This window comes from Zingiber officinale, chromosome 1B, assembly GCF_018446385.1.
Source record: "Zingiber officinale cultivar Zhangliang chromosome 1B, Zo_v1.1, whole genome shotgun sequence".
In the NCBI taxonomy this organism is placed as follows: Eukaryota; Viridiplantae; Streptophyta; class Magnoliopsida; order Zingiberales; family Zingiberaceae; genus Zingiber; species Zingiber officinale.
Genome location: NC_055986.1, coordinates 140477364 through 140546229, shown reverse-complemented (window position 1 = coordinate 140546229; position 68866 = coordinate 140477364). Strand labels below are relative to the sequence as shown.

Below are 68866 nucleotides of genomic sequence, written 5' to 3'. Positions count from 1 at the left end.
CAAATAAGGAAAATTTAATAAAAATTTCCTTAATTCTTTTCCATTGAAAAGGAAAAATTATTTAATTAAAATAATTTTCTTTCTCAATTTTATTTGGCTGGACACATAAAAGCTACAAACAAGGAGAGTTTTAATTAATTAAAACTTCCTAATTTGTCTCCAGAAATTTATAAAATCTCTCCAATAATTTAATCCCTTCATGATTGGTTTATAAAAAGAAAATTTAATAAATTAAAATCTTTCTTTTAAACATGTGGATAAAAAGAAAGTTATCTCTAAAAATTAAAATCTCTTTTAATCTACAAATAAGGAAAGATATCAAATCTTTTCTCAATCTTTTGTAGAAACTAATAAAAGAAAATTATTAATTTTTAAACTTTCTTTTAAATCATGAACATGGTTAAAAAGGAAAGTTTTCTTAAAATTTAAAATCCTCCTTTAATCAACAAATAAGGAAAGATTTCAAATTTTAAACTCTCTTTTAAACATGTAGATGATTTACAAATAAGGAAAGTTTTTACCAAAAATTAAAACCATCCTTTTAAACTACAAATAAGGAAAGAGATTAATCTCTTCTCTTAATCTTTTGTAGAAAACTATAAAAGGAAATTTTAAAATTTTAAACTCTCTTTTAAAATCATGATATCCACATAAGAAATAATTTTAATAAAAATCCTTTTTAATATTCTAGTGGCCGGCCACCTAAGCTTGGGACCCAAGCTTTGGCCGGCCACCTACATGGCTCATCCACTTGGTCTTGGCCGGCCCTAGCTTGGGTTCCAAGCTAGCTTGGCCGGCCCCATTGGATGGGTAAGAAGGTGGGTATGCGGTGGGTATAAATCTCTATATACTAGAGGCTACGATAGGGACCGAGAGGAGGAATTGGTTTTGGTCTCCCGATGAAACATTGTTCGCCCCGAACACACAACTTAATTTCATCAATAATAATTCATTCCACTAAAGAACTATTATTGAACTACCGCACCAATCCCAAATTACTTTTTGGGCTCCTTCTTATTATGAGTGTGTTAGTCTCCCTGTGTTTAAGATAACAAATATCCACTAATTAAGTAAGTTACTAACAACTCGCTTAATTAATATCTAGCTCCAAGAGTAGTACCACTCAACTTCATTGTCATGTCGGACTAAGTCCACCTGCAGGGTTTAACATGACAATCCTTATGAGCTCCTCTTGGGGACATTCTCAACCTAGATCACTAGGACACAGTTTCCTTCTATAATCAACAACACACACTATAAGTGATATCATTTCCCAACTTATCGGGCTTATTGATTTATCGAACTAAATCTCACCCATTGATAAATTAAAGAAATAAATATCAAATATATGTGCTTGTTATTATATTAGGATTAAGAGCACACACTTCCATAATAACTGATGTCTTTGTTCCTTTATAAAGTCAGTATAAAAGGAACGACCTCAAATGGTCCTACTCAATACATTCTAAGTGTACTAGTGTAATTATATAGTTAAGATAAACTAATACCTAATTACACTATGACCTTCCAATGGTTTGTTCCTTTCCATCTTGGTCGTGAGCTACTGTTTATAATTTATAAGGAACCGATAACACGATCTTCTGTATGTGACACCACATACCATGTTATCTACAATATAAATTAATTGAGCAACTACATTTATCATAAATGTAGACATTTGACCAATGTGATTCTTATTTCTAGATAAATGTTTATATCAAAAGCTAGGCTTTTAGTATACACTCTAACACATACCATGCCCTAGGTGCTTGTTTTAGTCCATATAAAGCTTTCTTTAACATAAGGACATGATTTGGGTGGGCTAAATCTTCAAATCTTGTGGGTTGATTTACATAAACTTCTTCTTTAATGAATCCATTTAGGAATGCATATTTTACATCCATTTGGTATAACTTGAATCCTTTATGTGCTGCATAGGCTAGCAACATCCTTATGGATTCAAGTCTGGCTATGGGTGCATAGGTTTCATCATAATTTAACCCTTCTACTTGGTTGAACCCTTTTGCTACTAGTCTAACCTTATTTCCTACTATTTCACCTTTATCATCTAGTTTATTTCTGAATACCCACTTAGTGTCAATTATAGATTTATTTGTGGGTTTAGATACAAGTTTCCAAACATGGTTTCTTTCAAATTGGGTTAATTCCTCTTGCATTGTAATTATCCAATTTGGGTCAGGTAAGACTTCTTCTATTATTTTAGGTTCTATTTTAAAAATTAGAGCTATTTGACTTAGATTTCTATAGGATGATATAGTTCGTACTTCTAGGGTTGGGTCACCCAAAATTTGGTCAGATGGGTGGTTGGAACTTATCCTAGATTGTCTTATGATAGGGTTAAGACTTGATTCTTCTGATTGACTAGGTTTAGGTCTAAGTTGATTATCTTCTTCATCATCTATTTTTCTTATATTCTGATGATTACTTTCATTGATTAAACTAGATAAGTTATTTTCTTCATCAAAAATTACATTAGTTGTCTCTTTAATTTTTTGAGTATTTTTGTTAAAGACTCTATAGGCCCTACTAGTCATGGAGTACCCTAAGAATATGCCAGTTGTAGATTTTGATGTAAATTTACCTAAATAGTCTTTAGTGTTTAATATGTGTACTTTACATCAAAAATTTTTTAGGTAATTTAGATTGAGTATTTTATTGTAATACATTTTATAAGGGGTTTTGTTGTAAAATTTATTTATTAATATTCTATTTTGAATATAACTTACTGTATTTATTGTTTCAACCCAAAATTGGTTACTAAGATTATATTCATTCAGCATAGTTCTAGCAGCTTCTTGTAATGGTCTATTCTTTCATTCTACTAGACCATTTTGTTGGGGAGTTTAAGGGCATGAAAATTTATGATTATATCCATTAATTTTATAAAATTCAATAAATTTATGGTTTTTAAATTCCTCCATGATCACTTCTATTTTTTTTTTAATTTTAGTATCTTTTTCATTTTCTGTTAATTTACAAAAATTCTTAAAGATTTCAAAAGTTTTATCTTTGGTTTTTAGAAATTTTATCCAAGTAAATCTTGAGTAATCATCAATTATAACTAAGTATTATTGGTTTCTGCTTAGTGACTTGGCTCTGTGTGAATCAAATAGATCTAAATGTAGGAGCTCAAGTATTGAGTTGGTTCTATTTAGGTTTGTTGATTTATATGTTGACTTAGTTTGTTTACCTTATTGGCAAGCATTACAGATTATATTTTTAAAATTTTTTAATTTGGGTAAACCTCTAACTAGACCATTTTAACTCATTTTTTAAATGAGTCTTCTGTGCCACAACTTAGTTCCCTCTTGTTGTGTCAGGAGACACTTTAGTGAGGAGGTTGGTAGGTTAATAGTGTAAACATTATTTTTCCTAATTCCCTTAAGTGCAATTTCAAGATTTTCAACATTTCTAATTATACACTTAGAGTTGGAAAAGGTAACTAAATAACCAGAGTCACACAGTTGACTTATGCTAAGTAACTTAAAGTTGAATTTATCAACTAATAGTACTTTTTGAATAATAAAATTGAAACTCAGTTCGATATTACCTTAAGTTTTCCGTCGTTGTCGAACACAACTAACCTTAAGTTCTTAAGTTTCAGCTTAGTGAACTTCAATCTATCTCCAATCATATGTCTGGAGCATCCACTATCCAACATCCATTGGTCCAAATCATTATGTTCGTACACATAAAGTATTTGATTTGGATCAAATTTGATGAATTAAAAGATAGTTTGATTGAGTTCAATCCCTTAGTTTTTCATCTCATCCAGTCTAGATTGTAAAACATGTTATACCTTATCTATTTAGTGAGATGGTTAATTTTTATCCTTAAGTTAGATTATTATCTAAGGGTTGATTCATATTTGAGTTAGACTTAGATTTAACAGTTAGTTAATTAAATATTTTATTTCAATAATTGACTTCTAGGCTATGGCGAGGCACTAAGCTTTCTTGGGTATTGGATCATCAACCACTTTTAGATAAAGTCTTTTAAAGAAATTAAATATTCAATTTCATTTATGAAACTCCTATCTAACTAGTCAATTGTGAATCAAATCTAAGTCCTTATCTGCCCTATTCTAAGCATGAATAATAGAAAGCAGTAAAGCATACATTAAACAAGTTTATCTAATAAATATGGTCTTTCTATTGGTTCCCCCTAGATCATAGCCTCGATAGGATCTATCAAGGTAATGAATTTGATCCTTGGGGATCCAATATTATCTAAGTCCAACTTGATTAATCAAGTTAGACTTGGGGACATATGCTTGGACTATTCTTCTATTAGCTCGATTAACAAGTGATAAATAAGATTTAAATTTTTGTTTAGCCTTGTATCCAAGTCATGATCGATTGTATACGGCTCTTTGTTTTCCAAGAATCAGATCAAGATTCTTGGATCCCAAGGTGAACCATTCCAATGTATCCTTTAGTTCCTTGACTTGACTTTTCAGGCTGAAATTTTCTTCCTTAAGCTTTTGGACTTGAGTTGAAGTTCTAGTCTGAACTAATTCTATCAAGGAGCTTGGGATAGTCACTTCCTTGAGGGCTTTGACTTACTCTTGGAGTGACTTGACCCGGAGGTTGGACTTGGCTAATTTTCTTAACAAGTAAAAAATCAAATTGTGTGATCTAATTAAAGAAATACTTACATTGGTTTGGAAACCTTCTGAACCAGATACGGATCCGTGGCTTCGCTCAGACTTAGCTTTCGATTCTGTCTCGGACTTGGATTGGATGACTTGCTCTCAGGTCAGAAGTGTTTGCTTGATATCTTCATCAGAGTCTTCCGATGATGATTCATCCCATGTTGCTTGTAGCACCTTCTTTCTTCGTTGCTTCTTCGCTTCCTTCTGATTTGGAAAATTTGCCTTGATGTGTCCCTTTTTATTGCAGTCATAGCAGGTGACTTCAAACTTTACTTTGGAGCTTGGGCTTGGTTGCGTCGTCTTTGATTGGATCACCTTTTTGATCTCTAATTTTGTGAAACTCTTCTTTTTCTTGCATAGCTGTCGTATAAGGTTGATGAGTTCGGCGGTGATCTCATCGTCATCCTCTGAGTCTGATTCATCTTTGAGCTCAGGTTTGGTTTAACGCTTAACTTTTGGTTCCTTTGTCTTATTTGTACCTGCAATAAAAGCAATACTTTTCTCGACCAAAGGTGTATTAGTCTGTTCATGTAATTCAAATTTAGAGAACAATTCATCTACTCTAATTGAGGAAAGGTCCTTAGATACCTTGTAAGCATCTACCATTGATGCCCACAAGGTATTCCTAGGGAGTGCATTTAGTGCATACTTGATGACGTCGCGATTCTCTACCTTTTGACCAATTGCGTGGAGGTCGTTGAGAAGGTCCTGAATCCAAGCATGAAGTTGGCTTGCCAATTCTCCATCCTACGTTTTTATGTTATATAATTTATTTAAAATTAAATCCCTTTTGCTTACCTTAGTATCGGAAGTCCCTTCGTGCAGCTCAATTAACTTTTCTCACAAATCTTTAGCACTTGAGAACGGGTCAGCTCAGTTCAATTCTTCTTTGGTTAAGTTGCATTGAAGAGTGCATGTTGCTTTGGCATCGGCTTCGATCTTCTTCATCAGACTTGCGTCCCAATTCTCGCATGATACTGGTTTTCCAGTGCTGTCATGTGGGAGTACGAGGCCAGTTTGAATGATCATTCACATCTCAACTTGTGTCTTGAAGTGGTATTCCATTCTCCCCTTCCAGTAACCAAAATCCTCATCGGAGAAAAGAGGTGGGCGTGCTATGCTGTAACCTTCTTAGTGGGTCATTGAAGAATCTCACACAGACAAAAATAAAAAATCTTGTTCTAAGACTTAGTCTTAGATTAGTAGTGTGGTAGGAGAATAGAGCAAAAAAAATTGACTTGATGATGTTGCACTAATTTCGAGAAAAAATCAACAAATTGACAAATTTGTCAAGAGAGGCTATTAGACCAATCCTGACTTATGGTTTCACCAATTCAGAGCGGCCTGACTCTGATACTAATTGTAAGATCAAGAAGCGCTAGAGGGGGTGAATAGCGCTCGTTTTAAAAATAAAAATCGGAGATAGGCAGCGGAATAAAGACACAACAAAACAATCGCAAACACCAAGAGTTACTTGGTTCAGAGCCTATGGCGACTCATACTCCAAGGCCCACACGTGAGAGTGCTTTCGATGAGCAATCACTAATCAATTGAAAGAAGTACAAGTACAATGATTACAAGTAATTATAAAACTTAAAGTATACCAACGACTCAGAAATAAAGATCTTTAGCATGATGGTCGTCAAGGCAGTTTTTGAGCATCGAGGAAGTGTTTTCACAACAGTGCTAAGAAGCGAAAGTTGCTTGGAATGTCATTGTGAAGCATCTGGTCGAGTCTGTCTTTTATAGGCTGTTGAAGGTGTTGGTGTAGGTTGCACTAACAGTCTAACTCAGGTTTTGATGAATGACAAAGTAAGTTAAATTAGCTTTGTTATGATCTAACGATGTAAGTAAGTGTGCAGGAGAAGTCCAGATAGGTCAACAGGCTGATCGGATATCTGTCAAGAAATCCAGCTAGGTTGACAGGTTAACCGGAGAGCTGGTACGAAGTCCAGATAGGTCGACGGGCTGACCGGATATCTGGCAAGAAATCCAGTTAGGTCAACGGGCCGACCGGATAGCTGGCACGAAGTTAAGGTAAGTCACTGGAGGGGAGTGACTTGGTGAGGACGTGCCCCCCATTTGAGGGAACAGTAGGTGTCGATCCAACTTAATTAGATCCATTTTGGAAATTTAAGTTGAGATCTTGACTGGATTCTGATCCCGAGGAGACAGAATAAAAGGACTACTCTACTTATTATTGTGCTAACTTTGTTTTGTAGGGTAGTATACTTTCTATTTGCCTCGGACTAACCTTTTCTTGTAGGAAAACAATTTATTGGAAAAGGAGGTTTGGGCGCCTGGAACTGGTTCGGGCGCCCAGAATATCTGAATCTTATCTTATTGCCAGCTTGGAGCGTGCTGATTGGTTGGCTGACATCACGGTTCAGGCGCACGGAGTGGATCTAGGCACCCGGAACTGCCTATATAAGCAGCCTTCCACCAGGAGCACAAAATACAAGTTTCTTTTATGATTACTTTCTTACACGATGCTCCAAAGACATTCTTGCGACTCCACGATGCGACTTTGATAGCCAAGTGACGCTGCTCCGACGACTGAGCAACACAACTCCGATGACAGAGTGACACGTCTCCAACAACTGAAAGCACAACCTTCCAGATCTCTGAGAAGTTGTTGGTATAGTTATTTATTTCTGCACTTAAATTATAGATCCGTTGTATTCCTCTTGTAAAGATTTGCAAATTATTAATGGATTGTTCAACGAAAGCATTCGATGAGTGCGAGCCTTGGAGTAGGAGTCGACGAAGGCTCTGAACCAAGTAAAAGTTGGTATGTTAGCATTGTTTTTGTTTTTCTCTTCCGCTGCGCACTTTAATTCTGTCTCTATTTTCGATGATCGTTATTCCCCCCATCTAGTGTTCTTCACGATCTAACAAAAGGCGTCTTCAACCTCCATAGAAGGCGCCTCTAACTTATATTCTATCCCAAACTCTGCGGTGCCGATAAGCTCCGCTTTCTGCGAACTTCATCTGTTCGAATGTGTCTTCAAGCTCCATGGAAGGTGCCTTCCATCCAACATCCTAGGCGTGTTCAAGCTCCTTGAAGGCGCCTTCGCGCCTTGCTGTGCGAGGCCTTCGACCAAGGCACCCGAGGCGCCTCTAATAGCCCTAGAGGCGCCTCAGACACTGTTCATCTGAGCTTTTCCTTCTGAAACTCCCTTCTTGCAAGGCATATTAGTCTATAAATAAAGTATACCCTGGAAAACAAAGTTAGCACAATAAAATATGAGTAATAAATTATTTTGACAGTCTCCGGATTGTCCCATTCTGACTTTGAGTTTCATTAAACTCTAGATCGGACCGACGTCTACTGTTCCCTCTTTGAGGAACACATCCTCACTTACTTATCTCAAGAGAGTTTAGCTTTTGCCAGACCGATCCTCCAGACCAACTGGAATTTTACTCAGTGCCCGAAACTTTAGGACTTTCCTGTTGGGCGTCCGATCTCTGACCCATCCAATCTTTCACTTGATCCGCGACCACCAGGATTTTCACCTAGAGTCCTTGACTCTAGGATTTCGCCTAAAGTGCTCGACCCGCCAAGACTTTCTACCTAGGGTTACCACCCCTTAAGACCTTCCACTTGCCTAATTACAGTTAGGACTTTTGCCTAAGAACACTTAAGACTTTTCTGCAAGCTCATTCAAACTTGTTAGATGACAAGTAACCTTAACTTTGAACCCTTTACCATTATCAAAACATAGGTTCGATCATCTGATGCTTCCCATACCAACAATACAGACTAAAGCTTAATCCCAGTAAGTTCTTGTTCGACGCTAAGAGTAGAAAGTTCCTAGAATATATTATGACCGAGCGGGGAATAGAAGTTAATCCAAGCAAGGTGCAGGTGCTTTAAGACATGACGCCTCCACGTAATCTGAAGGAGACGTAAAGACTAACCTGCCGGATCATCGCCCTTTCTCGCTTATCTCTCGATCAGTCAATTGAAGCCTGCCTTTTTTCAAGATACTCCACCAGGCGACCAAATTTCAATGGAATGCCAACTGTGATATAACTTTTGAGGAGGTAAAGAATTATTTATTTGCCCTGCCTATACTTGACAAGCTAATAGTAGGCGAAACTCTGTGGGTGTATTTTTCAGCTAATGACCATGCAGTCGGGTCAGTATTATTGAGGCAAAAGGGGAAGGAACAACAACTTGTGCACTTTTTAAGCTATTTAATGAAAGGAGTCGAGTGTCGTTATACCACACTCAAGAAGTTAGAGTACGAATTAGTCTTAGCTGCTCAGAGATTACGGCCTTATTTTCTTTCGCACTCGATCATGGTACTCACTAATAGCACTTTGAGTCAGGTACTTGTCAACCTAGAAGCTTCCGAAAGGTTGATTAAGTGGACCACTGAGCTTAGTGAATAAGATAGATAATATCAATCCCGAGCGACAATCAAGGCTCAAGTTTTAGCTGATTTCATAATAGAGGTACAAAACCTAGAGCTTGAGGGGACTTGAAAATATATGTGGATGGGTCCTCCACTCGACAAGGCAGTGGCATAGGTATACTAATGATTTCGCCCCCCCCCCCCCCCCCCCCTCCCATGAAGAAAGAATGTAGTTATCTATTTGGTTGAATTATCGGGCTACCAATAATGAAACAGAATATGGAGCATTGGTAGTCGGCCTGTAGGCCGCTACACATGTAGGGGCTTCTCGAGTTCTTATATACTCAGATTCTCAATTAGCCGCTTAGTAGTTATCAGGCAATTTTGAGATAAAAAAATGAGTGGCTCAAGTTCTATGCCAAGGCATTTGAGAAACTCAGAGTTGAGCGTCAGGAAGTAATCATACAAAAGGTTCCTCGGGCAGAAAATTAGATAGCGATGACTTGGCTAAATGAGCTTCCGCTATAGTTCCATGGACTCTAGACAGGTCAGTGGAAGAAACATTATTAGTGGCCTGCATTGATCGATAGGTCGATCTTGAATTGCAAAGTGATTGGAGAACACCAATTATATTATTTCTACAACAGGGTAATTTACTAGCCGAGGGCGAGCAGACGCATATGAACAAGAAGAGAACCAGTCAGTTTACTTTGATTGGCAATCATCTTTATAAACAGGCTTGTTCAAGTCCACTGCTCAAGTATATTAAATCGAACGATATTCAATACATTTTATAAGAAGTGCATCAAGGCACCTGTAGAAGTCATGCGGGTGGTTCGTCTCTATCACGGAAAGTGTTATTGGTCGAATATTTTTGGCCTACCTTGCAAGTTGATGCAACTCAAATAGTAAGAATATGCATGTCTTATCAAAAGCATCAGAACATCCCACATCACCCCACTGAGTTATTGAAACCTTCCATAGTCTCTGCCCATTCGATCAATGGGGTATGAATATAGTGGGGACCTTTTCCTTTAGCTCCTACCCAAAAGAAATTCTTGCTAGTAGTAGTAGACTATTTCTCCAAATGGGTGGAGGCTGAACCATTGGCCAAGATAACCGAACAAATGGTTATCAAATTCTTATGGTAGTATTTCATTTGTAGATTTGGAATCCTGCACAAACTGGTGTCAGATAATGGAAGGCAATTCCAGGATAGAAAAATCTGAGAGTGGTGTTCAACTTATGGAATAATGGTCAGGCGAAAGTGACAAATAGAGAAATCATCAGAGACCTCAAAATCAAATTAGACCATGTCAAAGGAAGCTGAGTTGATAAGCTACCCAATGTACCGTGGGCATATCGCATGACCCCTCGAGAGGTGACAGGTATAACCCTTTTTACCTAGTTTATGGTGGCGAGTAGTGGTCCCAGTCGAGATTGGAGTGGAATATGATCGAAGGCGGCTGTACGATGAAGATAATGATGGTCGATGCTTTATAGAGCTTGATCTGATAGAAAAGTCAGAGACAAGGCGACATCTCGACTAATGGCTTACCATTAGAGGATAAGGCAGAACTATAATAGGAGAGTTATTCCTTGATTTTTTCAGATTGGCGATCTGATCTGGAAACAGATCAAATCAGTCAGGGACGTCAACAAGCTGGAACCAAAGTGGGGAGGACCATTTAAGGTGGTACAAAAGCTTGCTTCGGGCTCTTACTACCTCAAAGATGCGGAAGGAAAAAGATTGGATAGACACTGGAGTGCAAATCATCTACAGCCTTTTAGGGCTTGAAAAGTACGTTTGTAATTTGTTTATGTATTATGTTAATTTTATATTTAATGAAAATACAAGAAAATTGATCTAAAAAATCTCTTATAAATTTTTAGCCCCTGGGTATCAGACCGGGTCAGTCCTAGACTCCCAAGCCATAAGCGAGTATGCTCTTGCAACTATAAATTTTTACCCTCCAGGAATCAGATCGAGCTAGTCCCAGACTCCTGAGCCACTGGCTGGGTTATAAGTGAGCATACTCTTGGGACTATAAATTTTTAGCCCTCGAATATCAGACCAGGCTAGTCCTAGACTCTAGAGCCATCGGCCGGGTTACAAGTGAGCATGTTCTTATGACTCTAAATTTTTAGCCCTCGAGTATCAGACCGGGCCAGTCCCAGACTCCCAGGCCATCGACCGAGTTATAAGAAAGTATGCTCTCACAACTATAAATTTTTTGCCCCTGGGTATCAGACCAGGCTAGTCTCAGACTCTCAAGATACCAAACGGATTATAAGTGAGCATGCTCTCGTGATTATAAATTTTTAGCCCTCGGGTTTCAGACCAAGTTAGTCCCAGACTCTCGAACCACCGGTCGGGTTATAAGTGAGCATGCTCTCATGACTATAAATTTTTAGCTCATTGGGTATCAAACCGGGTCAGTCCCAGACTCCTGAGTCACTGGCTAGGTTATAAGCCAACTTGTTCTCTTGCTTCTATGGTCCGAATTATTAAATTTTCATTTAGTATAATTATCCCCCTCGGTTCTATTATTCAATCTGACAAGCAATGATGAAAATTATTTGCTCTTATATTCTAAATTCCTAAGCCATCGACCGAGTCATAAACTAGCGGGCCCTCACATCTCCAAATCTCATAATCTTAAGTCTTCAAGCTAATTCAAATTATAAAGAAATTATTATTATATTATCTGGCCTGATTATTATACTCGGTAGTGTTATCTTGCCCGATTTATCGTTTAGCTCAGAAATTTATTATAAAGGATCTATTTGCAGTTCCATTTTTAAATGACTATAATTATTTAGCTTGCTTGATATTGGTGGCATCATTACCTAACTCAATTTATTATTCATTATGGCCAGTATGTCCGAAGATAGTTGCCCGATCTAATTATAGCTATCCAGTCTGATTGTGCTGATTGGTGCCTATATATCATTCAACATATCCTCTAGCCCTTATGCTACAATTCATTTATGCAAATTGATCACTCAGATTATCGTTATTACCACACTCAGTCTATGGCGTAGATTAAGAATTACTTAAAGTGTCGGTGGTCCTGAAGATATGATGGAAATTTGTAAGAAAACAGGTGCTACTTAATAATGTTCAATGTGTGTTTTAACATTCTAATTTGTGATTTACAACTAATTTGGGGCTATGACATAAAAAATATGAGTATGCTCCTAGTCGAATTCACTCAGGATGTCTTTAGGGAGCTCTCTATTGAGGCGATGATGATCTATGAATCATGGGGGAGGTTCAGTGGACAAATAGCCACCACCCTCCCTTAATTGTCTGGTAGCTCCCTTGGCCACATGGGTGAGGGTCTTTGAGATGCGCTTGGCGAATGTTGTCCGAAAATTGGGAGAATTGAGATAAGCCTTTCATCTAGTCTTAAAATGTTCATCCTCCCCAGCCTTGTACGTCTCTAGCTAAACCTTGGTCGAGTTTAACTCAACTTGTAGCAATCCCAACAGGGTCGTTTGTGTATCTAATTTTCTCTGTTATTCCAATATCATTAAGTCCTTGGAATATAATGCAATGGTTTATGCAGAGAAGCTAGCCATGTGAGAAACCCTTAATTCCTCTAGCAAGGCAGTTTTTTGATCTAGGTCTGGAATAACCCTGGCTCTCATAGCCCTCTTTGCTCGAAGTTGAGACTCACTAGTTTGTAATACGACTTCCAACCTTTTTTTGTCTTTATAATAAGACTTTGCTAGTAGTTGAGATTCCCTCAAATTCTGCCTCACACTTGACAGATACTCTACCGAAGCTTCAACCTCTCCTCGTAAGTTAGTTACTTCAGTGCTGGGAACGAGTGCTGCATATTCTAATTCTTCTACTTGCCCTCTTAAAATTTTGTTAGCACACTCTAAGTCCACATCCATTTGGCCTAAGTGCATCCCATAAGCGAAAAATTGAAAAAGAACAAGGAGGTATTAGTCCATAAGGTGTGTCAATAAAGTCTTAGTTCATAAGGTATACCAAATTATAAGCTCACTGCGGTTGCATTCAGGGTGTGTTCATTCACACATGTTGATGTAGTGGATACTCTTGACTGTTTGTGAGCCTTTAACCAAGATTCGGCTAAGGAGCCGTTTAACTTTAATACCCCATATGAAGATAAAGCAGCAGCCTCCATACCTTGCTGACTGGACAATACATAAGATTGTTTAAAATGGCGATGAGGACCAGTCGGAGAGCAGGCCTTGAAGGGAGAGCGAGGGAAGTCTTACGTAACTTCGAATGAATGGGGGTTGGCTGAGTGGGCAAAGGTTCTAGTGTTTTCCCTACTAGCCCAGGATCCCGTGTGGTGACTGGGCATGCAGGTGTACGAACGATCGATCTTGTATCAAAAGTTTGTTCAAAACCTGAGGTGAGTAAAGATAGGCCCAAAGCTTGTGGCAGAGTTAGTTGAGTAGGTAACAATTCTGGTACTATCTCGTCCGACCGGATATCTGGGGCAATCGCATAAGATGCATGTGTAAGAATGGTCGGCCTAATCATAGCAATTCTAGAACGAGTTTTGAAGACGTTTTTGAGATCCAGGCTCTTTACCTCGAGCAAAAGGAGCCTTGGTCATATCAAGAGAAGCCCACTCGGTAGTTGATTGCTTGGGTACATCCAGGCCCAAAGTCCTTGACTGAGGCCTTTTGCACTTAAATATGAGAGGAGTATCTGAATCAGAAGAGGTTCCTTTAGGAGAAGGGCGAAGCTTACTCAGCTTCGCGATCCTTTAGTAGTGCTTCCCCCCGTTGGTTCAAAACATCTTCATTCAGCTAATTACGTTTGAAAAGAAAGGCTGAGGCAATTGTTTCCGCTACAACAATAAGTAAATATCATGAGAAAAACCTTTATAAATAACTAAGGAAGAGATGAAGATTTCGTACCAAAAATGATGCTTAGCCTAAGGTTGACCGGGGTAAGTCCAAAAACATATAATAAGCCCTCTATGGTTAGCTTGGGTAGGCTAAATTTTAGACCTCTCAGTCTCTCCAAAGCCTTCAGCAAGGCTAGATCAGCATGGGTATTACCCAAATCTGGAATAGGAGAAGGATGTTATTGCTAGGTTATGGGGCAAGGCAGAGGGGGTGGGAGTCGAATGAAGAAGAATTTATCTCGCCATTCACCTTGAGCTGGACTCCTATTAAATAAAGTCGTTTTAAGGTGGGTGCGGAAGCAAAGTAGGTCATCCATTACTTGTTGAGGATAAAAGTAATGTTAAAATAAACAAGGGAATAAAGGGAGGTCAAATAAACGGAAAATAATTGCGGATGGAATTAGGGAAGATTTGATGGAGCGGAATACCAAAATATTGCCTAACGGTGACAAAGAAAGGATGAAGGGGAAATGGAGTCCTGCCGCGACCTACTCTCTAAAGACAACAATGTTTTCTATTACGAGAAGATGAGGGTGATCTTCACTGATTGGTATAACTATGTAAGAAGGTACCCCATAGTTGATGTTGAGGTCGTAAGCATCCATGATGATGAAGTCAGAGGAGCATTGTGTATACCACTCACCACTATCCTCCATTTTAGATAAAAAGATGAAAAGGAAAATGAGTGGGAGCAATGAAGAAGAAGTGACAAAGAAGAAGAAGAGCTAAGGACACTAGGGTTCGTACGGATTTCTTACAAAAACCTTTTAAAAGTTGCCTTTTGGGTTCCTTTTGGAGCAAAATCCTCATATCACAACAATAAAAAAGGTGGACTAAATTATGGACTATTAGATGGTAAGGCAAAACAATGGGTATAGAAAAGGGTGTATACTTGTAATAACATGCACACATTGTCACCAACCAAAGGCTAGCATTGGCAATTGATTTGACAGGTAGTCATCTTGAGGCATTAGTGCGTTTAACAAAGTAAGTCTCATTTTTTGTGCCATCTTTGTAAAAGCCCAACTTGTCCTAAACTTGAACAAGTTGTTGAGATAATGGAAGAGGTAATGATAGGAAACCAGACCGGATTCATTCCTGAATGACATAACTCCGAGCAAGTTTGATATCCAACGAAGTTAGGCTCAATCGTTTCTAAATATTTTTATAGTGGGCCTGGTCTTAGAACCCGGACGAATGATAGGCCGAGTGATTTCTAAAAGTTGATGTACCTACCTAAGTCACTTGCACCTCATTATGGTCCAACCGGACTTAATTCAATCAGATTTAGGATGTTCTTAGCGCATACTGCACATACCCGAGAAAGGAAAAAAATATGAATTGTTCGGCAGTCAAACATTAAGGTAAATTCAAGTAACAAATTTACCAAAAGTTTAATTACATGGATTGCAGACATAAACACAGAGTGCCTTAAACAAAGGAAAAGATGATTACAAAGTAAATCATAATAAATCAAAATAGTTTTGGAAATAGATCAAGCGGAGCTTCTCTTACGATTAAGAAAGTGGGCAGGAGGATTGGAAGTTAAATGACCACCTTCCTACAATTATTCCACTACGTCTTTTTCTCCAAGAAGAAGTGCTTTACTAATGGAGTGGGTGATGAGCACATTGAACTCAAGTGTTTCGAAAAGAACTATCTTCCTTGCTTCGAAGCTCTCATCTTCTCCCGCCCGGTAGGCTTCTAACTCCACCCAAGCAGCTGCTAACTCAGCTGAGATACCCGCTAACTCTGACTCTTTAATAGATAATGTGGTCTGAGCGATTACTAGATCTGAGTGTGAGGTATCCCACTTAGCCTCTCGGACCACCAACTTAGAAACTTTGGCAGCTAACTCACATCATGAGTAGTCTTTTGCTCCTTCAGTTGAGAAGACAAGCGATTAGATTCTGTAATTTTTTCAACCAACTCTATCTCCGTATTTGTTTAGAGAGTCATCTTTGATTAAAGTTTAGCCTTAGAGAAATCTAGAGCAGTCTTTAAGTTGGTCATCCTTTCAAGTTCATCTTTCGCCAAACATCGAGCCTCTTGGAGCTAGGCTTCTATCTCACTTAGCCACTCTGAGGAAGGTACAGAAGAAACAACATTAGAAATTTTCTACTTAAGTGTTTCATTTTCCTGTACCAAAGAGTATAATTATTGGTCGACACTCATCTTAATCATCCAACTCTGAAGGAAAGGATAAATAGCATTAAAAACACTTAATATGGAAAGGGGTGGGTTAAAATACTTAACCTTGGTTCGTAAGTAAGTGTATTTGTCTGCTAATTCCTTAGGAGTTAGCTCGCTAAGCTGATTTCCAGCGTCCTCCGAGGCCTCTATTAAGTGACCTCTTAGAAGTATCTGGACGATTGGAGCAGTCGAGGGAGAAGTTATGACCTGGACAGACGGCACATCAAAAGCAGTTGAAAATTGATGGGGTCTTCTTGGCACGGTAAAGCCCGAAGGAGTCTTCGCATAGAGAGATATGAAGAAGGTGGGGTATATCGACTCATCCAAAAGGGAGAGCACCTCCTATGTTCAAGCGGGATCTGGTATGGGGCTAGCAGAAGGAAGAGCGGATAAGGTCCGCTTAGATGATTGCTTTGGTGCTTCCTCCTGGACAGGCTCTGCTCGGACGGGAAATAAGTGAGCAGAAGGTACCTCACTTGAAGGAGTTTTGGTCGAGGGTGCTACTCTTTCTGGGATTTCAGAGTGGATAAGTTTCGCCTTTTGTGTTTCTCCCCCTCTAAGGTAGAGCATTTAGGCATTGGAGGTGCAAGAGAAGACAATTCCTCCAAAGTAGCAACTGCGCTGGACTCAACCGCAAGACTCTCGGACGCCTCACTAGTAGGGGCGATCAGTTGCAAACCTCGTTCGGCCTACAATTCTCACTCCTTAGCAAGGATTGCTTGCTCTTCCATATCAATCGAGTCATTGACTAGAGCAGCAAAAATGATGTTCACTGCATAAAATAAAGAATACCTTAATTAGTAATAATACAGTGACCAAGTTATCGAAACTTACCAAGAGAGCCGGGAATCTTCTTGCATATGGGACTCAAGCCAAACAAGTGCAGGAGGCCTTCGCGTAACCACCGGTGAATCTTAAATTGTTGACTACTTAGTTTGGGAAAGTATGTGATATAAGTAGTGGTCTGTTTGTAATTCCCTATGTTAGGAAGGAGAGGAAGGGAAGATTGCCAATTGGTCAGCCAAGAGGCAAGCTCAAGTATTTCAAGGAAAAAGAAACACGACTTCCAACCCTTATTTGAAAAGGGTATGTCTTTGAAGAAGATGAACTTTGGGCGAGATTGAAAAATGAAAACTCTTGGTTCTGATTTTTGGGGATACGAAAATAGAGAAAAAAATTGGGGTGTAGGAGGAATGTTATACAGACGGAATAATATAAATGTGCCGCATAGGACACGGATAGCATTCGAGGTGAACTGTTGTAGAGGAATACGAAAATACTGACTCACCGCTGATAAGAATGGGGGAACAGGAAACAAAGATCGGCTGCTAATTGGTCCATAAAAAAGGTGATGTAATTATCAAGAGGATAATGAGGATGGGTAATAGGAGAAGGGATAACAATTTGATAACTCTCGGAGATTTCATACCGAGAATGAATGTAATCTTTATCGATGACATCCAAATTTGAAAAGGTCAGAGTGTACCAAGGAGCAAAAGATTCTTCAGCCATGGAAAAATACGAAGTTAAAAAAGAACGAAGGACTTACTAATGACCAGAGGGGAGAGAGGGAAGAACACTGCAAGTGAAAGGCCGTTGGAAAGAAGATCGGAGAGGGCAAAAGGCAGAGTGACAAGAATATGGACCGGTTAGGATTTTTATAAAGTGTAATTCAATTATGGTCGTTGGATAGAAATGCATGCAACAGATCACCGATCTATACAAAGAGAGACCATTTAGCTATACGAGAAGACGTGCGTTGGGAGCTGTTTCAGAAAATAAAAAGGGGAGTCACGTGACATCAACCCATAAATAGACATTTATAATGGAGGTGACAACCAAATCATTCCTCTATCTGTGCACCTCTCTGTGCGCCCTCAATAATCTCTCTTGAGCAATTGGTCACCGACAAGCAGTTTTTGAAAAAATAGTACTAAGTTCCCAAGGCATGAAGGAGCACGGGAGTTTCCGGACGAACATAGTAAAAGAGACGAGCGAGCGAAAATTGGGTTTGGGTCCAATTAGTCGGCTACACCTTCTTTGAGTAGACTTTAAGGGAAGGTTAGTAATATGAGTTATAATGAGTGGACCTAGGAAATTATGTGGCAATCAAAGTCAAGGTGATGTGGCAGTCAAAGTCAACGGAGGAGAACATCTCCCCCATTTGGCTCTGATTGGCTGCATGGTGTTAAGGCTTGTTAGATGGGTCTGGTCGGATTCTGAGCCATGAGGGAAAAAGGTCGACCGACCCTTAAGTCGGTCGAACATAAGAGTTTTAGTGCTTCACCTTTGAACTAAAGAAGCTGCGTACCTGGTCACTCAATAGTCGATCGAGTTTAAGGATAGTCGCCCTTACAGGTCGACCGGAATAATCGACCTACTTCACATTTGACTAGCCATAGACCTGGTCAAAGGGAGGGGCAAACTCATTACTTTGTAGAAGCCTATTTACATACGCCCAGTCAATCTAATCACTGGCCAACCCTATGGGTATTTATTCAATAGTAGAACTAACCGGGTTTATATGACTCCATACCTATCTCTTCTATATATAAGTGGGATAGCTTCATAAATCTGGTCAGATGGTCGGGTGCACTTTACCTACAAGTTATTATATTCCCAAACGGACAAAAGGTCGATCGAGTCTAAGACTCTTTGGCTCAGAATATTGACTGAACCTCTCATAACACAGCATTTCTCTAGAGGCTCGTTATATGCCTGGCCGGACAAAATACCGATCGGGCCTAAGACACTTAGCTTCATATTGCGGATCAGACGGATTTCTAGCACGCATAAGTTATTATATTATTTCTCAAACAGACTCTCAACGTGTATAGAGCATCATATTATTGTCAAGCAGATTCTTAGCATAACTAGGGCATTATATTATTCTCCAAACGAATGTCTCAAAACTGCAAAGAATATAACCAAGCGGCTTAATGTCGAGACTATAAATGCAACCAGCCTTACTGGTCGACCAAGATACATGCAGTATAATCCACAACAGAGCAGATTATACAAAATATAACAGAGTAGCTCAATAGAGACGGTCGGCTTTAAGGACCGACTGAGACGTATTCAGTAGAGAATATCCTAACAACTTGTCAGAATAACAACTAGGTGTCAGAGAATATTCTTCTGGAAGTTTCTTTAGGGGTCATCGCATCTCCCATCAGCGGACTATTTATGACAACATATTTTCTCATCAACCACAGCAGTAACAGAAGCTATAAATGACAAATGAGATATATATGTGGGTAAAAGAAAGATTCCTCTGACAATTATGGCGCATTGCCTAACAAACTCTGACATACATTGCCACCTAGCGATTGCGGAGGTTCTGAGATGTAGTATATAAATGGGGAGTCCTCTCTGTGGTGAATGTATCTTCTCTGAACATCTACAACCTACTCTCGCCCGCACGCTCCCTAGTGTTCTTCATTCACTTGTCTGGACTGGTACTGACTTCAATGTCGGAAGATCTTCACCAGGGACTCCCTACTAATTTTTAGACACTAATGTTTTGTTGACTCATCTAGGGAAGCTTTTCCATGAAGTAAGAGGTCTTCTTCCATTCAACCACCAATCTAAAATCTATCATATCCAGCGCATCATCTTTGCAATTTTCAAATAAGATTTAATAGTATACCGTACCATACAAAAGTTTTTATATGATATCATACTACCAAAAATTTTGATATAAAAAATATATATTAATGTCATATGAAAATTTTGATATATTAAATTTTAATATGATATAAATTATGATATGTATGATATATTAAAATTTTTAGTATTTCTCTACACTTGCTGCCACCTTATCAACCGATGGATAATGAAGCAGACATCCTGCCCACCACGCCGCCAACTTCCATTGAAAAATTAACGCATATGGTCGAACATTTTGTTTCTGATATTTTGAAATATATGAGCAACCGAGAACGCCAAACTTCAAGAAATTATCAAAGAAATGTCGCATATCGCCGAAGAGGATAAAACAAAATTTTAAAAAATGGTTAAAGAAATGACGTATATCATCGAGGTACTGAAATAGCTAGAAGCTGAACGGGAGGTATCCTGTAAATTCGAAGCAGAAAAGCTCTAAGTTGAAACAAAACACGAAGCTGAAATCCATATATTTGAAGCAATTGACACAATCCATAAATTAGAAGAGAAACAGAAAGTTGAACGGAGGTAATCCGAAAGGTCAAAGTTGAAGCAAAAAGATCTAAGTTGAAATCTATAAATTTGAAGCGAAGCAAAAAATTCATGAATTAGAAGAAAAACTGGAAGCTGAACTGGAGATGACCTAAAAGCTTGAAGCTAAACAAAAGGTTTTGTGCTAGAATGCTTGCTAGGGGTAAGTAAAAGTTGAGTTAAACCAAACAAGCTAATTAAATTGATCGAATTTAAAATTTTCATTAGGTTATTTCTGAATTCTAATTTTTTCTAGAAAAATTAATTATGTCTATTAATTCAGCTCGGTTTCGATTTTAAAATTCTTTATTAAGTTAAATTGAATAAATTGAAATAAAAAAAGTAACCGATAAATTCTTAAATAAAAGAACTTATAAATCTTTAATTAATCTGTAAATCTCTATGATACCATCATTGAAAAATTCGGTTAATTCAAGTTTTGATCAAATTAACCAATATTTTATTGGCTTGGTTCGTTCGATTTTTATTGAAAAAATTAGTTGGTTGGATTAATTCGAAAAAATTTAATTTGTTCGATTTCGATTAATTCGATGTGATTTAATTTTAACCGAATACTTAATCCTAATAGAGAGAAAAATGAGATAATCAAAATGCAGCAAAACAATTAAACAATCAAACAAAAGTGGTAATCATGACATTTATATATTTTACTCTACATTTGAATTGCAAATGCTTAAGAAACTTAGTCTAAAAGGCCAAGTCTATATGCTTTATATGAAATCGTACACAGGCAAATCTTGAATTGAAATTCTTCAGCTAAAAAGACAAAGAAAGCACAATAGTTTTACTTTTCTCATTGGAAGCTACTAAATTAGTGAGCCATAAAATGAACGCATCGAGCACAACGAAAGAGACATAATACTTTTACAAAGACGAACAAAAAATCATTCTAAATCTGCAGAGATCAAGCTCAGTCGATCTATATACCATGTTCTTCCTTAGAGGCCGTCGTCGGAGGGCCACCGAGCTGGTCAAACATTCCCCGCCGCCCTTGCCATCTCTGAAAAAGATTTTCCTTCGTGATCTCCAGTTGTTCTAGCAACAATATCAAAATGGCGGCAGTTTCTGGATTTATATATATTTATTTGTTTATAATTTTTATAGTAATTTGATCTTTTTCTCTTTTATATTTAAAAATTAAGATTTCTTAATTAAATTATATAAAGACTTATATTCTGTATTTTCAATTAACAATTTTGGATTCAATAATATAACGAGTTTTTTCTTTTTCTTAATTTTTATATGGTATCAGAGCAATGTTCTCTTTCTCTGACATAATTTTTTCTGTTGCCCCCTGTTATTGCTTACTGTTACCGCTGCTATCTCCACTTAATACTATCGATTTCGATGCCGATGCCCTATCATGCTGATTTCAGTGTCGATGCCCTGTCATGCCGATTTCGACGGCGATGACCTGCCCTGTCGATTTTGGCGTCGACACTCTTTTCTATCAATTTTGACGCCAACGCTCTTTTCTGCCGGTTTCATTGTTGATATCCCATGTTGCTGATTTCGGCATCAACGCTCTTTTCTGTCTATTTCAGTGCCGACGCACTGTGTTATCGATTTTAGTATTGACGCCCTTTTCTACTGATTTCGACACCGACGCCCTGTGTTGTCGATTTCAACGTTTGACATCCTTTTTTACCTCAAATTCTCTGTGAGACTACAGGTCGTCCTGATACTAGTTTTTATTGATCGTACAGATGTGTATCCTTACAATTTGGTTATTCTGAGCATTATTCGTTTTGTCATCATACTTGATAGTGCAGATGCTTCATGGAAATCTGATCTGTATATGTTGGAGCAGTTTCAATAATTTCTTACTTCACAACCCTCTGCCATGTCAACTTCCTCTCATATAGGTTTGTCATCGTCTGGTATTTCAGGAATACCTTCATCCTTACAGATTTTGAACTATGGTGTCTCCTATCATATGTCATCTAATTTCTCATCTTTTGTTTCTTTTTCTCCCCGCTCATCTATATCTATTGTGACTGCTGATGGTACTCCTATGTCATTAGTACGTATCGATTCAATTGTTACATCTTGTTTATCTCTTACTGATTTTATTATATTCTGAGTCTTACTTTAAATGTTATTTTTGTTAGTCAATTATGTGAGTTTAGATACCTAGTCTCTTTTTTCATCCAATTATTATGTTCAGGACCCGCAATCTCAGAGGTTGATTGGGACAGGTCGTAGACAAGGAGGACTCTATGTTTTAGATCAACTCAAAGTACCAAAAGTTATATCTTCTAGTATGAATTTATCATCTTTTCATCTGAATAGTTCAACTTTTGTTTTTTATTTGTAGCACTCTCGTTTAGATCATGTTTCAGCATCTCGTTTGCAGTTTTTAGCTTCTACAGGAGTATTAGGACCTTTAAAAAGTTCTGATATTTCTAATTGTATTGATTGTAAACTAGCCAAAATTTCTGCCTTACCGTTTTCTAAAAGTTTTTAATTTTCTTCAGCTACATTTGATCTTATCAATTCTGATGTGTGAGGACCCGCTCCTATTCCTACAAAAAGGGGGGGCACCAAGGTATTATGTTTTGTTTATTGATGATTGCACTCGTTACACTTGGGTTTATCTTTTGAAACACATGTTTGATTATTTTATCATTTTCAACAACTTCAGAGCTCTTGTAAAAACTCAATATTCTAGTGTCATGAAGTGTTTTTGTTATGATTTGGGGGTGAATATACTTCGAATCATTTTTCACAATTACTTTCTTCTGATGGTAATATTCATCAAACCTCTTATACAGATACTCCTAAACAGAATGGTGTGACTGAATGAAAACATATGCATCTGGTTGAAATTGTAAAATACCGGAAAAAATGGCGAATAATAATAAGGGAATTTTTCGGAATTTTTGGAAATTTTTCGGGAATTTTTCGGAGCTCGTATGGACGAGTTTACGGGGATAAAAACGGGGTCCGGGAAAGCCTGTTTAGGCTACCCCACTGAACGAGGAAAAGTTTTATTTCTTTTCCTATTTCCATTTTCTTATTTTTTTCTTTCCCTCGCCGAACCCCTCACCCGACGGTTTCCATTTCTTCTCCTATTTCTTCCCCGATTCTTCACTGTGTCGTTCCTTCTCCACACCAGCGACGCCGACTCCACAGCCCTAGTGTCGGCCACCGCGCGTCCTAGCCATCTTCCCTGTCGTGTGCTCAAGGTCTTCTCTCCCTCTCCCTGCTTAAGTCGAGATCGCGGCAACGAGAGGAGGTCAACTTGCCGGTGTCGCCCACCTCCGGTTCCCTCACCTGGAGAGGAAAACTGCGCTAATTTTTCCTCTGCCCTAGCCCTAGTTTCCACTGTCGCCAGTTGTCGGCCGAAGTTCATCCCCTTCCTCGCCTCATCTCGAGCATTCTTCTGCGATTTGCCTCTCGCACTGCTGCCTCCTCCACACCACCGACGGTGCCGACACCACAATCACTCTACCCTAGTGCCGGTAGATGGTCGCCCCTCTGCTGCGATTTGGCAGCATTCCAGCCGAGCCCTAGTTCCTGATCTGGGGTTTCCAAGGGTGTTCGGTTGCTCCGGCTGCACTTGGGGTCTCCTTCGGGCAGATGTGAATCTGGATTGGGGGTGAAGCTTGCAAGGTATTGGATTTACATGATTTGTACTGGAATTGTAAACTATATGATGGATATTTGACCTATACAGCAGGATTCGGGAATTATAGTGTTGGATTTGGAGGTTAGCGGCTCCACCTAGCTCCGGGCATCATTCTGGCAGCAACTTCTCCGGCTGTGATTCAACAGAGGAGGGCAAATTAGGTAAGTTTTAGAAGTGATTTCGATTGTACAATGGAGTTGGTTTGTTATTTGATGATGGTGTTATGTTTGGTGGTGAAAAATAATTTCTAAATATAAGTGTGGATTGGAGGAAATGGTTGTGTTGATTTGAGGTGCTAGATTTACTGAGAAACAGATTTAATAGAGGGATAAATCAGATTTAATTGATGATTAATTGTGTTGGTTTATAGGAGGAATTTATCCTTGTTGTAGTTACACATAAAATGGAAATTTGGAATAGTTATGGTTTCTGGTAAATAAGGATTTTGGGTTTAGCTATTTTATTTACAAATAAAATTTGGCTAAACCGTACGATTTATTACAGGACGTTGATTCGGGATGAGCACTTCGACATAGAGGTTGATTAGCTCGATCTACATTGGAGGCGGGTACTTTTGACTTTATGTCTTTGATATGCATAGTAGTGAATTTAACAAATAGCAATAATTATATTTATTATTTTGTTTCGGTTAGTCACTACCCGCTACCTGTTACATGCTTGGTTGATTGCTTGTTTTGCATCTCATGTTATTGCTTACCTGATTATACATGATTAGGGGTAGTGATATAACTATGCTTCACTGCGTTCATAACCTAGGTGTGATACCTTATCTGATCTGTGTACCCTTGATATGATTTATTGACTATGGTGCACATCATATATGTATATAGATTGGTTCAGTATATTACCATGCTTAGTGTCATGCACAATTTGCATGATTACATGCTGTGTGATAGATTACTTCATTATTGTCGAGCACATCGCCAATTTCATCACTGTTCGGTGCTTCGTTGTGACGCTCATGGGTAGCGTGACGCAGCGTGGTAGCACGTCAGTTTGCTCGTTCGGTGCTCCGTTGGTCCGCTCATGGGTAGTGTGATTGCAGCGTGGTAGCACGTCAAGACCCCTCCCCGTCATCGTGTACCAGGAGATGAGAGCATTGCGCTCCCCCATTTATGATTTGGGGTAGGAGTATGTGTGTACTCCGACAGCATCCCGTCCACTCGGTCACTCATCAGGAGTAGTGATGCAGAGTGCACGGTTGTCACAGCCCTACCCACTCGGTTCCACCATTGGGTGTGAGATGGCTGACTGACGTCAGGGGTGACCATGACTGCATTGGCATCATACACATTGATGCATTTATTTCTTGTGATTATGTTTGCTGCATTTATTTGCTGCATATTGGTTGGATGCCCATGCTTGACATGCATACATGATTTCTATACCTCTCAGACTATTTATCCTTGTACCAGGTCCTGGTTAGTACAGTATTCTCCTGTTCATTTCAGATTGCATTTACCTTTATTACGTCAGGAGACTGTACGCATGATTAGTGCTAGATGTTACTTCCTTACTATGTATATCAGTTGTTACCCGCTGAGCGTTGGACTCACCCCCGCCTCCGTTATTATTTTCAGGTTGATGCTGTCAGGAGAGAGTTCCAGTTGCTAGTCCCCTGCAGACCACGAGGGCATTATTGATCTTTTGGTTTTTCTTCTTTATTGGACCATGTTTAGACTTGTTTTGTTTTGAATACTTTAGATCCTGTATGGATTGTACTTGTCGATGGATTTTTATTCGATATGTTTTACTACATACCTGCCTAGACGGCAGAAGAGGTAAGTGGATCTTATCGTCGGGTTTGTGCTTTATGGGTGTAGTGGAGTAGGGTTATTTTTGAGTCATCGTATTTCAGTTCTGTTTGTTTACTATTAAACTGCGTCGTTGTGTCAGCCAGAGGTTGAAATTGATATAAACTGCGTGGATGTATGTGTGATTGTTTGTCTATTGTTGTTATTATTCCAGCCGCATGTGGCTGAGGTATATGGTGATGTAGTAAAGTTTCAGATTGTCCACCGTACAGGGGAGATGCTGCCAAAATTTATTCAGACAAGGACTCCTCCGGGGCGTGACAGAAATAGCCCATTTTTTTTTATTATCTGCCAGTATTCTTAGTGCCTTTTGGGGAGAAGCAATCCTTACCGCTTATCACGTGATTAATAGAATTCTAACCTCGAACAATTTAGGCTTGTCACATTTTGAAAAATTGTATGGGCATGCTCCTCTCTAATCCTCTTTGTGTGTTTTTGGTTGTACTTATTTTGTCCTTCGTCCACATGTAGAGCATATTAAATTAGCCTCTCGGTCTGCTCTTTGTGTCTTTTTGGGTTATGGTGTTACTTAAAAAGGATATCGATGCTTTGATCCCGTTAGTTAAAAATTATATGTCTCTCGTCATGTTGTATTTCTTGAGCATATTCCATTCTTTTCTATTCCAGCTAGTTCGCATGATATGACAAAGTCAGATCTACTTTGTATTGATCCTTTCAATATCGACACTGAGGAAGTTTCATCCACATCTTCTACTGGTAACTCAATTGAATCCAATACTTTGGTTCCTGAGATATCAACTCCACATGCTCCTCCTTCTGCTACTACCCAATCATCTCCTGAGGTTGCGGGTGATCCTTCTCTCCACCGGCGTCAATCCACTCTTGTTCGTAAGTCTACTAAACTGCCAGATTTTGCTTACTCTTGTTATTCTGATTCTTAGATTTTACTTTATTTATTGCATCTATTCATTGTCTTTCTGAGCCTGTATCCTATAGAAAAGCTGTTTGTGACCCACTTTCATAGAGTGTTATGGTTGAGGAACTAACTACTTTGCATCAGACTCATACATGAGATTTGGTTTCGTTGCCACCAGGAAAACACACTATTGGTTCTCGATGGATATATAAGATTAAAACTAAATTTGATGGATCTATCGAGCGATACAAAGCTTGTATTATTGCTAAAGGTTATTCTCAGGAGTATGGTATAGATTATGAGGAAACATTTGCTCCTGTTACAAAAATGATGACTGCTCGTACTCTGATTGTTGTTAATTCTGTTCGTCGATGGAGAATATCTCAGATGGATGTCAAGAATGCATTTCTAAATGGTGATCTTCATGAAGAAGTTTATATGACACCTCCTCTGTTGGTTGCTACTCGGAAAACCTAGAGGTTCCACTGTACAAAAATTTTGTACAAAGGTCTGAACCTTTTCCTAGCTACCATGTGTTCTTTTAAATTAAATTTTGGATCGCCTGCGGAACTTAACACGTTTGATCCAAAACTTAATCTATTTGTTCTTTTAGGTTTTGACTTGGATCTCCTGCGGAACTTAACACGTTCGATCCAAATCACCTATGTTATTAATTCCATTAAATATTAATTTCCATAATTGGTTCCCAGTACTGACGTGGCGAGGCACATGACCTTCTTGGATATGGGAACAACCACCACCGACTAGACAAAACCTTTTATGGAAAGCTAATATTTAATTTCCTAAAATAACTTTAGGTCAACCGAAAAGAACAATCAAATCACAAGGAAAAGAAAAACAAAAGAACACTATATCGAAAATAAATTCGAAACACTAGAATCGTATGCCTCTTGTATTTAGTATTATTTCCAAAAATAACTAGTATGATGCGGAAAGAAAAAATACTAGTTATACCTTTTAGAAAAACCTCTTGATCTTCTACCGTATTCCTGTTCTAACATCAGACGTTGTGTGGGCAACGATCTTCCGAGATGAGAAACCACCGCTTACCTTCTCCTTTCTTCAAATTTCAGCCAAGCACAAAGCTTCCAAAAGATGAAGATCTTTTCCACCAACCAAGCTCCAAGGGATGTAGGCTTTCTCTCCTTCTTCCTCAAGCTAGATCCGGCCACCAATTAAAACTCCATGAGCATGAAGAGGTTCGGCCACAAAGAGAAGAAGGAAGGGCCGGCCACACCACCAAGGAAAAGAGGAAGAAAAATAGAATAGAGTCGTTGGCCTTGAAGCCTCCTCTACCCCCTCTTTTATAATCCTTGGTCTTGGCAAATAAGGAAAATTTAATAAAAATTTCCTTAATTCTTTTTCCATTGAAAAGAAAAATTATTTAATTAAAAATAATTTCCTTTTTCAAATACAATGACGGGCCACCTCAAGCCTCAAATCAAGGAAAGTTTTAATTAAAACAAGAATTAAAACTTCCTAATTTGTTTCCGGAAATTTATAAAATTTCTCTAATAATTTAATCCCTTCATGATTAATTTATAAAAAGGAAATTTAATAAATTAAAATCTTTCTTTTAAACATGTGGATAAAAAAAAAGTTATCTCTAAAAATTAAAATCTCTTTTAATCTACAAATAAGGAAAGATATCAAATCTTTTCTTAATCTTTTGTAGAAACTAATAAAAGAGAATTATTAATTTTTAAACTTTCTTTTAAATCATGAACATGGTTAAAAAGGAAAGTTTTCTTAAAATTTAAAATCCTCCTTTAATCAACAAATAAGGAAAGATTTCAAATTTTAAACTCTCTTTTAAACATGTATATGATTTACAAATAAGGAAAGTTTTTACCAAAAATTAAAACCATCCTTTTAGACTACAAATAAGGAAAGAGATTAATCTCTTCTCTTAATCTTTTGTAGAAAGCTATAAAAGGAAATTTTTTATTTTTAAACTCTCTTTTTAAAATCATGATATCCACATAAGAAATAATTTTAATAAAAATCCTTTTTAATATTCTAGTGGCCGGCCACCTACATGGCTCATCCACTTGGTCTTGGCCGGCCCTAGCTTGGATTCCAAGCTAGCTTGGTCGGCCCCATTGGATGGGTAAGAAGGTGGGTATGCGATGAGTATAAATCTCTATATACTAGAGGTTACGATAGGGACCGAGAGGAGGAATTGGTTTTGGTCTCCCGATAAAATTAAGCATCCCGTGCTCGCCCCGAACACACAACTTAATTTATCAATAATAATTCATTCCACTAGAGAACTATTATTGAACTACCGCACCAATCCCAAATTACATTTTGGGCTCCTTCTTATTATGAGTGTGTCAGTCTCCCTGTGTTTAAGATAACAGATGTCCACTAATTAAGTAAGTTACTGACAACTCACTTAATTAATATCTAGCTCCAAGAGTAGTACCACTCAACTTCATTGTCATGTCGGATTAAGTCCACCTGCAGGGTTTAACATGACAATCCTTATGAGCTCCTCTTGGGGACATTCTCAACCTAGATTACTAGGACACAGTTTCCTTCTATAATCAACAACACACACTATAAGTGATATCATTTCCCAACTTATCAGGCTTATTGATTCATCGAACTAAATCTCACCCATTGATAAATTAAAGAAATAAATATCAAACATATGTGCTTGTTATTATATTAGGATTAAGAGCACACACTTCCATAATAACTGAGGTCTTTGTTCCTTTATAAAGTCAGTATAAAAGAAACAACCTCTAATGGTCTTACTCAATACATTCTAAGTGTACTAGTGTAATTATATAGTTAAGATAAACTAATACCTAATTACACTACGACCTTCCAATGGTTTATTCCTTTCCATCATGGTCGTGAGCTACTGTTTATAATTTATAATTAAGGTACTGATAACATGATCCTCTGTGTGTGACACCACACACAATGTTATCTACAATATAAATTAATTGAACAACTACATTTATCATAAATGTAGATATTTGACCAATGTGATTCTTATTTCTGGATAAATGTTTATACCAAAAGCTAGGCTTTTAGTATACACTCTAACATCCTCTTGGTATTTCGTACCAACCTGGTCAATTTTGCAGGCTTCTTAAAGCGCTTTATGATCTCAAACAATCACCTCGTGCTTGGTTTGGGAAGTTCTCTACAATGATTACTTCGCTTGGTTTTCATCCTAGTAATCATGATTTAGCATTGCTTATTAGATGTATGAGTGCAGGTTGAATTATTTTATCATTATATGTTGATGACATGATTATTACTGGTGTTTTGCTATGAAAGAATTGGGTATACTACGCTACTTTCTGGGTATTGAGGTTACTTATTCCTCGAAAGGTTGTCTTTTATCCCAATTAAAGAATATATCTGATCTGTTTGAGCATGCTCGTCTTACTGATAATAGAGTTATTGATACTCCTATTGAGAGTAATACTTGATATTCTCTATCCGATGGCTCACCTTTATCGGATCCTAGTTTGTACAGAACTATTGTTGGAAGCTTGGTTTATCTCACTGTGATTCATCCAAATATTGCGTATGTTGTTCATGCCGTTAGTCAATTTATCACAACACCTATTACAGTTCATTGGGTTGTTGTTCTTCGTATTCACAAATATCTTCGGGCACTCAATTTCAAAGCATTTTATTTCCTTCTACTTCATCTCTTAAACTGCGTGCATATTCTGATGCAGATTGGGTTGGTGATCCTATGGATCGTAAATCTACCACTAGCTTTTGCATTTTTCTTGGTGATTCCCTCATTTCTTGGAAGAGTAAAAAGTAAGATGTTATTTTTAGATCTTCCACAGAAGCTGAGTATTATGTCATGGCCTCAACTACTTGTGAGATAGTTTGGTTGCGTTGGTTGCTTGCGAATATGAGTATTTTTCTTCATCAACCTACTCCGTTATATTGTGATAATCAGAGTGTTATTCAAATTACACATAATTCAGTTTTTCATGAGCAGGCGAAATATATTGAAATTGATTGTCACATTACTCGTCACCATCTTCAGATTGACACAATCATATTGTCTTTTGTTCCTTCAAAGCTACAGATTGTTGATATATTTACCAAGTCACATTCTGCTTCACGCTTTCGTTTCTTATCTGACAAACTCTCAATGCTTCTAGCTGTTGCATCGTGAGTTTGAGGGGGAATGCTAGATTATATATATTTATTTGTTTATAGCTTTTAGGGTATTTTAATCTTTTTTCCTTTTCTATTTTGAGTTTGGGGTTTCTTAACTAAACTATATAAAGACCTTATACTCTGTATTTCCTATCATCAATTTTGAATTTAATAATATGACTAGTTAATTCTTTTTCTTAATTTCTACACCTTCTCTTCCGCTCAGCAGTAAAAAGAAACACGACAAATCGACGATGATGGCCATCTCCATCAATTTTAAAAGGGGCACCGGTGATGATCTTTCCTCACCATTCCATCTCAACTCCATTCATTCTCTTTACATGATACCCACGTTGCGTTAGATTATATATATTTATTTATTTATAGTTTTAAGGGTAATTTGGTCTTTTCCCCTTTTATATTTAGAGTTTAGGGTTTCTTAACTAAACTATATAAAGATCTTATATTCTTGTATTTCCTATCATCAATTTTGGATTCAATAATATAGCTAATTTTTCCTTTTTCTTAATTTCTACATGGTATCATAGCAAGATTATCTCTCTGACCTAATTTTTTTTTGTCGCTCCCTGTTATTACTTACTATTGCTACTGTAGTCTCCTCCTGCTGCTGCTGATTTTGGCGTCGATGTCTTATCATGCCGATTTTGACACCAATGGTTTGCCTTGTTGATTTCGACGTCGACGCCCTTTTTTGCCGATTTTAGCGTCGACGCTCTTTTCTGTCGATTTCGGCGCCGACGTCCTATGCTGTTGATTTCGACGTCGACGCTCTTTTCTGTCAATTTCGGTGTCGACGCCTTGTGTTACCGATTTTGGTGTTGACGTCCTTTTCTACTGATTTCGACACCGACGCCATGTGTTGCCGATTTCTACGTTTGACATCCTTTTCTGCCTCAAATTCTCTGTGAGACCACAAGTCGTCCTGACACTAGTTTTTACGGATTGTACAGATGTGCATCCTTACAGTTTGGTTATTTTGAGCAATATTCATTCTGTCATTATGCCTGGTCATGCAGATGCTTCATGGAAATCTGATCCGTATATGTTGGAGCAGTTTTAATAGTTCCTTACTTCACAACCCTCTGTCATGTCAGCTTCCTCTCATATATGTTTGTCATCATATGGTATTTCAAGTATATCTTCATGCTTATGAATTTTGGACTCTAGTGCCTCCCATCATATGTCATCTAATTTATCATCTTTTGTTTCTTTTTCTCCCCTTTCATCTATATCTATTATGACTCCTGATGTTGTAACGCCTGGCCCTCTGGTAGGGCGGAGTTACGGGAAAACATACATGCATATTAATCTATTTCTAAAGCAGCAGAAGTATTTATTTAAATATTCTTTTATATTTTTATATTTACTTATTTTTAAACACCAATAACTAATTATCTAGACCTTTATAATCATATGAGCATGTTAAGCAAAATTTTAAATTTAAAAACTCATGATATCAATTTCCAACATAAGCATGAATAGGTATTAAGTAATCATGCAAAACATTAACATAAGATAGGCATAGTTCATATCAAGCATAAATTAGCATAAGCAGGTTTTTTCCTTAGCCGAGCCACTACCACACACATCTCTTGCCCCTCTTACTGCTCCCTTAGTTTATCCATCCTTTACCTTTATCTGCGGTACAAGGAAAGTAAACTATAAGCACACAGGCTTAGTAAGATTCTTTCCTACTAACAAAAACCATGTATCATAGCATAATCACATAAGCATATAGCATGGAGACATAATTATCTAAAACATCATATCATGTAAAAGAGCTTCATGTCATATCATATCATAACATAAAGAGCATCATGTCATATCATATCATAACATAAAGAGCATCATGCCATATCATATCATAACATAAAGAAATATCATGCCATATCATATCATAATATAAAGAGATATATGCAAGATGTCTTTCAAAAACATGCGTCATGTCATGTGCGAGATGTCTTTTAAAGAAATATCATATAATACTTAAATATAATCTCAACATGAGGGCCCGGCTATGTACCATATAACATAATGCGCGCAATCCCTAGGACGGGGTAGCTAATCCCGAACCTACTAGGGAACTAGGTCCGTACTACGTCCGTCGACCTAGGGGCGAATTAAGGAGCTCATCCCTTGGACACTAAGGTCTGGTACAAGCCACATAAAAAGTAAAGTAGCATGTCATATTTACTTATCATATCATGAAGAGTGCTCTTAGTCCCAACTAATAGGGAAGCAACTCTTAGGCCTTTACTTGTCATATCATAAAGAGTACTCTTAGTCCCAACTAATAGGGAAGCATCTCCTAGGCCTTTACTTATCATATCATAAAGCATGCATACTTGAGCATATAATCCATCATAAGAGTCATTATCATGCATGATTCATAAGCATACATAAATGAGCATATGACATATCATAGGGAAACATAATCATGCATGGGAAAAAAAACATTTAACTAGCATCTCCTAATTCATATCATAGCATGTGAGACACATAGTAAATCATAATTAGGTTTCTAACCCTAATTCCATGAAGTGGTCGAAACATGCAAGGTCTTGTCCTAGGTTACAAGTAACATAAAAGCATATGAACCCTAAATCAATTTCATAATATTTATCATAAAGAACATCATGAGCATATTTAGTTTAGGTTCTAAGCTTCCTAGGTCTTTAAATCCTATTATGACCGAAACTTGCCAAGCCTAACCCTAGGTTACAAGCAACATAAAAGCATGTGAACCCTAAACCAATTTCATAACACTTATCATAAAGAACATCATGAGCATGTTTAGTTTAGGTTCTAAGCTTCCTAGGTCTTTAAATCTTGTTATGGCCGAAATTTGTCAAGCATGAATCTAGGTTACAAACAACATAAAAACATGTGAACCCTAAACCAAATTTCATATCATATATCATAAGGAACATGATGAGCATGTTTAGTTTAGGGTCTATGCTTCCTAGGTAATTTAATCATGTTATGGCCGAATGTTTAGGGAGCATGAAACTAAGTCTAAGCAACATACAAGCATAAGAATATCAAGCTAACTTTATATCATATCATAAGGAAACCATGAGCATGATAGATTAAATTTTAAGCTTTCTTAGACCTTCATTTCTATCATGGCCGAAACCCTAAAGTAGGATGCATCTATGTTCCAAGCAACATGCAAGCATGAAAACACTAAGAAATCTTCATACCATATCATAAGGAAAGTCATGAGCATGATAGATTAAATTTTAAGTTTTCTTAGACCTTCATTTCTATCATGGCCGAAACCCTAAAATCCTAAAGTGGCATGGATTTAGGTTCCAAGCAACATACAAGTATGAAAACACTAAGAAATCTTCATATCATATCATAAGGAAAGTTATGAGCATGATAGATTAAATTTTAAACTCTCCTAGGCCTCCATTTCTATCATGGCCGAAACCTACTAGGCATAAATCTAGGTTACAAGCAACATAAAAACATTAGAATTCTAAACATAACTCATGACCTAAGTTACATATCATAAGGGACATCGTGAGCATGTTTAGTTAGGTTTTAAGCTTTTCTAGGTCTTCTTTTCATGCCTTGGCCGAAAGTTTAAAGAACATGAATCTAAGTTCTAAGCAACGTACAAGCATAAGAACACTAAACTAATCTCCTATCATAGGGTACATATATCATAAGAAACATAGTGAGCATGTTTAGTTTAGGTCTTAAGCTTCCTTAAGTTTTTTTTTTGTACTTAGGTGGCCGAAAGTTTCAAGAAGCAACCCTAGGTTTTTAAGCAATCTAACTCATGGAAAAACACATGAACAACTTGTACCACAGGTGAGGGGATACTTACCTCCTCTTGCTTATTTTTTCTTAAAAGAAGGTACCCTTGTGAAGAGGAAGAAGAAAGCTTCTCCTCCTAGTTCTCCCTTTTGCTTCTCTTGCTTGTAAGGAGTAGATCTTGAGGACTTCTTCTTGGGAATTAGTTTTCTTAGGGAGAAAACCTTAGCTTGGATTCGGAAATGGGAGAGGAAAGAGTTCTAGGTTTCGGTGGAGGAGGAACAAGGAGAAAGAAGGAGGAGGAAGAAGTAGCCAAACTTTCTTTCCCTTCTCTTCTCTCATTCCTATTTATTCTCAATGAGGATTAAAAATGTCTCAATTCATCCCCTTGATTCCTCTATTCTCTCACCCTCTTCATTCCCACGAAAATAGAGAGAAGAAAAAGGCAACTTGCCTTTTGTCTTTTGCTTGCTTCTTCTCTTAACCAAGAGGAAGAGGAGGAAAGCTACTTGACATTCTCTTGCTCCCTTACTTAATAATACTCTTTCTTTTAACTACAATTTCCATTCTTTGCTAATCATATATCATTCATGACTCTATTGGTTATCATACACCAATTTAGCTTTATCTATTATGAGGGGTTCAAGGTTCAAGCCTTAACTCCTCTCTCTTTTTATTTCTTTTTGGTTCTATTTCTCTTTTCCTTTTTATTCTAAAAGAGAATACCCATATGTGTAGCTAAAAATATTTCGTGGGTGTTACAGATGGTACTTCTATGTCATTAGTAGGTGTCGGTTCAATTGTTACATCTTGTTTATCTCTTACTGATGTTTATTATATTCCGAGTCTTAGTTTAAATATTTTTTCTGTTGGTCAATTATGTAAGTCTGGATACCTAGTATCTTTTTTTCATCCAATTGTTATATTTAGGACTCGCAATCTCAGAGGCTGATTAGGACAGGTCCTAGGCAATGAGGACTCTATGTTTTAGATCAACTCAAAGTACTAGAAGTTGTAACTTTGAGTGTGGATTTATCATCTTTTCATCTGAATCGTTCATCTTCTGATTTTTATTTGTGGCGCTCTCGTTTAGGTCATGTTTCAGCATCTCGTTTGTAGTTTTTAGCTTCTATAAGAGTATTATGACTTTTAAAAAGTTTTGATATTTCTGATTGTAGTGGTTGTAAACTGGTCAAATTTTCTACCTTACTATTTTCTAAAAGTCTTTCTTTTTTCTGCTCTATTTGATCTTATCCATTCTGATGTGTGGGGACCCCTCTCTTATTCCTACAAAAGGGGGGTCAAGGTATTATGTTTCGTTTATTGATGATTGCACTCATTACACTTGGGTCTATCTTATGCAACACGGGTTTGATTATTCTACCATTTTCAACAACTTCAGAGCTCTTGTGAAAACTCAACATTCTAGTGTTATAAAGTTTTTCCATTGTGATTTGGGGGGTGAATACATTTCGAATCATTTTTCACAATTACTTGCTTATGATGGTACTATTCATCAAACCTCTTGTACATATACTCCTAAACAGAATGGTGTGGCTGAACGAAAATATATGTATCTTATTGAAACATCCCATTTATTTTTATTATCTGCAAGTGTTCCTAGTATCTTTTGGGAGGGAAACAATCCTTATCGCTTCTTACGTGATTAATAGAATTCCAACCTCACATAATTTAGGCTTGTCACCTTTGGAAAAATTGTATGAGCATACTCCTCTCTATTCCTCTTTGCGTGTTTTTGGTTGTACTTGCTTTGTCCTTCATCCACTTGCGGAGCATAATAAATTAGCCTCTTGATCTACTCTTTGCATTTTTTGGGTTATGATGTTACTCAAAAAGGATATTATTGCATTGATCTCGTTAGTCAAAAATTGTATGTCTCTCGTCATATTGTGTTTCTTAAGCATATTCCATTCTTTGCTATTCCAGCTAGTTCGCATGATATGATAAAGTCAGATCTACTTTGTATTGATCCTTTCAATATCGACACTGAGGAAGTTTCACCTACAACTCCTATTGGTAGCTCAACTAAATCCAGTACTTTGGTTCCTGAGATATCCGCTCCACATGCTCCTCCTTCTGCCATTACCCAATCATCTCCTGAGGTTGTGGATGATCCTTCTCTCCACCGACGTCAATCCACTCGTATTTGTAAATCTACTAAACTTCCAGATTTTGCATACTCTTGTTATTCTCATTCTTTTGCTTCATTTGTTGCATCTATTCATTGTCTTTCTGAACCTATATCCTATAAAGAAGCTGTTTGTAATTCACTTTGGTAGAGTGCTATGGTTGAAGAACTAACTTCTTTGCATCAGACTCATACATGGGATTTGATTCCGTTGCCACCAGTAAAACACACTATTGGTTCTCGATGGGTATATAAGATCAAAACTAAATTTGATGGATCTATTGAGCGATACAAAGCTCGTCTTGTTGTTAAAGGTTATTCTCAGGAGTATGGTATGGATTATGAAGAAACATTTGCTCCTGTTGCAAAGATGACGATTGTTCGTACTCTAGTTACTGTTACTTCTGTTCGTCGATAGAGAATACCTCATATGGATGTCAAGAATATATTTCTAAATGGTGATTTTCATGAAGAAGTTTATATGATACCTCCTCCTGGTATTTCACACCAACCTGGTGAAGTTTGCAGGCTTTGTAAAGCATTTTATGGTCTCAAACAAGCACCTTGTACTTGGTTTGAGAAGTTCTCTACAATGATTAGTTCGCTTGGTTTTCATCCTAGTAATCGTGATTCAGCATTGTTTGTTAGATGTACAAGTGCAGGTCATATTCTTTTATCATTATATGTTGATGACATGATTATTACTGGTGATGATTCTGATGGAATTGCTTCCTTAAAATCTGAGTTAGCTCGTCGTTTTGCTATGAAAGAATTGAGTATACTACGCTACTTTTTAGGTATTGAGGTTACTTATTCCTCGAAATGTTATCTTCTATCTCAGTCAAAGTATATATCTGATTTGTTTGAGCGTGCTCGTCTTATTGATAATAGAGTTATTGATACTCCTGTTGAGAGTAATGCTCGATATTCTTTACCTGATGGCTCACCTTTGTCGGATCCTAGTTTCTACAGAACTATTATTGGAAGCTTGGTTTATCTCACTATGACTCGTCTAAATATTACATATGTTATTCATGTCGTTAGTCAATTTATCGATGCACCAACTACAGTTCATTAGGTTGTTGTTCTTCGTATTCTCAGATATCTTCAGGACACTTAATTTGAAAGTATTTTATTTCCTTCTACTTCATCTCTTGAACTGCGTGCATATTCTAATGTAGATTGGGTTGGTGATCCTACAGATCGTAAATTTATCATTGACTTTTGCATTTTTCTTGGTGGTTCTCTCATTTCTTGGAAGAGTAAAAAGTAAAATGTTATTTCTAGATCTTTCACAGAAGCTGAGTATCTTGCCATGACCTCAACTACTTGTGAGATAGTTTGATTGCGTTGGTTGCTTGTGGATATGAGTATTTCTCTTCATCAACCTACTCCATTATATTGTGATAATCAGAGTGCTATTCAAATTACATGTAATTCAATTTTTCATGAGCAGACGAAATATATTGAAATTGATTATCACGTTACACGTCACCATCTTCAGATTGACACAATCATATTGTCTTTTGTTCCTTCAAAGCTACATATTGTTGGTATGTTTACTAAGTCACATTCTGCTTCACGCATTCTTTTTTTATATGACAAACTCTCAATACTTTTAACTGTTACATCATGAGTCTGAGGAGGGATGTTAGATTATATATATTTATTTGTTTATAATTTTTAGGACAATTTGACCTTTTTTTTCTTTTTATATTTAGAGTTTAGGATTTTTTTAACTAAATTATATGAAGACTTTATACTTTTTTATTTTCTATCATCAATTTTAAATTCAATAATATGACTAGTTTTTTTTTTCTTAATTTCTACATTATAGGCGCCATCTTTCTTCGTTTCATATAAGATGCTATAAATCAATGATATGATCTCTAATTGGATTTTAGATTCTTTCATTTAATGCTGGAATGAAGGTAAAAGAATTCTATCCATTTCCTTGTAAACGTTTTAGTCGAACTTTTCTGTATATAATGGAAGTCATCCATTGAATAACACATAATTAATCAAGATCCTAGACCTTTGTAAGACAGGGATCAGGAGTCTGAGTTCCTACTGCAGAACCATTAACAACATTGGAGCAAGTTGACAAGGTGGCATTGGACGTGATATTGCTTGCCATGGTCAGGTTGATGTCCTGCAGAATCACGTTCTCACAAGGCACGCTTTGGCTGCAAAGTAGCGACACTGCCACCTGCTCGTTCGAAGTCCCCCTTATTCTGTTGTACGTCACGTTGCTGATCTTCACTTGAGATGGCTGCAAATTTCGACCAGAGAACGAGTCATCAGTTTGCCCGATATCGAAGATTTATTTTGTGGATTAATTAGTTCGGGTTTAGCTAGCTAGCTCGTACAGGAGCAACGCATTTGGCATCCGGACAGTATTGTTGGTCGATGATGATGGGGTTGGAGACGTTGTCCATGACGATGTCCTGGAACGTGAAGTTGAATGCTTGGCTGGGAGGGGAGCCCGGCCAAGTCTTGATCCTGACGCCGTTTGTCGTGTCGGAAATGGAGCAATTGCGCACGTGCACACCGGAAACATCCGATTCGTTTTCGTACTTCCCAAGACTTCCGATACTGTCGCATCGATATTAGGTAGATAATATCCATCAATTCTACCTCTATATATATATTGTTGTGAATGAGAAGGATTAGACACCTACCTAATTCCATGGCCGGGGCCACAGATGATATTCTCTATGTGGACGTCGGTGGCGCCTTGACCGATCGATATGCAGTCGTCGCCGGTGCTGATGTGGAGGTCGGAGATCTTGACGTCGTTGGACTCGCTTATGTGGATGCCGTCGGTGTTGGGGCTGTTGCCGGGGGCGGTTATGTTGAGGCGGTTTACGTTGATGGAGGAGCTCATCTGGACGCTGATATGGAACCCTTTGCTGTCGACGAACGTCAAGTTGCTCACCGTCGTATTGCTCACCTTCAGAAGCCTCAGTGACTGCGTGCAAATATATAAATTAAATATGAGAAAAATGAGACGATTTGGATATTAATTAATTTGCATGAAACGATCGAAATCCAAAAAATTTCAACGAAATGATTGATTAATTACCATGGGGAGTTTTTTGCAGTACGAGCAGGCGTGGGACCAAGAGCGGGAACCCTGGCCGTCGAAGGTGCCGCCGCCGTCAATGTGGAGGTCGTCGAGGTGCTTGAACTCAATCCAGCCGGGGTCGTGGAAGGCGCTGAGGGAATCGATGGCCTTCAACGTGCCGCGGATTTGGACCGTCGGAGTGACGCGGCAGGGGCCTTCGAAGCTCGCCGGACCGGACAAGAAGGTGGTGTTCTCCGGGATGAGGAAGATCGCCGGCGCATGGTGCTCGCACGCTGAGTCCCATGCGTCTACTAACGCCTGAACGGAAGATCATTGAATCAAATATTATATTTGATGAATTAACGAAACATCTAAAGGAATTTCTGAATCAAACAAATTATGTGTGTGTATATATATATATATATATACCTGACTATCGTCCGTCACACCGTCTCCTTCCGCCTCGTAAGCCAATGGGTTAAAGATTTCTTGCTCAAAGCTGGATTTCCACAAGCACATGAGAATGAAAGAAAAAAGGAATGCTTTTAACGTCATTGTACTACAAGCCATCGCCGTAAGTTTGCATTCAAATCCTTCCTTCTGCCTTTTTAGTTGGCTCGCGAGGGACAAAAGTAAATTAAAAAACAAACAAATAAATGAATAAGTCAATCAATGAGTATATAATTTGGATGATCACCTCTCCTCTCCTAATGGCATCTTCTTCGCGAAAAAAAAAAAGTAAAATTATTTTGGTTTTGAAGTCTAGATTTAGAAGTTCAAAGAGCGGAGAGAGCGCGATTCGAGTTGTAGATCATTTTATGCCGCAAGTATAAAGGAAAATGTAGGCCATGCTTAATTTTACCTTCACTTGGATCAGCGGCACAGCTTGTTGTTTTTCCTATTTTCTGATCATTTTAAAAGCAGAACTGGGAAAGGCATTAAAAAGGACCTCTATTATTTTTAAAATGATTGTTTATTATTGAAAGTAATGAAACATTTTCCTTCTTAAGCTGCTAAATACAAACAAATTATTCAAAAAGAAATGGTAGTTTTTTATTAAAAAAAATTATTTAAACAGTGCCAAATGGAAGCTGAGAACCTGATTAATTAAAAAGACTGATTTGTATACGAGTCAAAACACATGTCAATGAAAATGGGGAAAAAAAACTTGGCTCAGAAGCACTTTTAAGACATCTCTCTATCAGATGGTTGTGATGAACCCTGATCATCACTGAAGCGCATTAATCCTCATCACCAAGAGAATTGGGGTGAGAGAGGCTCGAACTCTCGACCTCAGGATAACCCATCAGCTATGAGACCTACGCGCTAACCAACTGCGCCACCACCCCATTGTTATAATCAGAAATACTTAAGTTATTTAAACAAATAAAATTTTAAAATAATACATAAAATTTTAGCTCTCGGTATAAAGGACCTTTTTTATATATATAATTTTAGAATTAACTAATTTAAATGTTTAATGAGTTAATAGTTACGATCTAAACTGGTTTTAGGTTTATGATACATTCAGTAGAAATTTAATAAAATTTTACAAAACTGTGTTAATTTGCGTTTCTAGATAATGTTCTAATTTTAAATTTTCATTCATCAACTAAATTAAAAAAAAAAATTATCACTGTTTTTTTTTATCTATTGTACACTTGAACCTTGTCACGAAACTACTGAAAAATTATGAAATAACATATCCACAATTCAAAATACAAAGCATTGGAGTATTTCCTTAATTAACAATACAAGGGTTTAACAAAATTCTGTACCTTGACAATTATCAAAAAGGAAAAAAAGAAAAAGAAAAGTCATCTATACTGTCTACGCTACATTGAACAACTCCTGAAGAGTAGCCTTTTATTACACGATTACCATTCCGCCGCACCTCCTCCGGAACCGGCGGCTATTGTGCCGACGAAGGCGGCGGCCGCGGTGGGTGACTCGCTGGCCCTTCTCCGTTCTCTAGTTCTGACGATTCTTCCGTCGTGCCACCGCTTCGGAAAAACCTGGAATCCCTATTAAGAAACTTCACCAGCAAAATCATCCGGCTCCCCGGCGACTTCAACCCTAACCCTAGCTCGTCCTCCTCCAATCCCCTCTCTGGCACGTCGATCCTGATCTCCCGCGAGGCAGATCCCGGCGACCCCATACCCACCCCTCTCCAGCTCCCGGGGCACAGACCCGCCGACGATGGCCGATCCGGCTCCGGAGGCGATAGCGCTGGTGGCATCACGGGATGCGCCTCCACGGTGGAGCGGCAGAGGGGGCAGCTGGAGTGGGAATGGAACCACATGTCGATGCAGTCGATGTGGAAGCGATGGGCACACCGCGGAAGAACGCGCATCTTCTCGCCCTCCTCGAAGTTGCTAAGGCATACCGCGCAGTCCTCTGCTTCCTCCTCGCTGCCGGCGGAGATGCGCAAGGGGAGGGACTTGACGACGGAGGGATCGAGTCCGCGGGAGGAGGGCGCGGCGGGAAAAGCTCTACCGGCACCGTCGTGGGCCAAGACGAGGCGTCGCCTGATGCGGCGGTGACGCTGGCGGAGGAGGAGGAAGCGCGAGCGAAGGTAGAGGTGGAGGGCGAGGAGGAGGAGGACGGCCCCGAAGAGGACGACGGTGGAGATGAGCATGACCTTGCCGCTGAGGGCGTATCCACGGGGGCTCGGGATCTGGTCACCGACGATGTTGGTATCCATTGCGCTTCCGCTTCTTCGCTCTCCAGGTGAATGCAGTCTCGCTCTCCCCTCCTTGTTTATTATATCGTCTTTTCTATACCGACGCGGTTTTTCGGATAAGAAGGATAGTTTTGGGACATAAAGTAGGGAAGTGGGTTTCACAATACGGGAGAAGTCCTGAAAGCGGAGACATGGGTCGTTTAATTTCTGTGAACCTTCGTGGGAGACGGGCAGCGATGCAGCCAAACGGCGGTTTTGACTCTCCAGTCTCCAAGAAACTTCCAGGAAATGATCTTTTTAGCTGTCTAACCTAACGCAATGCTAACTGCTGATCTTGTGGGTGAGAATTTTTGTTCGGTGTTGGTTTATTTTGGTTTTGGACCTGAATGGATATGAATCCCTACAACCATTACCAAGGTTTCGTATCTCAATTGACGTGATCAATCCCCCTTAATTCAGTAACAAACACTGACGTTATGATGCTTTAAGTAGTTAGGTGTGTGGTTTCGGCTAACGTGTCTCATTCTTTCGGCACATTGGAGCTGTTCTCTTTCAACAAATGTCGCGACGTTAATCACACGAGTTTCAGTAAAAGGTACGAGAAACTGTGAGTATCCTTATCCATATCTACAAATTCGTATACACGTGGGTGGTGATCGGTAGCGAGTTTAAAATTAGGACATGCCCTCTGGATGAGGGAAAACGAGTTCCATCTGTATGATCCAACCGAAATAAGGACGGTGCAAATTGAGGTCATGTAGGATTGCACGTAATATTAGGAAGGAAGCTAGATAATCTTGTTGGAATTGGAAAGAAAGAGAATAAGGTGAGTAGTATGAAGAAATTTGGTGGGAATCTTGTTTCATTTAACGGAATTACAAACCATCATCGGGTCTTTCTTATTTATGGACTCAAATGTGACTCTTGAAGAAACTAGACAAATCATTTAGGATGAATCTGAGTACTCTTAAAAGCATGTATCCCTTGGAAAAATTCATTGGAAACAAATATAATTGTGTGGGACCATTGACATCGCTAGAGGGGGGTGAATAATGATTCACTTCGTTCTTATTTGTCAATCGTGTGTTCATTTATAAAAGGCTAATATGCAGCAGAAAACACGAATACCACACACAAAACAGAACAAGCATAAGAGATATCTCAATTTTATGTGAAGTAGGAACCGGGGGTTTGGAATTATGTAAAATTGAGGTGTCTCTTGTGCTTACTTTGTTGTGTGTGTGTTGTTTGTGTTTTACACTGTATTAACCTTTTGTAGATGAGCACACTATCGACAAACAAGAACGAAGCAAATTGTTATTCACCCCTCCCTTGTTGAATGATGTCAATAGTTTTAACAAATGATATCATAGCAAGGTTGGCTCGTGATTGGACTAACAGTCAAAGAGCCCTGAAAGAACTGTGAATTTGAGTCCTCTAATACCCACAAACTGATGGTTTTTTTTTAACAAACTTGAGTGTCGTATTTTCTTCACTAAGAATTTTGACTTCAATCTGAATATTAGATGTTCTTCTGGTGTATGCAGTAGTTTTTTTTTTCCAATTAGAAAGAATACTTTTTATCACCAGAGCTATACTTGCCTAAAGAAAAAACATGCATTCTTGGATAGAAACAAAAATATAGTCTTAAGTTGAGATTATAATTTGCTAAAAGCTTGCAAGAATTCTGAATTCTTCTTACTTGAGGCAGCTTCCTCTCTGCTCCGCTAACTCAACTTTTTCTGCCAGTTGGCCTTGCTTTGTTTTAGTAGTATTCTTTGTCAGCTTCTAGCCAATGAATGCCTCACGTGAACATTCTTGTTCCTTAACACATTAACTCCTCTTCATGTATGAGGTCCCCCCAAGTTGTGTTAGATGTTAAGAAAGTCGATTGATGTGGCGGTTAAAATCAAGGAGTTAACTCTTTGGTCGTATCAATGCCATACCGAAATAAGTGCATTGTCACTCCGAATGCTCTGGTCGATCGGACCAAAAGGTCGATTGGGCATTCTACGCACATCGCTCGGTTGAACCGAACTTTATATTCAAGTATAGCGATCGAGTGCAAAATGAACCCCCGACATAAAGTCTGATCGGACATATTGTCCAAGCAGATTCTGAATCCCTCGCATAAATCCGGTTGACTTAAAGGTTGGACGGACCTTAAAGGACTCAGCTCTCCACTTCTCCAAATGCAAGGCTCTCAACTTACATCTGTCCCGCCCCAGAGTCGGTTGGACGTCCAGGGTTCAGCTTCCCACTTATGGGCATGACCCTTAGCTTACATCCGTCCGTCCTCAGCGCCGGTCAGACATCTAGGCCAGTTCCCCACATGAGCATGGCTCCTAGTCTATAGACGGTCGACCCAGAGCCGGTCGGACTCTCTCTAGGAGATAACATTATCAGAGAATCGTAACAACCTGTCAGGGAATATGTCATTACTCTGACATATGCATACAATGGAGTCTTCCTCCGCCTACAGGAATGTTGTCGTACATACTCCACCACCCGACATACTCTGATACCAGACATTCTCTGTCATCTCATTAATGCCAAGGTTATAAGAGGTGGTATAAAAAGGAGATCCTCTCCGTTGACCAAGTAAGTGCAGGAATGCATACACATCCACATACTCATGCATTTACACTATTGTTCTACTGCTCATCTTCTTCTCCATTTCGCTCGGCTACTATTCTGACTTGAGCATCGAAGTATCTATGTCAGGCCCCTTTCCTAGTTCTCTAACGCTTCCATTGGCTCTATTTACGCTGTGTGCAGGTCCACAGTTCTTAGTTCTAGGACCGCTTAACGTCATTTTTTTTCCAACTCAAGGTTTTCTCCCAGTCAACATGCAAGCCACCTCGATGTCACCCCTAGCTAGCACGCCATGTCCCTCGCATTCAGACAGAATCAAATTTAGTGTCATTTGTGGGAACTTTGTCTAAATCTGAAACAAAAAGATGAAAGAGGCTGGAAGACTCACTATCATTACCTTGTCATAAGAAGACTTGGAGCTGCTAATAGCTACTCAAGCGCAGAAGATAGTGCAGCAACAATATGCAGTAGCCGGATGTCCTTTACAGAATAACCCTGCTGCGTCAATAACGGGACCTCATATCTAGCAAGGGACCCAAGTGGAAGCCTCGACTATGTTCCAATAAGTTGTTCCTCCTCCTCCGGCAGGCTTCGTGCAAGCGCCTGTGCATCCGAACAACTTGCCACCTGTGTCGCCCTCCCCAGTTGCGTATCATAGGGTATTATTCCACACCACATTCGACGATATGGGGCGAGCTAAAAGACCTCAAATATCATCTTTTGGATACGCGCCCGCTCGGGACCTTCGAAAGAAGAAAGCGTCGATGGCCAGTATTTCCCCCGAGCAGATAAGTGTGTCGTTCTCTCAAGAAATTTTGGAAGGCAGACTACCGAGTCACTTTCGTCGTTTGACAATTGAAGAATATGGTGGAACAACCGACCTAGAAGATCATCTACTCAAATTCGAGAACGCAACCATCCTCCATCAATACATGGATGGAGTTAAGTGTCGAATGTTCCTGACCACCTTTCCAGCTTGGCACAAAGATGGTTCAGTCGGCTCCCGACTGAGTCCATTTGCTACTTCAAAGATTTTCACAAAGCCTTCTTGTACCACTTTCCTAGTAGCAGGAGGTATCAAAACACCAGTCTGAGTCTGTTCATGCTCAAGCAAGGGGCTAAAGAATCCATACGAGCATACATCAGGTAATTTAACCAAGTGGCACTAGATGTTCCGTCCGTCACTTCCGAGATATTAATAAGCGCTTTCTCCCAAAGTCTTTCAGAAAGAGAATTTTTCCGAGCCCTTGTCAAAATGCCCTCAAAGGAATTTGGCTACTTGCTAAGGAAAGCTGTCAAATACATTAATATAAAAGAAGCGCAGGCCGCTCAGAAGGAGGTGACTGTCTCATCTCCAATCCGTCAAGTCGGTCAGAAACCACCACCACCTTCGAAATGCCCCAAAAACTCCCGCCCGAATCTTCCACCAATCCGAGAAGAAAGAGTAGTGCCTCCCATCTCCAAGGCATTCGAGTCATACACCGTGCCTCCGCCGCTCTCCAATTCATTCGGGTCATACATCGTACCTTCGCTCTTCAAGGCATTCAAGTTAAACATCGTGCCTTCCATACTAGGGCCGATCGGCCAAATTATAAGCGAGCATGTCCTCGCGCCCATGTTCCAAGGTATTTAGGTCATGCACTGTGTCTCCACTCTCGAAAGCATGCAGGTCATACATTGTGCCTCCACTCTCCAAGGCATTTGGGTCATGCATGGTGCCTCCAAAGTCTTGTGTCATCCGACCGAGTTATAAGCGGTATGCTCTCGCGCCCAAGTCTCAAACTCTCGTGCCAACTGGCCAAGTTATAAGCGAGCACGCTCTTGCGCCCAAGTACTAAACTATCGTGCTGACCGACCAAGTTATAAGCGAGCATGTCCTGGTGCCAAGTCTCAAATTCTCGTGTCAATCGGTCGAATTATAAGTGATTATGCCCTCACACCCATGTTCCAAGGCATTCAAGTCATACACTGTGCCTCCACTTTCCAAGATATTCGGGTTATACATCGTACCTCCGAACTCTCGTGTCATCCGACCAAGTTATAAGCATGTGGTTGTGCTTATATCCCAGATTCTCGTGCCACTCGGTTGAGTTATAAGCGAGTCTGCCCTCACGCCTGTTCCAGACTCTCATGTCGTCCGACCGAGTTATAAGCGAGTTTGCCCTCGCGCCTGTTCTAGACTCTCATGTCGTCCGACCGAATTATAAGCCATCATGCCCTCGCGCCTATGTTCCAGACTTGTGTCGTCCGGTCAAGTTATAAGCGAGCATGCTCTCACGCCTATCCCATACTCGTGCCAATCAGCCAAGTTATAAGCGAGCCTGCCATCATGCCTATGTTCTAGGCTCTCGTGTCGATCGACCGAGTTATAAGCGAGTCTGCCCTCGTGCCTATGTTCTAGACTCTCATGTCGTTCGACCGAGTTATAAGCTAGCATGCTTTCGCGCCTGTCCCAGACTCTCATGTAGACCGATCGAGTTATAAGCGAGCATGCTCTCGCGCCTATGTCCCAGACTCTCGTGTCGTTCAACTGAGTTATAAGAGAGCATGCTCTCACGCCTATGTTCTAGACTCTCGTGTTGTTTGGCCAAGTTATAAGTGAGCATGCTCTCATGCCTATTTCCCAGACTTCGATTGAGTTATAAGCATGTCCGCTATCGTGTCTGTCCCAAACTCTCATGTCGTTCGACCGAGTTATAAGTGAGCATGCTCTCGCGCCTGTCCCAGACTCTCGTGTCGTTCGGCCGAGTTATAAGCGAGCATGCTCTCATGCCTATGTCCTAGACTCTCGTGTCGCTCGGCCGAGTTATAAGCAAGTCTGCCCTCGCCCCTATGTCCTAAACTCTCGTGTCATTTGGTCAAGTTATAAGCAAGCATACTCTCGTGCCTATGTCCTAAACTCTCGTGGCGCTTAACCAAGTTATATGCGAGTCTACCCTTGTGCACAAATTCCAAACTCTCGTGTCGGTCGACCGAGTTATAAGCAGACTTACTCTCGCACCTGTTCTCAACTCTTACCATAACTGTGAATTATTCAAATGGGCAATGCTCCCAGCGTAAAACTCGAACGGGAGAAATAGGACCGAGTGTCCAAGCAATATAACACCAAAGAACATAAGTGTCTAGTCAGTCTAGCTTGCAGTCTCCTTCAAATAGACTTGAAGGATAGGCTAGTGATACAGCGAGTAAGGTAGGACCCCCGAAGTTGGGTTCGATGTTAAAAAAGTCAGTTGATGTGACGGTCAAAGTCAAGAATGGGTCAACTCTCGGGTCGTATCGATGTCATGCCAAAATAAGTCCAATGTCACCACCGAGTGCTCTGGTCGATCGGACCAAAAGGCCAATCGGGCACGCTAGGTACATTGCTCGGCTGGACCGAACTCTATATTCAAATATAACGCCCAGAGTGCAAAATGAACCCCCGACATAAATTTCAACCGAACATATTGTTCAAGCGGATTCTGAAACCCCAACACAAACCTGGTCGGCTTAAAGGTCGATTGGACCTTAAGGGTTTGGCTCCCCACTTCTCCGAATGCAAGGCTCTCAACTTTCATCCACTTGACCCAAAGTCGGCCGGACCTCTAGGGCTCAGCTTCCCACTCACGGGCATGACCCTTAGCTCACATCCGCCCAGTTCTAGCGCCGATCGGGCATCTGGGGCCCAATTTCCCACATGAGCATTTCTCCTAGTCTACAGTTGGTCAACCAAGAGCCGATCGGACTCTCTTTAGGAGACAACATTATTAGAGAATCGTAACAATCTGTCAGGGAATATGCCATTACTCTGATATATGCATGCAATGGAGTCTTCCTCCGTCTATAGGAAGGTTGTCGTGCATACTCCACCACCCGACATATTCTAACACCAAACATTCTCTACTACCTCAATAATGCGGAGTTATGAGAGACGGTATAAAAAGAGGATCTTCTCCGTTGGTCAAGTAGGTGCAGGAATGCATATGCATCCTCATACTCGTGCATTTACATTGTTGTTATACTGCTAATCATCTTCTCCATTTCGGTCGATTATTGTTTTGACTTGAGTGTCGAAGTGTCTGCGCCAGGGACTCGTTCCTTGATTCTTGCTCTAACGCTTCCATTGATTTTGTCTATGGTGTGCGCGGGTCTGCAGCTCTTAGTTCCGAGACCGCTTATAGCATCATATTCTTCCAGCTCAGGATCTTCTCCCCGTCAACATACAAGCCACCTCAAGCCATCCCTAGCCGGCGTGTCATCTCCCTCGCTTTCAGACAATATCAATGTGCAATTTATAATAAATACGTTTATAAATATCTTAGGTTCTCAGTACTTAGCAAACGCCATAGTATTGGCATTCTCCTCGGATTTTACTCACCAGTCTAACGCCATGAAAAAAATAATAAAGAGAATGAATGTGAGATATAGCCTACTTCAATCACCAACCCCATGTATAAGGTCAAATTTATATGTCTTGATATGATATTGATGGCAAATGAATGTTACTCGGGTAAGTTCTGAAAGTTTACAATGTTCAGTATGAAATTTTGCAGTTTAGTTCTCATCGTGTATATATTTTGTTTGGTCAATTTGAAGTTTGAAAGCGAAACATATATAAGCTAAGTTTGCATGTTTATGCTATTTTCTACTGTCTATGTTACTTGGCCAATCTGAACGTCACTGAAATATAAATGTTCATCAAATAATTTAGTTGATGACTTTAATATACAATTACTAAAGATACATTAATTCATCAGGATCTATTTACACCTGGCAACGAAGATTGAATATTCACTCACTGGTATATTCACTCAATGTATAGAGAGATTAATGAGATTGATTGTGGTCACGTTGATGTAGAACTTGTTTACATTTACTTAGCAACTTCGAGGAGGGCGAGAAGATGCGCGTTCTTCCGTGGTGCGCCCATCGCTTCCACATCGACTGCATCAACATGTGGTTCCATTCCCACTCCAGCTGCCCCCTCTGCCGCTCCATCGTGGAGGCGCATCCCGTGATGCCACCAGCGCCATCGCCTCCGAAGCCGGATCGGCCATCGTCATCAGATCTGTGCCCCGGGAGCTGGAGAGGGGTGGGTATGGGGTCGCCGGGATCCGCCTCGCGGGAGATCAGGATCGACGTGCCAGAGAGGGGATTGGAGGAGGACGAGCTAGGGTTAGGGTTGAAGTCGCCGGGGAGCCGGATGATTTTGCTGGTGAAGCTTCTTAGTAGGGATTCCAAGTTTTTCCGAAGCGGTGGCACGACGGAAGAATCGTCAGAACTAGAGAATGGAGAAGGGCCAGCGAGTCACCCACCGTGCCCGCCGCCTTCACCGGCACAATAGCCGCCGGTCCAGAGGAGGTGCGGCGGAATGGTAATTGTGTAATAAAAGGCTACTCTTCAGGAGTTGTTCAATGTAGCGTAGATTCTATAGATGGTTTTTTTTTTTTTTTTTTTCCTTTTTGATAATTGTCAAGGTACAGAATTTTGTTAAACCCTTGTATTGTTAATTAAGGACATACTCCAATGCTTTGTATTTTGAATTGTGGATATGTTATTTCATAATTTTTCAGTAGTTTCGTGAGAAGGTTCAAGTGTACACAATAGATAAAAAAAGCAGTGATAATTTTTTTTTAAATTTAGTTTATGAATGAAAATTTAAAATTAGAACGTTATCTAGAAACGCAAATTAACACAGTTTTGTAAAATGTTATTAAATTGCAACTGAATGTATCATAAACCTAAAACCAGTTTAGATCGTAACTATTAACTCATTAAACATGTAAATTAGTTTAAAAAAAGGTCCTTTATACCGAGAGCTAAAATTTTATGTATTATTTTAAAAATTTATTTGTTTAAATAAGTTAAGTACTTCCGCTTATACCAATGGGGTGGTGGCGCAGTTGGTTAGCGCATAGGTCTCATAGCTGATGAGTTATCCTGAGGTCGAGAGTTCGAGCCTCTCTCACCCCAATTCTCTTGGTGATGAGGATTAATGCGCTTCAGTGATGATCAGGGTTCATCACAACCATCTGATTATAAGAGAGATGTCTTAATAGTGCTTCTGAGCCAAGCTTTTTTTTCCCATTTTCATGGACATGTGTTTTGACTCGTATACAAATCAGTCTTTTTAATTAATCAGGTTCTCAGCTTCCATTTGGCACTGTTGAAATAATTTTTTTTTTATAAAAAACTACCATTTCTTTTCGAATAATTTGTTTGTATTTAGCAGCTTAAGAAGGAAAATGTTTCATTACTTTCAATAATAAACAATCATTTTATGTGCTAGCCTGCTTATAACTCGGCCGACCGATACGAGAGTCTGGAATTCGTGCACGAGGGTAGACTCGCTTATAACTTGGTTAAGTGTCACGAGAGTTTAGGACATAGGCACGAGAGTATGCTTGCTTATAACTTGACCAAATGACACAAGAGTTTAGGACATAGGGGCGAGGGCAGACTTGCTTATAACTCGGCCGAGCGACACGAGAGTCTAGGACATAGGCATCAGATCGAGCATGCTCGCTTATAACTCGGCCAAACGGCACGAGAGTCTGGGACAGGCGCGAGAGCATACTCACTTATAACTCGGTCGAACGACATGAGAGTTTGGGACAGACACGATAGCAGACATGCTTATAACTCAATCGAAGTCTGGGAAATAGGCATGAGAGCATGCTCATTTATAACTCGGCCAAACAACACGAGAGTTTAGAACATAGGCGTGAGAGCATGCTCTCTTATAACTCAGCTGAACGACACGAGAGTCTGGGACATAGGCGCGAGAGCATGCTCGCTTATAACTCGACCGGTCTACATGAGAGTCTGGGACAGGCGCGAAAGCATGCTAGCTTATAACTCGGTCGAACGACATGAGAGTCTAGAACATAGACACGAGGGCAGACTCGCTTATAACTCGGTCGATCGGCACGAGAGCCTAGAACATAGGCATGATGGCAGGCTCGCTTATAACTTGGCTGATTGGCATGAGTATGGGACAAGCGTGAGGGCATGCTCGCTTATAACTCGACCGGACGACACGAGTCTAGAACATAGGCGCGAGGGCATGATGGCTTATAATTCGGTCGGACGACATGAGAGTCTAGAACAGGCGCGAGGGCAGACTCGCTTATAACTCGGTCGGACGACATGAGAGTCTGGAACAGGCGTGAGGGCAGACTCGCTTATAACTCATCCGAGTGGCACGAGAATCTAGGATATAGGCACAACCACATGCTTATAACTTGGTCGGATGACACGAGAGTTTGGAGGTACGATGTAGAACCCGAATATCTTGGAAAGTTGAGGCACAATGTATGACTTGAATGCCTTGGAACATGGGTGCGAGGGCATAATCACTTATAATTCGACCGATCGACACGAGAATTTGAGACTTGGCACCAGGGCATGCTCGCTTATAACTTGGTCGGTCAGCACGATAGTTTAGTACTTAGGCGCAAGAGCGTGCTCGCTTATAACTTGGCCAGTTGACACGAGAGTTTGAGACTCGGGCGCGAGAGCATACTCGCTTATAACTCGGTCGGATGACACAAGACTTTGGAGGCACCATGTATGACCCAAATGCCTTGGAGAGTGGAGGCACAATGTATGACCGGCATGCTTTCGAGAGTGGAGACATAGTGCATGACCTAAATACCTTGGAACATTGGCGCGAGGACATGCTCGCTTATAATTTGGCCGGTCGGCACTAGTATGGAAGGCACGGTGTTTAACCTGAAATGCCTTGAAGAGAGAAGGCACTAGTATGGAAGGCTCGCTAAGTCCCTTAAAGTCGACCGACTCTTTGGCTGACCGACTATATGTTGAGAGCTGCCTTAGTGTCGAGAAATGAGGAGATAAGCGTTGTAAGTCCGACCGTCTCTTAGGCCGACTGGTTGTATATTGAGAACTGTCTTACCATTGAGAAATGAGTTGTCCTCTAAGTCCGACCGGCACCAAGCCCGACCAACTATATACTGAGAGACTATCTTTACTTTGTGGGAGAGTATCTCTAAAGGATGGGGAACTAATCCCCCTATGCTTGACCAGTTATTTGTCCGACCGAGTTTATTTTGTGTATCTTGGTACTGAATGGAGTGCTAAATTCTTCTAGTCCGACCGGCTATAGATCCAACTGGTGTTTGGGACGATCGGCTATATAATGAGTGCCTTAGTGCCGAGGAGTGAAGAGTCGAGTCTCAGTGAGAGTACCTTGTTATCTGCATATACCCTGGCTCTGGTTATGACCGTCACCTCATATGATTGTCATATCGCCTTGACCATCGATCCTATATTACCTCGGGATTCATTCACAACATACCATATCAGCCATCATGCCGCAAACTGATACTCGGGCTATTAGCTTTGGAGACCCTCACTGACACCAGAAATTTGGTTGCCACCCATAGGTATTCAGATAATGAAGCTGCTGGCCAACATTCTTATGGTGAGGCTTCGGCTGGCCAACAGGGTTGCTTCTCAGATGGTTAGCGATCATCTCATCCTTCAATTTATTTTACAAAAGGCATTAATTACTTCGGTAGTTTGATTTAGCACAAGCTATGTATTGCCATTTGCAGCGGCTGGAATAACATGCACTGAACAACTCATTAGATGTTTCAGATTGAGTGGTCCAAGCAGCTGCTCCTTTCCAAACCATCCATCCATTTCAAGTCAACATCTATTGGGACTATCAGATTTGTTTCTCTTGACAGCAGACGCTAACCTGTGGATGAATGGTAGAGCCCATCCATCTTCAGAAATGCGCAATGTTCTTGGTAAGACGGATCTGGGGGAAGGACTACAACCATCCATTCTTCCAACGTCAGCGATTTAACAAAATGAGAACATTCGAAGCGTGTGATCAAGGTAATTGGTTCAGATATCACTGTCTCAGACCACTACAGTTTTGTTTGGTCGCACATAATTGATCATACGAACAAGTAAATGTAAACAATTGTGGCATTGTGGCACAAGTAAATGTAAACAATTGTGGCATTGTGGCACAAGTAAATGTAAACAATTGTGGCAAAAGACGAATACGCTCGCCCCCAGCGCTCCCGCCAACCGGTCCCACGGAGGAGGTAAATCACAGGCGGCTACTAGCCTTTAATTTGGAATAGTGACTAGCACATAACTCGGCTTAGCTCCCCACTGCTCCTATGCCAATCCCTCATCATACAACTGATCGGATATAGGACCATTCATATTATCTCCAGGAGATCGCATTGTTAGAGAATCACAATAATCTGGCAGAGAATAACAGCTACTTATTAAGGAATATTCCATTGTACTTGTAATGGAACCTTTATATGAGCATGGCTATACATCTTCCAATATCTGATTGTAAACTTTCTCAGCCACCTCATTTATTGCGAGGGTTATAAAAGATCGTACATGTACAGGTAACGGAAGATTCCTCGACGGAGGACTGTGTATCCTCTAGACTATACGTCTTCCATTATCAAACATATTCTGACATCATATATTCCTTGTTGCCTTATTGTTGTAGAGGTTATGAGAAGCTGCATAAAAGGTGGTTCTCTCCATTGACTATGTACGCTTTATGTTTCACATTATGCACACACACGCATCTACTATTCATCATCTTCACTTTTCGCTAGGCCACCGTACTAACTTGAGCGTCTAAGTGTCCGCACTATGGGCCCCCTTTCTAGTTCTCGCCTTAACGTACCTGTTTGCTCTCTTAGTGGTGTGCGGAGGAAGAAGTGTTTGGTGTCCTATTTTATTAAGTTTGAAGTCTTCTCTCAGTCAACGATGAAGCCACCTGCCCAATGCCAAGATCAATGGCTGATGCATTAGAGACGGGGCAGGTTCAAGACTCGATCAACATAGATATCATTAGTATCCGATCTGCTGGATTTGACGAATTGATCAAGTTGTTGACCTATCGATTTGCCATGGGTCTGACCTCCGACCTCCCGACTCGCCACTTGTCTGACCTCTTGACCTAGTCTAATCTCCTATCATGCAAAGGGACAAGACAGTTACTGTAATGCGAAGGGGCATGCAGTTACACTAGAACCCTTTAAGGAGGTGCATCTTTGGGGCTTCTCTTCATGAGATATGTACCTTGGGCTTCTCTCTCTATATAGGGTAAGTGGGAGGGACTTTCTAGAGGAGGAATCTCATCATCATCTACTTTCTCATGTGTTTTATGTTGGACCCCCAAGGTATTTTGATGTGATTAAACAAGTTAAATTAGGTCATGTTTGGTTTAACCCCTGTATCTAAGTGTGCAGGAACTTAGGAGCACAAGAAGTCGAGCGAAAGACGTGGCTAGCGAGAAGGACAACATGGGGAGAGAGCCGACGAGCTCGGTGCGTCCGAGGGACGAGGTGACCGCGGAAGAGTACACCGGTGGACGAGAAAAGCGTACGCGACGTTCAAGGAATGAGAAACCGGGAAGGAAGGCTGCTCGAGAAGAAGGCCGGAACTTGGGTTCGGGTGAGCCCTATTCCGGATGGCAAAGATCACCCAAGTGAGCGGAATCGGAACAGAAGACCCGGACCGAGGCAGGCGGAACCGGAGCAGAGGGCTTGGACCAAAAAGTCAACTTGGTTGACTTAGTGGTCCGGGCGCCCAGAACCCTTCCGGGCGCCTAGACCTGGATAGTTATCCAGATCGCGGTCAACGCGATCTGTACGGAAAGGGGATAAAGTTTTATCCCCCCAGGGCGCTTGGAATCCTTCGGGGCGCCTGGAATCCTTCGGGGCATCCTAAACAGTGCTATAAATATAGCACTGATCTTCACAGTTTAAACAACTCACTTGTAATCCATTTTTCTGTCCTTTACTTTTCTTTTGTACTGTTAACGTTGTAAGAGACTACTCCACCCGAAGGAGATCTTCAGATAGTGCGCCTTATTCTCCTTGGATTAGCAATTTTCTGATTGTAAACCAAGTAATTTCTCTACGTCCATTTTCTTTATTAAGTGTCTGTTTTTTTTTAATTACAAGTGTTCTGTATTTAGTTGAAAATTCGAAAAAGGTCGAATTTATTTTTCAAAGCAATTCACCCCTCCCCTCTTGCCGGCCTCCAAAGGGACGAAGACTTTATTATTTTTTATGATATAATCTCATCTAGGGGTGCAAATGAGGCAAGCCGCTCGTGAGCGACTCGATCAAAGCTCGACTAACTCGAGTTCGAATTTGACCGAGCTCGAGTCGGCTCGTTTAGCATTTGAGTCGAGCTCGAGCTCATTTAATACTGGCTCAAGGGCTCATCGAGCCTTGTCAAGTCAAGTTAATTTAATATTTTAATAATTAAAATTATTATTATTTTTAAAATGAAGAATAAGTTAAGGAGGAATTTGTGACTAGAGCATGTCATTTCATGTATTTGAGGTTTACGGTTTAAATTTCTACTTGAACAGGTTTTTAATTTATTTTTCCAAGTAGGCTCGAGCTTGACTTGAGCTCAACTTGAGCTCGAGCTCAAACTCACAAGCTCGATTGAGCTCGAGCTCAAGTCGAGCCTATGTAGTTTTCTCGAGTTCGAGCTAGCATGAGTTTGAGCTCGGCTCGGCTCGATTACAACTCTATTCTCATCTACGTTTACTCCATTTTTTATCATTTCTTATTTCGATTATATTTTTGGAGCTCCCTGGTGACTTGGACATCGGAGAAACCTCGTCGGATAATTCTCGTTGAGCCCTTTGACCTATGTTATTCTTTGTAGAGTCGGCTTCGCTATGAGAAGAAAGTTACATTTTAAGGAGAAAGCTTCGACGTCATCACTCTTTGGTGCAGGGGGATTTCTATCGCCGTGTCATTATTATGAGATTTCTACCGCCTCATCATTTTGACACCGTCTATAAAAAAATGAGAGAAAGACGTTAAAGCCGAAGATGTGAAGATTGAAGGGAAAAGCAAGGATCGATCTGATGGTTTTTCAAACCGTTCCTCAGAAGCATTATCCGTGCAAATTTACTGATTTTTCATATGTCAGCGACAGGTGAAGACTCGGAGGTGCTTGTTAAGTAAACATCTTTTCATGCATGGCAAGGAAAGAAATGACAAAGGCCAGCGACAAAAGGGGTGTGCACTCGGAGGAGCGTGTGCCACCGCGTCCGCTGTCCGGCGAGCGACAGAAGGTGGCGCTCGTCACCGACAAGGGTTGCTTGTTGATTCACATGACTCCACCAATCTCGCCACTTGGTTTTCAAACCTGGTTTTTTTCGCTCCTCATCTTGATGTTTCACTGACTTTTTTTTTTTAAAAAAAAAACTATTTCAGATCTCTCAATCCCTGCTCATCTCATTGCGCAATCATCTTTTCTTTTGGATCAGCATAAGGGCTGATAGGGAAACATTTTGATCGCTGTACGGATCTTGCATAAGGATGGAGTTTCCTTTTGTGATAGTTCACTCGAGACATATGCAAGTAATAGGGGCTAGCGTAATTGATACTGGACGGAATAGTATTTATCCTGCCGACTATTGAATCTGTTGATTCACACACCAATACCTGAAGTAACTTTCTATAACTTGTTAAATCGAAAAGGAATACTGAGAAATAGAATAATAAATGACACTTTCAAAAATATTACTAAATCAAAACTTCTATTATATTAACTCAAATAATTATTTATATAAACTCAAAACCTTACGACACATGATTGAATGAAATCATGACAGAAAGGAAAATTTTTAATACTTTCGAAATCCTAAAAATCTTAAATGGACTCAATTTTAAAATACAAAAACAAAAATTATCAAAATATACTAAATACCAAAAATATCTAAAATACTAAAAAATTTAAAAATTATTGAAAATAGTTTGAAAGATATTCAGATCTTTTTGTATCAGTCGTCTTGGATCGAAAAAAAACTCATCCGCGAGTTTAGACTAATGTCAGATGATAGCTCAGGAGATAGAGCATCTAGTATTAACTCGGTAAAATCAACTAGTAGTTACTGGATTTTTGTAGCAGCTGGATTTTGATATCCGTAGGTTGAAAAATCAAATGTTTAGATTCTTCCTCATCTTCTATTGTAATCCTTGAAAGCTCGATAAATTTGCATTCAGTATCATGTTCAATACCTCTAACAACACGGTGTTGCTCATGTGAATGTATGAGAATTGTATTTCCTTTTTTGCCATCTCGCCCTGTTCAACCAGATCTATGAACAAATAACTTAGAAGTGTTTGGCAGTTCATAATGTATCACCGGATCAACATTAGGTATATCTAAACCATGAGCTGCAACAGGGGTGGATCTAGAATTTTAAATTTAGGGGGGCCGCATGCTAAGTGACAAAAATAATTATCGTCAAAAATTTGTACATCCTTGAACAACCTCCGAATTCTCAATTTATCACTGAAATCGAGGTCAAAATTTACCTAGAAATCATCGTCCTAGGTTACCGTGGTTGACAGGACAACAATAACGAACAAGTTCAAATGTAGCTCCGACACGAAACAAGGGCCAACGACCCTTCTCAGGTTGCAATATTACTTCAAGATTTTGGTATCAAACTACCAATAGAAAATTTAGGTTGCGGACTTTCTAAATATGTAATCAATTTTGAATTCTGAAGATCGACGATGCTAGATGTCTAGCCATAGGAGAGAAAATGCCTATATCATAAATTAGAAAAGATTTCTATATAGTAATAAACTAATAATATTATTACTAATAATATTTGTATATAATTAATGATCAGTAGTTTCCTTTTGTTAAATTTATTTTTTTTCCAACATAATTCCTATCAGGTAAATTAAAAAACACCCAAGAAAAATATTTTTCTCTAAAATTATATAGCATATTTAATAAGTATATCATTGATTATATTAAAATATATTAAAAAGGAAGATTAATTTTATCATCTTGTACTCCTTCACCATTCTAATTATATATATATCTTTATTTATATATATATATATATATGGAAGATTTACATGGAGACTTGGGGGGCCGTGGCCCCCCCAAGCCCCCTTGTAAATCCGCCACTGAGCTGCAACATCAATAATTATCAAAATGCTTAAGCGGCCCTCCCTAAATCCAGCTAGTGTTCTTTCCCTCTGGCTCAGTGAGATGCCACCATGAAGGGCTTCATATCTAAAGCTTCTGGTCATGGAATAAGATAACTTATCTGCATCTCGCTTTGTTTGAGTAAATACTATGAATTTACCATCTTTATCATGCTTCTTTATCAATGGCCAAGAATCGGTGGCTTTGCTTAATTATCTGAAACAATAGAATATATAGTTATCCCTTATGGTAACATTTGGTCACAATCGCCAACAAGTCATTGTTATCCCTTCTTTGTGTAATGATCCTGTTCAAAAGATGAGTAGATAAATTATCAGTGATGTGACTGGAATGTTAACCTAGAAACCACGACCCGAAGGGAGAAAGGGGTGGTGAGTTGTGTTTATTGAGTCGCTGGACCCCCAAAAAAAGACCAAGAAGAGGAGACCGAAGTGCTAGAAAGTCTCCAGTCAACAATGACACCGGTAAGGCTGCTAGTCGACAGGAAATTCTCATGTTAGTATCTAGCGAAGTATATGAAATAGATAAATAGTATTGTAGTGAAAAAACTGAATGTAAAAGCATACCATGCCTGCAAGAGCGGGCTAAAAGCGCTGACACAGAGCCGGAGGATGGTGCGAAGTCGGAGAGGATGGCCTGGAGCCGGAGGATGAGGCAGAGCCGGAAAACGGTACGGAGCCAGAGGACCGGAGAGATCTAGTGGCTGGGACATAACCACAACTAGCAGGTCGGAACATAACAGCGGCGCGAAGGTCGGAAACAACGACATGTAGACAGAAATGCGACAGCGGTGCGAAGGCCGAAATATAGCAGCGGTACACAAGCCGAAACACAACCGCAACGCGAAGGTCAGAAACAGCGGCACGCAGGCCAGAACACAAGAACAAATGAAGGCCGGAAACAATGGCACATAGGTCGGAAGGTGCGACGGTCGGAACACAATAACAGTAAACACGCCAAAAGCATATGACAGCGAGGAATCTGCACCGGATAAGATTCAAATTCTCAGAGATGGCGGCAGCCAACTATGGCGCGAAGGCGGCGGTCAGTTGTGGCCTGAAGGCAACAACCGTGGAGTGCAATAGCAGCGCCCTCAACGCTGGAGTGGGTCATGGGTGGCCAGCAGTAGCTAGCTGGCGAAGGCAACGACATCGTGGCCTCGATGACAGTGCGACTGCACTAGAAAGGAGGAGAGTAGCGACACGGGCCGACCATGGCTGCTCGTCGCTGGCGGTGAAAGGGGCGGCCAACGTCGGCAAGCAAGCGACCTTGAGAGGGGTCGTGAGCTGCCGGCATGCTGGCAAGATCAGGCAGCGGTCGTTGGAGGCGACGCCGAAGGTGTTGGATCGTTAGTAAATAAAAGGTGAGGATGAATCATGTAATTTTGAAAATGTTTCTTTTCTTTTTAAAATCAAGTGCGTAGGGGAAATATATATATATATAAAAAGAAAGCAAGACAGAAACAATCGCTAACACAAGTTCGTTTTACTTGGTTTGAAGACTTTGATGACTCATACTTCAAGGTCCACACTCGTTGAGTGCTTTCATTGGGCATACACTATAATCTTGAAAAGATTACAAAAACTTAAGTACAATGCTGGAATAATAAAAGAATGCCAACAACAAAAGGAGAAGAATCTTGATTGTTAGTTGTCGAAGTGGCCTTTTGGTGTCGTAGGAGCCTTTTTGGAGCAGCGTGCAAGAACGAAAGTCAGAGTGAATGTTCTATCTGAGTTGCTGTTCGAAGTCATTTTTATAGGCCATCTCTAGGCGCATGGACTACCCCCGAGCGCCTAGACCGCTGATGTGGTCGTATCTCGACAAAGCTCTATCCGTGCAGAATCTATCCAACTTCGGTCGCCAAGACTGGTTCGGACGCCTGGACTGTGACGTTTGCTATCTTATCAGTGTGCACCACCTCAGCTCAACTAGTCATCTGTTCATCCCCTTTTTGGGCACCTAACTCAAGGTGCTTGGACCTTCGGGTGCCTAGATTGTGTCTGGGCGCCTAGACTATGTCCGGGTGCCTAAAGCCCCTTTTCAGCCAACTTGCAGTTTTAATTTCTTGCAAAGCACATTAGTCCAAGCAACAAAAATTATCCTGCAAATAAAGTTAGCACATAAAAAAATTTGATTAATTTATGACATAGATTCTGTCTTCCCAAGATTAGAATTTAGTCATGGTCTCAACTTAGACATCTGAAATGGCTTTAAGCTGGACCATGCCTATAGTACCACTAAGAATCGTCCTCACCGGATCTCTGCTCTAGTGACCTAGCTTCACTTACCAGTTGCAGTCACTTGACTTATCTCTTGACCCATCGGGTCTTCCTGCCAGAATCACACATTTGGACTTTAGCCAATCGTCTAGAATCAAACATCTCAACTAGACTTCAACCAACTGTTTGGTCCTTAATAACCCAGCTGGACTTCCTACAAGAATCGCACATATGGACTTCAGCTTGGTGTCTGGTCCTCTAGACCCGTAAATTCATGCACACTCAGTAACAGTATCAGATAAACATAATTTTTAACTTTAAACCATTTGTCATTCATCAAAATCTAAGTTTGAAAGTTGACGCTAACTGCACCAACAGGAGGCGGCGAGGGTCAGCGACATACGTGCGGCCGGCTATAACACGAAGGTGGGGACGGTGTCGGTGTCGGCCCACTCATAAGCATAAGAGGGTGTGATGATGATGGCGACAGAGTCGGACAGAGCTAACTAGAGGAAGCTGATGTACGTAGATTGTATACACTTGTTTAGCATGTTTTGACGCACATTCACATATTTTGCACATGCTTTGTCTATATATTTTTATACTTCCAGTTTTCCTTTTAGCATATTTACTCTTTTTGTTCAGAGATCTACTTTTGTGCATTTTATGTACACAGGAGTCGAAATTGGTGAAGGTTTCGTGTTTAAAGCCAAATCCGCAAGCGAAGTAAAGGAGGAAGGCACCATTCTTGTACCTCACACGACCCTGCCATGGGGGGATGCCCAGGCCGTGTGGAGTTCCTTGGCCGTGTGGTTGCAGAAGAGATGGAAGTTGTCACGGTCGTGTGAACCTCACACGGCCGTGTAAAGATTTGAAGCTACATGGAGCCCTGACCGTGTACACCACATGACCATATGAGATTTCTAGAGACTAGGAAGGCCCTGGCCGTGTACCTCACAAGGCTGTGCAGGATTCCCAGTGAGTAAGAGGGCCCTGGTTATCACTAAGCCTTTAACAAATTTGCTTAATCAAGGATGTTGAATTTTGTTTTGACAAAGAATGCATGGAGGCTTTTAATAAAATTAAAAGTGTCCTTACTTCAGCTCCGGTAATCCAAGCCCCGGATTGGAATCTTCCATTTGAGATAATGTGTGATGCAAGTGACTTCGTAGTAGGAGTAGTTTTAGGACAAAGAAAAAATAAGATTCTATATGCAATCCATTATGCAAGTAAAACACTTGATGCAGTTCAAGTGAATTATTCCACTACTGAAAAAGAACTCCTAGCCGTAGTATTTGCATTTGATAAGTTTAGATCATATCTGGTGGATTCAAAGGTAATAATTTATACTGATCATGCAATCATCCGATATTTACTAAGTAACAAAGATGCTAAACCTCGACTTATCAGATGGATTTTATTGCTCCAAGAGTTTAACCTCGAGATTAGAGATAAGAAGGGAGCGGAAAATGTAGTGGCTGATTATTTATCCAAAGTATGGCAAAATAAAGAAAAAGATGCGGATTTTGACTTACCTATTGATGATGTTTTTCCCGATGAGCACCTTCTAGCTTTGTCAAGTGTTAAAATACCATGGTATGCAGATTTTATCAATTTCCTGGCAAGTGGGGTTTTACCCCCAAATTTCTCCAATCAACAAAAGAAAAAGTTTTTTTTCAGATGTGAATAATTATATTTGGGATGAACCCCTCCTTTATAGGAAATGCAATGATGTGATTTATCGAAGATGTGTACCCGAGGAAGAAGTCGGAGATATCTTATTTCATTGTCATTCTTCTTCTTATGGAGGACATTTGGGGAGTTCTAAGATAGTAGCAAAAATTCTTCAAGCAGGTTTTTATTGGCCAACTATATTCAAAGATACTAAGAGATTTGTATAATCATGTGATCAATGTCAGAGGACTGGAAATATTACTAAGAGGAATGAAACACCACTAAATTACATACTTGAAGTAGAATTGTTCGATGTATGGGGAATAGACTTCATGGGACCATTTCCTTTTTCATATGGAAACAGGTTTATCCTTGTAGCAGTGGATTATGTATCCAAATGGGTAGAAGCTATAGCCTCCCCTACAAGTGATGCTAAAACAATCATCAAATTGTTTAGAAGTATAATTTTTCCAAGGTTTGGTATGTCTAGACCAGTCATTAGCGATGGTGGATCACACTTTATAGAAAGACAGTTTGAGAATTTACTTAGAAAATATGGAGTGAGCCACAAAGTAGCAACGCCATATCATCCACAAACTAATGAGCAAGCTGAAATTTCTAACCGTGAAATCAAAGACATATTAGAGAAAACAGTATCTACTTCACGGAAGGACTGGTCATTGAAGCTAGATGATGTCTTATGGGCATATCGTACTACCTACAAGACTCCTATTGGGATGACTCCATTTCGGTTAGTTTATGGAAAGTCTTGTCATCTTCCAGTAGAGTTAGAACATAAGGCATATTGGACAATTACAAATCTAAACATGAATCTCAAGAAAGCATGAGAGAAAAGGAAGCTTCAATTAATTGAGCTTAATGAATTGAGATTGGATGTCTATGAACATGCTAGATCTTATAAGGAAAGGACAAAGAAATGGCATAATGAACACATTCTCCACAAAAGTTTCAAGGAAGGAGATCTAGTTTTATTCTTTAATTCAAGGCTAAAGCTTTTTCCAGGAAAGCTTAAATCAAGGTGGACGGGTCCATTCGAGGTTAAAAAAGTTTATCCTTTTGGAGCGGTAGATATTTGGAATAAAGATCTTGGAATGATTAAGGTAAATGGCCAACGGTTGAAGGAATATGTACACGGTATGAAATTAGAGGAGAAACAAAGGTTGTATTTTTTTGAACCTCGTCCTCCGGATTGATTATGTAGTTAGTTCCATTTTATGTTTCTATTTTTCGTTGTAGTGTTTTCACTTGGTTTTTGTTTTGTTTTCAGGATTAAATTTCACTCTTATGAACTAGCCATGATGCTTTCATGGGCATGAGAGTGTAGGAGAAGCAAGGAAGAAGAGGAAATTTCTTTTAGATCAAAACAGAGCATTGTCGTGTGTTGTACACGGCCAGGCTTATGTTGCAAAGAAGAGAGATGCTTGAGTCGTGTCTACATGACACGGCCGTGTGGAGTCTCCAGAGAAGAAAAGGTGCATGGTCGTGTCCTAAACACGGTCGTGTGCAGAATCCAGAGGAGGAGAACTTCTTAGCCGTGTCTCACACACGACCGTGTGAAGAAACAAGTGCAGAAGCATGCATTGGTCGTGTCATCTGACACGGCCATGTGCCGATTCCAGAGAAGGAAGCTGGTGAGGTCGTGTTCCAGACACGACCGTGCATGGGTTTCCGAGGAGAGGATGGATGAGGTCGTGCCAATTGGCACGACCGTGTAAGATATCCCGAGAAAGAGATGGGCATGGTCGTGTACCATACACGGCCGTGCGAAGAGAAATTGATTTAGGCTGTGTAATAATACACGGCCCAGTCCACACCCTTAAAAGGGGTTAGGGCACGGGGTGTGGGCGGCACACGGCCGCACACCTCCTTCCCTCTTCCTTCTTCTCTCTCATTTTCTTATCTCTAGGGTTTCAACTACCACTTCTAATTTCTTCCTCTCATTCTCCTTTTTGAAGGCTCGAATCTCTTCTACCATGGAAAATGTGATAAAGGTATCTTCTTCTACAAGAAAAGGGAAGGAGAAGATGGTTGCAACAAAGGAGAGAAATTCTTGTTTCAAAGGTATTTCTAATGATTTTGGTATTATTTTCTCTAGCGAGGAACAACATCTTAGGTATTCTTCCTTATGTAAACGTCCCCTTGTGAGTATCAAATTTATGGATGATGAAACTTTGGAAACATTAGGGTTTAAGGATGATTTAAATTGGTTGTTTGAAAGAATAGGTTGGAGTGGTTTAATGAAAATGAAATACCCTACCTACCCTAGAATTGTTTTTGAATTTTTAAGTTCCATAACGGTCGATAATGTTCAAGGTGGGGGTAAACTAAATTTTTGATTGTTTAATGAGGATTATGAATGAACGTTAAGTGATTCTAATACTTGTTATGAGTTGCCAAAGAATGATTTGTGTACAATTTTACCTCAGTTCGAAATTTCATGTTTTTGGCAACACATTTCTGAACAATCACATTTTAACCCTCACAATTCTAGAGCTCTTCATATTATTAACCCCATTTTTAGATACGCTTATCTAGTAATGAAGAATATCATATTTGGGAGAGAAGATAAAGAGGGGTTAGTAAGACTTGTAGACTTTTATTGTTTATGGGCAATGGTTGAGAATGTTGAAATTAATTCTGGTTATTTCTTCCTTAAGCATTTAGTGAAACTTGGAAAATCTGACTCTACCACACCTATTGTTTTGGGAGGATTGTTAACTCAGGTTGCTTTAGTGTTAGGGTGTGATTTAAATGAATTGGAAATGATTGATAATTCTTGTAGATTAGACTTGAATTCATGTTTAGCAATAAAAATGATAAGACATGAAAAACATGGATATAGTCTTCTTATTAAGAATAATTTCCCTTTAAGATTGCCAAATAATGATCTCATTATCATCCATGTTAAGGAAAATTGGTGTTTGAAATTAGCAAGTCAACATTCTAAAACATTGTCGACTTTAGTTTCAAAAAGAGTTTCTTTGGTTAATCGTAATGTTCATAGCTTTAATTTCCAAGAACTTCATTCTGTTCTGGATAATGTTCATGATGATTTAGATTTGACTAAAAATTTTCTCTCTAGTAATGAACCTATGGAAGAGGAACAATTTAAAAAACTACAAGATTGTTTCAAAAGTGAGAGAGAATTGTGTGAAAAGATTTCTCGATTTATGAATTCTTATAGAGCTCATATAGAATTTAATGAAGATTTTCGAGGTTATATGAGATTTTTCCAAGATGATGTTGATAAATTGTTTGAGTGCCGTATGTTTTTTAGAGATGAAGTAAGGTGGTTTATTAATGCCTTTCCTTTTCCTCTTCCTGAATTTCCTGATTTACCACCTCCTCCACTATATTGATTTCATCGGAACGATGAAAAGTTTAAGTCTGTGGGGGTGTCAAACCTGATTTTTCTTTTTGCATTCTAGTTTTCAGTTTTTGCTTGTTTTCTGTATGTTTAGTTTGTGTTCTGCACTTTATTTCGATTATCTTGCTTTGATTGCTTGTTTTGATAGTCACTTGACTATTTTTTGAAAAATCTTGTGGCATACATCTTGAGAACATCAAAACTTCACTTATATGCTTTCTTGTTTTCAAGATTAAATGTTAGCACATCCATTATCTAGATTCATGATGTTTTAAGTGATGCTAGTAGTACACTTAATGTATCTCTTTTCTTTATCTTGGGTAACATGAAATAAGCTAAGTATCTTAGGGAGATGAGTTTTAGTCTTGGCTCGACCTTAAGGATCTTATCTTCACTACACCTATACTTGATGCTTGAATGGTTGATATCATTGAAATAGTCATGATTCATCTTGTTTCTTTAGTACTTAGTTTCCATGGTGATTTCTCAAACTTCATTTTGGTTACTGGATGAGGCTCAACTCATGTAAGCTCATTTGGAAAAATTAAAATATCCCAACATTTATGCTAAAAGTACACTTGTGAATAAGATTTGCACAATGCAAATATTTATGAAAAAAAAGAGTGTGAAAAAAAAATAAAGAAAAAAAAATTGAATAAGGGATATAAAAAATAGTTGTCGTGAGTGGAATCTAGCTAGTCACCCCTTTGAGACCGAGTTAGGTTACTGGGGAAATGACTGCTTAGCTTCTCTTGAGATTGAGCACGCCTTTGAGACCTTGGGCTGATTGAGGAATATGAACCAAGTGTGTGACAAGTAAGTGTCTATCACTGGTTACTTATCTATCACTGGAAACATTAGGAATTCAAACTTGATGACGACTTGACTATGACATAGATTGAAACTTGAAGAGTTTTAAGTTGTTTTATTTGCACTGTGCACAGGGTACTTATGCTTGAGCCAAACTTAACTTGTTTTCATGATCATGCTTACTAATGAAACTTTTTGATAAGGTTAGGAGAATGCATTAGGGATATGAGGGCATTGTAGAACATATGAATTTAGATTACAGCATTTTGCTTGAGGACAAGCAAAGGTTTAAGTCTAGGGGTGTGATGTGCGTAGATTGTATACACTTGTTTAACATGTTTTGACGCACATTCACATATTTTGCACATGCTTTGTCTACGTATTTTTATGCTTCTAGCTTTCCTTTTAGCATATTTACTCTTTTTGTTCAGAGATCTGCTTTTGTGCATTTCCTGTACACATGAGTCGAAATTGGTGAAGGTTTCGTGTTTAAAGCCAAATCTGCAAGCGAAGGAAAGGAGGAAGATACCATTCTTGTACCTCACACGACCCTGCCATGGGGGGTTGCCCAAGCCGTGTGGAGTTCCTTGGCTGTGTCGTTGCAGCAGAGATGGAAGTTGTCACTGCCGTGTGAACCTCACACGACCGTGTAAAGATTTGAAGCTAGATGGAGCCCTGGCCGTGTACACCACACGACCATATGTGATTTCCAGAGACCAGGAAGGCCTTGGCCGTGTACCTCACACGGCCGTGCAGGATTCCCAGTGAGCAAGAGGGCCCTGGCCGTGTACACCACACGACCATGCCAGGTTTCCAGAGGCGGAGCCAGTGCAGGCCGTGTAGATCTATACGACCGTGCAAGGGGAGCGTTGGTAGAAACAAGCCACGACCGTGTACCTCACACGACCGTGTAAGGTTGGCAGAGAAGGAAATGGCTCTAGCCGTGTGAACCTCACACGGTCGTGCCTTGGGGTCGTGTGGCGCCCGAACCTCACCTATATAAAGGTTTCTTCAAGATTTAAAGGAGGATCTTCTCCCTTTTGGGGGGAATTGAAGATTTGGGCGTTCATCCACCTTCTTGGAGGGATTTCGGCGATTCTAAGGGCGGATCTTCAACGTTTCGACTCCGGGGAGCGAGGATTGAATCCGAAGACGATTCTTCATCATAGATAAGCTTTTCTTCCCTTTCTTTCTTGGATTTGGGGATCAAGATGTTTATCTTTTCTTCTTCTTTTGGATTCTTTCCTTGTTCCATGGATTAGATCTCTTGTTCTAGGATGGAGGGAGTATTTGTAATGAATATTTGATGTAAACTCTTGTGGATTTGCCTAGATTCCTATTTTTATGATTTTGCCCTGTTTTGTATCTATTCTTTCTTGTGTGGATTGTTGTGATTAGGGCTTAATTACCATGCTTGATTGAATGTTTGAATATCTTGTGGATTTTGTATGGATTGCTTCTCATTCGATTTTCCGAGGGACGTTCGTGACAAGAACATGCCCGTGTAAGGACGTTTGAGAGGTAATCTTGAGAGAGAAATATGGTATTTCAAGAGGGTAGGATAGATTGGATGAATTAATCTTTATATCTTAATGAGGTTGAGAAGTAGTGGATTTCTATGTTGATTTTCCGAGGGACGCACGTG

At 39.6% G+C, this 68866-nt stretch overlaps 2 protein-coding genes, 3 non-coding genes and 1 pseudogene across 5 annotated transcripts; 2 read left to right on the top strand and 4 right to left on the bottom strand.

Moving 5' to 3' along the window:
• Nucleotides 1–38819: 38819 nt before the first annotated feature.
• Nucleotides 38820–40427, bottom strand: LOC122042806 (exopolygalacturonase-like). Its single transcript, XM_042603122.1, has 5 exons — nt 40287–40427; nt 39876–40175; nt 39472–39761; nt 39160–39385; nt 38820–39062 (listed from the first exon to the last, which is right to left on the bottom strand). The coding sequence occupies exons 1-5, from the start codon at nt 40425–40427 to the stop codon at nt 38820–38822; spliced, it is 1200 nt and encodes a 399-aa protein (XP_042459056.1).
• A 599-nt stretch (nt 40428–41026) lies between these two features.
• LOC121995167 lies at nt 41027–41114 on the bottom strand. Its single transcript, XR_006115850.1, has one exon. It is a non-coding gene; the product is annotated as a small nucleolar RNA snoR114 (small nucleolar RNA).
• A 7-nt stretch (nt 41115–41121) lies between these two features.
• Nucleotides 41122–41206, bottom strand: TRNAM-CAU. Its single transcript is given in 2 exon segments — nt 41122–41157; nt 41169–41206. It is a non-coding gene; the product is annotated as a tRNA-Met (tRNA).
• A 363-nt stretch (nt 41207–41569) lies between these two features.
• Nucleotides 41570–42652, bottom strand: LOC121982378 (RING-H2 finger protein ATL2-like). Its single transcript, XM_042535405.1, has one exon. The coding sequence runs from the start codon at nt 42559–42561 to the stop codon at nt 41770–41772; it is 792 nt and encodes a 263-aa protein (XP_042391339.1). The 5' UTR covers nt 42562–42652; the 3' UTR covers nt 41570–41769.
• Nucleotides 42653–51002: 8350 nt separating this feature from the next.
• On the top strand, nt 51003–51087 carry TRNAM-CAU. The gene is given in 2 exon segments: nt 51003–51040; nt 51052–51087. It is a non-coding gene; the product is annotated as a tRNA-Met (tRNA).
• Nucleotides 51088–51094: 7 nt separating this feature from the next.
• On the top strand, nt 51095–51186 carry LOC121995174 (annotated as a pseudogene).
• Nucleotides 51187–68866: the final 17680 nt, after the last annotated feature.

Coding starts and splice junctions, on each gene's coding strand:
- LOC122042806 (XM_042603122.1), bottom strand. CDS start 40,427: ATGGCTTGTAGTACAATGACGTTAAAAGCATTCCTTTTTTCTTTCATT. Junction 40,176..40,286: donor GTGTGACGGACGATAGTCAG/GTATATATATAT, acceptor TCTTCCGTTCAG/GCGTTAGTAGACGCATGGGA. Junction 39,063..39,159: donor ATGCCAAATGCGTTGCTCCT/GTACGAGCTAGC, acceptor CGAAATTTGCAG/CCATCTCAAGTGAAGATCAG.
- LOC121982378 (XM_042535405.1), bottom strand. CDS start 42,561: ATGGATACCAACATCGTCGGTGACCAGATCCCGAGCCCCCGTGGATAC.